Below are 72,089 nucleotides of genomic sequence, written 5' to 3'. Positions count from 1 at the left end.
GCAGTCCAGCTGTAAATATCCTTATATTGTCTCCAATGCACTCCCCATTCCCAAAAGAGTCTCCCTGCACTCACCAAAAAAGGATAGTGGCCTCCACAACTGCCCACCAATAAAGTATATCAGAGTACCTGCATGCAAATTCCTTCTATGTGCCAATGTCTCACTGTCCTCCCTAAAGGAAGGCTGTGCCCAATCTCTAGGCTCTTTGGTACATAGGCAGAGGCCTACAGCCTCCGCCCATGCACCCAATTACCTAGTCAGTCCTACTACACATCCACTGGAAGGCAATAGAGGCAGTTATACCTACTCAGGTAAGTTCCCAATTTTTTTATGGGGGATCAGTACTGACTGACTACCCCTCTTTACGCCACTTAGCCAATGGAACACTATTTTTACATTAACCTATGTGATCAAATGTATCCAAATGCCACATGGGTAATGTAGTGGTAAGCACACTTAACTTCTGTGAAAGACATGCTTTTATTCATTTCTCATTCTATTGCAAAAAACAAAATTTGTCAAGAGACATCAGAAACATAAAAATTTGATGTCATATTTCAGTCATGATTGACATTGATAAAAAGACTAAAAAACAGTGCAGCATCACAATATTTAGAAACCACAGGGAAGAACTATTACAAGCTAAGAATAAATCACAAATAAGACAAGACAACAATTCCAATTAACAAGTCCAAAGAACAAGAAAGAACCCAAAGTTAATTGCTGTGGGTATCTTGGATAGTCGACATGTTTCGGCCAGCTTAAACGTTTTTGACACTATCCCTAGTGTCATTAGCTCGATAATTAGAGGCCATCTTCAGGACTCTGATTTCTTCACAATAACACAACATTTCTTTATTAACTCTGGTAAATGTTCATAAGATATTAATCTAAAAACATATAACAAAGTATCAGAATTGTATAGGATGACACTTGGTGCAGTTACAAGTACCTTTCCACCTTCTCTGGCACATGGACATGAATATTCTCTTGCTTAATTTTCTGCACATACATAAAACATAAAACGCTACCTAAGGTAGAGACAAAACATGTTCCTTCTTGATTGGCATAATACTAATAGCGTAAGAAAAAGCTGGATTGGCTACAGTTGCAGCAATATTTATGTCCTATGTACGTTCACACAATGACAATGTGGAGCAGTGAAGGACTGATCTAAGTGCTTCCACACTGAGTCACCGACATCTAGCAACATCTATATTATTAAGAGAAGGCTGCTTCTATTATTTATGAGCAAAACGTTCAGTGGCAACCAGGGAATTCATTTGCCACGGTCTTCACAGTGAAGCAAACAGGAGAAAGTCACCTTGGCAGAGATAGAACTTATCTGTCAAATGCCAAATAGACACCTCACAATCATTGAACGTACATTTCCATGATTTGCAAAAAAATACTGGTCCGATTTCCACCAAAGACCCAAAGACACAAAAGCACGCTTTCTGACCCAAACCCCAGCTCCTGCTGCAAATTTGGTGAAAATCCGTCCAGTCTTTCGGGCTGTAGCCGTGCAAAAAGTTTTTCCCCATTCAGTCTATAGAGAAAATAATAGACTCCCCCCTCCCCCCACACGAAACCTCACCCGACTTGGTGAAAAAAATCAGAGCCGGCCATATACTTTTTTTTGCAAAGTTTGGTGAGGATTCGTCTAGTGGGAGCAAAGTTATAAGCTGCCGTAAAAGTGCTGTTCCTACGAGTTTAGCAACTTAACCATAACTACACGGCTGCTACAGCAGGCCGTGTAATTTCATTTGACTATCTATGCTTAGAAAGCTCTGCATTGTATGTCGGAAAAATGTAGCGCTCCGGGCTGGCAAAAAACATGGAGGACTGAGCACTGTATGAATATCGCCTAATGTAAGCTGGTGATAGCTCAGCGGTTACAGATTGTGTTCCCAGTAAGATTGCTCTGCATGTTAATGTGCCTGCAGGGGAAAGTTCTGTGTGCCTGCTGGTTACACATTCTAATCCCAATAATGTTGCCCAGATGATGGGTAATGCATTTTCTGCAGAGATCTGTTTGTGACCTTCATATCACTTGTTCCATTTTCTGATGGGCAGCTTAGTGCCCTGTTGCAGTGTACAATAACTGCTGATCACAGGCGACTGAATCCCAACAAGGTCAACTCATTCTTCTATGGTCAACACATCATGGAGTTGAACAAAAGAATGTCAGCATAGCAAACAGTCTGTGATCGTTTCAAAGTCATAGAGTGCACTTCGATGCATTATCAATGTGGAGAAAAAAAATACTAGCTCACAAGTACCCAACAGACTTATATGAGATCATGTTTGCAGGTGAATAATCCATATTAATGTCTCATGTTTCTCTGCTGCATACTAATGAACACCAATTGAGTTTTCCTAATGTGTCTATTGCCCTTCGCCTCTGCTTGTCACTTATGAAGACACATTGCTCCGCTGAGCACTCATTTGTTAAGACAGATATTGTGAAAAACATGCTATGACTTTCTATGGGCGATGAACTGTGCTTGATCTGTTAAGTATCCTGAGTGATTTGGTTGGAAAAATTAGTTTTGACGATTCCATTGCTGCATTTTTAACTCCCAAGTTGGAGGTCATGTTTAGCCATCTGATTTTATTCATATTCGTGCATCATTCATTTTTTGACAATACACAAAGGTGTGTGCAGTGCATATTAACAGGGTGTGGGATCTGAGAGGAAGATCTGCTTGTCACGAATTATATTTAACAGAACCAGTCACGCATGAGATACACAATGAGTCTTACTTTGTGTTGCCTTATCAGTTTCAAACCCAGTTTACCATCCTTTGATTGTAAAACAGGTTACCCTGCTAGTTTATTAGTCTTTTGAGTTGAACAGTGTTAAAGGGTTGCATGTAGGTCTCATTCATTGCTCTCCCTTTTTTAAATGTCTTATTTTATTGGGGTTTTGTTGTACCACGCTACATTGAAAGCAACCAGCTTACAAGCACTATAGAAGAAGTATGGGTTAGGCAAGGGCCATACACAGATAAAATGGGATACCAACCATGACCCACATAAATGTGCCCTTTAGGGTTATCACAATATTGATATACACACCGCCTTTAATCAGAGCTTGTAGCGAGAGTGTTAAATCCAACACCAGGCTCAGATAGAGAAATCAATTAGATTTGTTTGACATATTTTTCTCTTTTGGGAATCATGATGCATTGAATCCTCCATTCCAGTGGGTCTCCTTTTGAATATGCTGCCTTGGATCCTATCCATCTTGCCCTGATCCTGCATTCAAAAAAAGAGAGAAAAAGAGGTACGGTTGCCCCTCTGCGAGAACAAACATGGACTAATGACCTGTTCTATGGGAAGGTGCCCACTCGAGAGTCTGCAGCCACATTTTAGCTCACTGTACCTTTCACAAAGGAGGAATGTCCATTTGCATATCAATGTTTGTCCCGCCCACTTGAGCAGTCCAGCACTGAAATGCTAGGCAATCCTCCTTTGAACAAGAGTACAAACAGCAACCCCAGACACATGTTTTGGTCTAGTCCGGCCTCATCAGTGAGTTAGAGCTGTGCCTCTCTGATCATCGTGAGCAAGGGGTCCACGTTTGGATAACCTTAGGTAACTTAGGGTGACCGACCCTAAGTTCCTTAATCATAGAAAAAGAGGTACTGGTGCCCCTCTGCGAGAACAAACACAGACTAATTACCTATTCTTGGGGAAAGTGCCCACTTGAGAGTCCACAGCCACATTTTAGCTCACTGTACCTTTCACAAAGAAGGAACTGCCATTTGCATATCAGTCTTTGTCCAGCCCACTGGAGCAGTCCAGCACCAAAATGCTATGCAATCCTCCTTTGAACAACAGCAAGCAACCCCACACAAGTTTTTCAGCCTAGTTGGGCTTCATCAGTGAGGTGGAGCTGTGCCTCTCTGAGCACATCGAGCAAGGGGTCCACGCATGGATAAATTTAGGAAACTTAGGGTGACCAACCCTAAGTCCCTTAAACATAGGAAAAGAGGTATGGATGTCCCTCTGCAAGAACAAACACTGCTTAATGACCTGTTCTATGGGAAGGTTAATGAGTTTATGTCTGTGCCAGAGGTTCTGACATGTGAGGTGCCACAAGGATCCTGTATTTCACCTCTGTTTTTTAATATCTATATGAAACAGCTGCATGATCCCTTAGTCGAGCGAAGTGTAACTTCTCAGAACTATACAGAAGATACTCAGATTATTTTTCTGCTGAAGTGCCATTTTTTTAATTTTCTTTTTTTTGAACATTTTTCGCATAGAACAGAAAAGATAAGTGAACAGGCTGATGTAATCACACAACACTTCCCCCCTTCTTTCTCTCCTCCCCACCTTCCCCCTCCACCGCTCAAGAACTACCAACCCCAACCATATGTTGGGGACAAGTTCAATCAGACTACTGAGACCAAGATGTAGAATCATGACTGACGTAATGGGTTCAACAATAACGCAAATGCAAGTCAAGGCATCCAAGTCTTAGGAGGCCATATGGGTCTTACAGGGGCAGAGTCTCAAAGTCTAAGGGCCTCACACTCTTCATGCAGAAGGACCGTGCTCCTGCAAAAAGGAGTCCATCCTGTTATGGGTGATCGCTGTTAATTTCTCATATGTGAAGATAGTCCACAGCTTAGCGAGCCACTCTTTTTAAGACGGCGCAGAGGAGCATTTCCAGTTCTGGGCAAGAGCTAGCCTCCCTGCCCTCAACTTAGCTTCAATTACCTTTGGGAAGCTGGAGGACTCTGAATCAGGGGAAGGGACACCAAGGAGCAATTCAAGAGGGAGTAAGTCCGGAGAGATGCCCAAAACGTCTTTGGTCCAATTCAAAAGCTCTGACCAATAAATCTGGATGGACGGACACTCCCACCACAGGTGATAACAAGTCCAATGCTGGCCACACATTTTAGGGCAGAGAGGGGATACTCCTGTATACATTTTTTACAATCTAACCGGTGGAGATGCCAAGCGTGGTGAATCTTAAAATTGTGTTCTACAGCCGCCGTATACAGGGTCCCGGAAAAGAGAGTCTTATATACAGCACCCCAGGTTGCCTCATCCAGAAACATTCCCAGTTTTTGCTCCAAGTAGATTTTGAAGCCCTGCCTGTCCTCCAGTTTCTCCGTAATCAGTACTTTATATATCTTCGACAGCGATCCCCTCCTTGAGGTGGATTCCATAATTACCTTCTCAAAGGGTTTGAGGGGGTGAGCCAGATTATCACACCACACAGGGTTGGTCATAATGCCTTTAACACAGAGGTAATCGAAGATTGACATTGATCTCTCCCCAATGACTTCAGCTAACTTATCATAGTCGATGAAGGTGTTTTAGCTTAACAGTTGGGCGACCCTCTACAGGCCCATATCCGACCAAGACTGAGTGTTACGCAGACCCTTGTTGCCCAGGTCGAACGGTGTACCCCACAAGGAGGAGAGGGGGGAGGCCATTGAGGACAGAGGTGCATTTGCAGCATTGTTTTGCCAAGAACCCCGCAGGGCTGACAATGTAGGGTGTGTTTTGAGGTGGCCAGAGAGAGCCTTTGACTGGCCCATACATGGTCTGTTACCTTTTTAGGATGTCTATGGCTATCTTCTATATATGTCCAATACGTGTCCATCTCGTCTCTCATGTGCGCCAACATTACCCTGAGCTGTGCTGCTTTGTGGTATTGCCTGAAATCTAGAAGCCCAACACCCCCAAAGGACCTCGGAAGGGTCAGGGTCGCATGTTTCACCCTCAGCCTCTTCCCACTCCAAATGAATCGCTGGACCAGGCCATGTAAGGTTGAAAAGAAGGAGTCCAGGATAGTGATGGGCAGGGAGGAGAAGAGATAGAGGAGCCAGGGGAGAACATTTATTTTAATAGAAACCATACAGCTGAACCAAGAGAGAGTCAGGGGGGCACAGCGCACGGGGTCTGTCCTAATTTTGTCAAGAATCAAGGAGAAATTCATCTCAAAGAGGTCTCCAAGGTCCCTATGAAGGAACATTCCAAAGTATGTGAGGCCTTCCATTCAATTCTCATAACTTCTAAGGTGTCCCTTCCCTCGATCTCCCTGTCCCTCCCTCCCATGGGCATTATACATGATTTGGAGCAGTTTATCTTCAAACCAGAGAATTTGCCAAAGGTACACAAAAGATCAATGAGGGATGGAAGGGAATCTGGCAGGTTAGTCAAATAAGCAAGGATATTGTCAGCAAGAGCAAAGGTTTAAAGACATGAATCCAACATCGTAACCCCATAATTCCCTGGTTCAGTCTTATGGCAATGGCTAGGGGCTCCATTGCCAGGACGTACAAAAGGGGGGAAATGGGGCCACCCTGCCTAGTCCCTCTTGAGAGGAGAAGGGGGAAGAGACCCATTTAAAGCTGTTCTAGCGCAGGGGCCATTATAAAGTGTAGCAATCCACCCACAGAATCTATCGCCTAGCCCCATTATTTGCAGGACCTTGCCCATGTAAGGCCACTCGACCCAGTCAAACGCCTTTTCTAAATCGAACAAGATGAGATAGGCCTCGAAGTCCTGTACAAGGATTCATGCATCAAGTTCAGGGTTTTCCTTATATTGTCTGACCCCTGCCTACCTGGAATGAATCCCACCTGGTCGCCGTGGACCATGGAGGGGAGGTGTTGGGCCAATCTATTAGCAAGTAATTTTGCTAGGATTTTTACATCGTATTAAGAAGGGCCATGGGCTGGTAGGATTGGCACTGAGTTGGGTCTTTCCCCTCTTTAGGAATAACCACAATAAGCGCCGATAGCATGAATTGGGGCAGAGATCCCATAACTAGAGCCGCTTTGAAGAATTCAGCCCAAAAGGAGCCAGGGTGGAGTGAAAAGATTTGTAGAAGAGAACAGTAAAACCATTGTCACCCGGCACGGTTCCCCCTTTCATGGTACCAATGATTTCCATCACTTCCTGAGGAGTGATGGGAATCTCGAGGAGGTCAGCTTTCTCGGGGGGAAAGCCAGGGATCGGGAGGGAGTCCAGAAATCGATCGGCATCAGCCTCGTTCCCTGTGAATTCTGATTTGTAGAGTTGTTCATAGTACTGGCGGAACTGTTCCACTATCCGAGAATCATCTACATATTTGTCTCCCTCTGGCAAGCGCACTGAATCTACCCTCCTACTGTTTTTAAGTTCTCTCAGCCTCCAGATGAGAATCCTATTTGCTTTTTCACCCTTTCCCATGTATCTTTGCTTAAGGAAGGCCATCTTCCTTTCGTCTGTTGCACTAAGAGAGCTGAGAAATTTGCCTTTAGCTGTTGGAGTTCTGCCCATTTACCCGGGAACATTTGGGACCATAGCTTACCCCCTGGTTGAAGAGCCTCTATTTTATCTCTGAGGAGTCTCTCCTCTCTCGCCCATTCTCTCGTCCTTCTCGCACCCATATCAATGAGAACACCCTTGATTGTGCTTTGAAGACATTCCAGATTCCTGATACTCCCCCCTCCCAATTCTCTTTAAATTCAAAGTACTCCTGTATGGCAGTGAGAAGGGATTGGGCTAGTTCCTTGTCTCGCAGCATCAAGTCGTTGCAAGACAACCTTAAGCCATCCAGGGATTTCGGGGGACCCCTATCCAGACCCAAATTAAGTCATGGTCCGACCAAGGAATTAGCTCCACATTAAAATCAGTTATTCTTTTGCGTATGGAAGCATCAACCAGAATATAATCAATTCTAGAGAACGAAGCGTGAGTTTTAGAAAAGAATGTATATAGTGGGTTGTGTCCTTATTGTGGCGTGTAAGATTCAGAAAGCCCTAGGTCCTTTTTAACCCTATGGAACCCAGTGGCCGTCCTGCTTTGTGTTTGTGTGTCTGCATAGGGGCCCTCGGACCTCCTGTCACTTTCAGGGTTAAGGACCATATTGAAATCCCCTCCCACTATTAGTGCCCCCTCCGTGAATGCCATGATCTTAGGTTTCACCCCTTCCCAAAACTGATCTTGTGCTTCATTCGGCAAGTAGATTGAGATTGCCATCACCTTACTGCCCCTGATTACTCCGGTGAGCATTAAATAGCACCCTTCAGAGTCTTTCCGCTGAGCCTTTGATATAAAATGCTCCTTGAGAGACACCATAAGTGCTATCCCTCTCTTCTTAGCTGGACAAGATGCGTGAAATACCTCCTGTATGGATCTGGCCCTGAGAGATGGTTCCCTCCGCCTAGCCCAATGGGTTTCTTGAAGAAACAGAAAGTGTAATTTTATCCTGTTAAAGTCCCTCACCACCATAGATCTCTTGTGGGGGGAGTTCAGACCACGAACATTAAGTGAACCCAGCATCAGAGATTAGTTTGTGTCATACATCGGGGGGCCAAACTTTTCTCATGTTTCCTCTAGAGAATCGTATGGTATCCCTGTCCCCCTTTCGGCTCAGTAAAATCACATTCCACACAAGGGAACAAGTCCCTTTAGAAGCAAAGAACCCCCCAAAAACAACAAGAACAATAACCCCAAGATCCCCCCTCGACTCCCTTGAGCGCCTGGACTGTCTGTGACATAGAGACTGTCGCAAGGCCAGGCCACCAGTGCCTACCTCCTCAGGGTTGGCAAACAAAGCATAATATCCCCTCTCTGAGCCCTCCCCCGCTTATGCTCAAACAGAAACCAGATACATTATAATCCAATCACTGTCCTCAGAGGGCGAGCTCCCACATGTCTGCATGTCTCCACTCTTCCAGCGCAGGGATCAAACAAGGACAAAAGACAACGTTCCGCCTCGGGTCCTCCGAGTAAAAGTACGGGTCTGATTCTTCCGACACTGCCAACCTACACCAGCTGTGGTTGGAGTGCAGTCAGTCATTGGATGATTTTGGTGATGCTGTGTTACTCTTCTAAACTTCCTGTTACCACAGACCCAGTGCCTTTCGTTGAAACTGCTGGTTTTCTGGCGTCCTGCTAACTTTCTTCCCCATCTTATTGAACACCCTCCATGTCGGGATGTTGTCCTCCGTAAGTAAGGAGTATTTACAGCCTTCATATTCAAATGAGAAGGAAAAGGGATACCCCAACCTGTACCTCACAGCTTTGGACTGAAGTCATTTTGTCATGGGGCCACATAGTTTTCACCTTGCCAATGTGAAAGTCGAAAAATCCTTGTAGATCGAGATCTGTGCACCCTCACAGTCAATCGGGCCCCCTCTTCGGGCAAGCTACAAGATTTTGCTCTAATCCGAGGAATAAGGAATCTCACTAGTACAGACCTGGGGCCTCTAGTAGACGCCCCCATCATGTAAGCCCTGTCGATTGTCGGTTTGTTGGTGCTGCACTCATCAAAACGTTTCCTGATCACTGCATTGACTGCCTTTATGATGCCCGCCTGTGTCTCACCTTCCTCTCCGGGAAGCCCAGGAATCTCAGATTGCAGCGCTGCTCCCTGTTCTCCAAATCATCTAATTTAAGGACACACTTCTATTCTCTCCAATTCAGAGAGGCGCATGTCTATTTGGGTTTCCAGAAGGTCGATCGAGGATTGATTAGCTTCAAGGACTTGGACTCGGTTGTCCATGGTGTCCACTTTTTTGTCCAAGGAGTCTTACCTCTTGCCAATGTCAGCTCTGAAGAAGGGCAGCCATTCCCTTACTCATCGATTGCGCCTCCATTGTTTCTGTCTGCGTGGATGAGGTTATGTCAGGTTTCTCCAGTGTTGGCGTCGCAGCATGTCCGTACATTGGTACAGGCATTTGGGAAGTCAGAAAAACTTTGAAGAACTCCTCGGCTCCATGCGGATCTGCACCAGGGGGAATTATATGCAACAGGGCTATCGATGTACCCACCTACCTCCACCTCCAGCCCGGCCACCTGGGGGGATGTGGCAGCTGCACCCAGCAGGTGGCCGTGACCGAGGAATGGTTATGTTAAAGGGTGATGACCAGAAAGCGCTATGGCCTGGCACCATGGGAGAACCGCAGTCTTTGGTGATGGCCCAGCTATGGGGGCAGACCCTGATGATCACTGAGGTTCAGCATAGTTCTTGTGGCCTCCAGGTGGGCAGGTTGCAAAAGTGTGGTTGTATAGAGGGGCTGCTCACTTCTTTCTCCGCGAGGTGACCGCGGCTCCACTCCACCGCCTCCAGCACCGCAAACAAACAGAATCCTTCCGTCCTACAAGCTGGCACAACAACGAGGTACGTGGAGAGTGATTGCTGCCTTATGAATCACAGGGGCCGAGGAGGGAGCACTTGATGGGGATGTCAAAGTGTGCGGGTGGCAATGGCGTGGGTACCCATGAGGGCACTGCGTCTCTATCTCCAGGCACACACTTGATACAGGTTAGAGGTTGGTGGGGGGCTGCCCCATCCCGCGGCAAACTCATCAGGGCAATGCACAGAGGTGCCCCTTCCCCAGCTGGGGGGAAAAACAGTGATAGGGTTGCGAGCCCCCCCTGATCAGCCCGTGATTGCTGTGAGACCACAACCTGCCTCAGGGCACCTACGACAGAGAGAAGAAGCAATGGGTTCTGTGGATCTGTGCTCTCCCCTTAGATGGTGGTGGACATTGGTAGAGCCCCCTAGGGCAATGAAGGGCAGGGGGAGGCCTGGAGCACTAACCTGGCAATGAACGGGGCTTCTCAGGGTCTCGATGAAGCATCTCTCCGTTACCGCAAGTGGAGCTTCCCAGGTCCGGAAGAGGGAGAGGCTGGTCAGTGGTGGCGGTAGGTCTCTCTTCCCATCCCAGAGGGAGGCTGAAGCAAAGGCGTTGAGGGAGAGTAGCCATCGGGTGGAGGTCAGTGTGGGCAGGACTTCACCAGTCGAAAGATTGATTGACTGGCCGGGGTCCTCAGTGATGAAGGTGTGGGAAAGCAGAAAAACACCTGCTGCTGATGGTGCAAGTGCGTGGATCGTTAACAGCCCTTTCGGTTGGGTTCAGTGTCGAAAGATGCACATCGGAGACCACTCCGGAATGTTGAATAACTCCCCACAGCCCCCTCGATGCAGCAACTCAACTCTGCTGGGGTGAGGGGTGCGGGCTGTCCGACCTGGTCCGTGGCTCCCAGCATGTCCACCACACTCGTCACTCCTCCCCTAGACCTGCAGCGGGGAAGGGAGATGCAGGTCCTGGTGGCAAGGGATGGGGAGGGTGGCGGGGGTGCACCACACTCCTCAGCGGGAAGCTTCTCCTCATCCATGCTCCCACAAAAGCTCCCCGACGGGGGGCCTGTGGTGGTGAAAAGGCCCAGTGGTCCACGGCTAAACAGGATCAATCAAGGGTGCTCCAAGGTTCCGTATCCGAACAGCGTATCAGCCAGGCACTTTCTCTCACTGGATTACTCAGCCTGTGTGGGAAGTCAAGGGATTTGGGAAGCTGGTCACATATCAGAAGCCTCAGGTCTTGCCTGCACCACAGTGTTTGTTGGATAACTGTGGAGCCGCCGGGCAGGTGACAAGGCGTGCACGCTCCTCCTCCTCTCTGCTGGCTCGTATCTCAAGTTGCATGACACGTAGAAAGACCGTAATTCTTCCCGTTAGGTGCCCCAAGGGTTTAGGATGCCCTGGGGGTGGGGGACAGATATTTAATACTGGAGGGTTGGGGGGCGGGGGGGGCTCAATTCCCTTTTTCAAACCCTTTGGAGGAGACCGACAAAGATGCATTAGCACATCTCAGCACCCCCTAGTGGCTCTCCCTGAAGGGCCAATTTGATGTGAATGTGGTTTTTATTCAATCTAGCTTTCAGGAAAGCACCAAATGGATGTCATCAGACTAAAACCAAAATAGTGTTCATCCCCCTTTCAATCACTGTGGAAAGAGCTGGCCAGGTTTGTATATCTTTCCTGGTTAAACTTCTCCATACAAGCTCTGGATCTGTAATTTTTTTGGGCATGTTCCTGGATTCTTCGTTGTCCATGGCATCGCAAATAAGTTGCCTAATTAGTTTCACTCATTTCCACCTCATGATTTTAAAACTTTGACATTTGCTATCTGTTAGGCAGAAACCTGTGCAGTTCCCTTGGGGAACACTGCAAAAGATTTAAGACTACAGGTATAGCAGTAAACCCACTTGGTAGCAGTCTGCACCACCCAGATTTACCTGGTAGCTGTGGCTGAGCAGTCAGACTTCCCTCAAGAAGAGTTAGGCAGTATGCAAAGTATACACAATATGTACCCAGGCACAATAGCACAAGCAAACACTGACCAGAGCTTGGTTTCAAAAGTATATAGTTATTTATTGTTTAGAACACACAAATTGAAAACACTCTAGCAAAATATAATAAAACACTCCAAACACAGTTATATGGAAAGCAGTCCCAATCCTTATTCCTATCTAGACAACTCTAGGTTAACACCACATAATTAAAACAGAGGTGAGCGCTTAACGTTAGATGACACTCTAGTAGGTTAAAGAAGGGAGGGAAAAAGAGCAGAATTAGGATAAACACACCACTCTAAGGTCAAGAACGCTTTTGGTAAGCTCAAAGAAGCACAAAGTCACAGGTGAGCAAAAGTCACTAAGCAGGGCCCACTCTTAGAGCAGACAGAGCGAAAACGTGCCCAAGATCACACAGTTGGTAGGGATTCAGAGTCTTGCAAAAGAGTTCGGAAAAGAGTTAGAGAGGCTCAGAAAGTTTAGCCAAAGTGTCCCAGGCAATCCCAGGATCGAAAGCCGAGGGCTAAAACTACCTCGTACAGTCTTTGGCAAGGGAAGCCAGGCGGAACACGGTACCTTAACGGAAAGGATCCTCCAGCGGGGGCAGTTGTTCCAGGCAGTGGCAGCAAGGCTCGACGTCGGTCAGGGGAGAAGAAGATCTCGCTGAAGAGCAGAAGAAGAAGGTCGTTGCACTGCCCGGGAAGAAACCAGCCGCGGAGTCCTCCGGTTAAAGGGTTGTACCGACTTTCGCGGTTGGGGTAAAAGTGGTGGGGTTCCGGTTGCCGGGGTGCTTGGCACTGGCAAGGCGGCCACGGGATACCTCGAAGAACGGAAAGAAGGTGAAAACTGGTTGTCCCCACCAGTCAAGGGAAGGAGCCACTCCGTTAAGAGTTCTCCTCGGTCGTCGGGAAAAGTGGTGAGATGGTTCAGCAGGGCTCCACCGGCGGTGTCGTCGTAGCAGATCAGCTCAGCTCGTCCCTCGTTGGATTCTTAGGTCCTGTGGCGACTTCTGAAGTTCCAGTCCCCAAAGCCCTGCTTTTATGCAGCAAACCCCCATTCACCCAGCCTAGCTGTCACTCAAACATGCTAAGTGGTGAGCCGGCCGGCTCACCACTTGGGCCAATCAGGATGGAGTGCGACTTGAGTTACCAAGGTAACTCAGTCCAGGGTGCCTAAATCCCCCTCCACCCCTCCTAAGTACCCCAGACAGAGTGGCACCACTTTGGAGGGCTTCTGTGGAGAAGCCCGCCAAAAGTGGGAAAAAGGGCTCCACTTTGGGTCAGAGTTACAGAGGCTAACGCCACCGCCATTTTAGTATCAAGTTTTGGCAAAAAATCCCAACCGGAGTTATAATAATAAATATATAAACCGGCGGTATGTTTAAGGCTACCGTAAATAAATAATTAAATGTGTTAGCCTAAAACAATGGGAAATCCCATAGGAAAATATTCGCGGTCGAATATAAAAAGTAGTTTCCACTGCCACCAGCCAAAACTCGATCAGGGGGGACGGAGACGTGCCCCCGCGACTAACAGACCCTGGGGCAATCGAATTGCCCCAGCCAGTACGTCCACAATATGATGGTTTGTACTGGTTCTGTTCAGGATTTAAGACTAGTAAAGTCTTTGGTGACTTTACATGCCCTGGGAGACAGTAGTCAGTCCCAGGGTATGGAGTCTATGTTGGGGAGTCCCTAGGACACCCCTGGGTTACGGCACAGAGGGTGCTGTGTAACCCACATCCAAAAAATACATGAGGCCCTATGGAGTAAACGACCCCATAGCCCATCCAACACAAGGTTTAACCAAGGAAACACACTTCAACATGCCCAAGAGTGAGGGTAAAAGAGTCTCACTCTTGGCAGGAGAAAAAAAGAAACCCTAGAAATCCAGCAAAGCTGCTGGGGGACTCACTAGGTAGGGAAATTCAGCCTAAACAGAGAATTCTCCCTAACACTCGCCCCCCCCAGACTAAGGGACAGGAGGATTTAATCCACTCCTGGATGAACCTCATACCTCTAGTCGATGATATACATCCTAGAGAGTCCATCAGCGTTTTGATGGTGACACCCTGACCTGTGCTCAATGGTGAAATCAAACCCTTGCAGGCAGATTGACCATCTCAATAGTTTTGGATTTTCCCCTTTCATTTGCATTAACCATCTCAAGGGTTGGTGGTCAGTCTGAATAACAAAAGTAGAACCATACAAGTATGGCCTAAACTTCTTCAGTGCCCACACAATAGCAAAGCATTCTCTTTCGATAGTTGCCCACCTTGTCTCAGGATCCTTCAGTTTCCTACTGATGAAGCAAATGGGGTGCTCCCTACCCTTCTCATCCAGTTGGCTTAGAACTGCACCTATACCTACATTGGAAGCATCAGTTTGTACAATGAAAGTTTGGTGGTAGTCAGGAGCTCTTAACAGTGGAGCTTGGCAAAGAGCTCTCTTCAGTTTTTCAAAGGCCTGATTGCACTCCTCATTCCATTTTACCTTTTTAGGGAATTTGGGAGAGGAGATTACATTCAGTGGAGAAGCTATGGTCCCATAGTTCTCAATGAAATTCCTGTAATACCCAGTGAGGCCTAGGAAAGCTCTCACTTGGGTTTGAGTAGTTGGTGTTGTCCAATTTTGCACAGCTTCAATCTTGCTGAGCAAAGGCCTTATTTCTCCACCTCCTACCTCATGTCCAAGGTAGACCACCTTACTTTGACCAATCTGGCACTTACTGGCTTTGATTGTCAAATGGGCCTGTTCAAGGGCCTGCAACACATGTCCTAGGTGGTTCACATGCTCCTCCCAGGAGTGGCTGAAGACTGCAATGTCATCCAAGTATGCCATGCAGAAATCTTCCATCCCAGCTAGAACTTGGTTCACCATCCTTTGGAATGTGGCAGGTGCATTTTTTAGTCCAAAAGGCATGACCTTAAACTGGTACAAGCCAACTGGGGTTGAAAATGCAGTTTTCTCCTTGGCATGGTCTGTCAGGGCTATTTGCCAATAGCCTGACGTCAGGTCAAATGTGCTGAGGTACTTGGCTGCACCAAGTTTATCCACCAACTCATCTGTCCTGGGCAAAGGGTGGGCATCAGTCTTTGTGACTGCATTTAGAGCTCTATAGTCCACACAGAATCTCAAGTCTTTGGATCCTGCCTTTGGTACTAACACAACTGGGCTAGACCATGGACTAGTAGAGGGCTCTATTACCCCGAGATCAAGCATCTTCTTGACCTCTCCTTTGATGTGGGTTCTGATATGTTCTGACATTCTGTATCCTCTGCTTTTGACTGGCAGACAGTCACCAGTGAGTATCTCATGCTGGCCCCAAGGGGTCAAGCCTGGTGACAGTGAGAACAGGGAGGCAAACTGATTTAACATAGATTTGCACTCCTCTTGTTGCTCAGGTGTCAGGTCTGAAGAGAGATTGACTCCTTCAAATTTTTCATCTAAAGGCACACCTCTGAGGAGATCAGGGAGAGATTCACTCTCTTCTTCCTCTGCAGCTGAAGCTAGAAGCAAGGCTCCTACATCAGGTCTGGAGATGTATGCTTTTAGTCGGTTGGTGTGGAAGACTCTAGGAGCTTCCCTGGGTCTGCCCAGATCCACCAGATAGTTGACCTCTCCAAGTTTTCCCACAATCTTGAAGGGTCCCATCCATTTGTCTTGCAAGGCCCTCTGCCTTGTTGGGAGCATAACTAGAACTAGCTGGTCTTGAGTAAACTCAACCATGTTAGCCTTCTGGTCGTGCCAATGTTTGACCAGAGCTTGACCAGCTTTCAAGTTGTCACTTGCTTCTGCCATCATGTGTGACATTCTCCTCCGGAGACCTATCACATAGTCAGTCACTCGGACTGGCTTGAGGGGAGGAGCACCTTCCAATCCCTCCTTAATCAGGGCCAATGGACCTCTGACTGGATGGCCATAGAGAAGCTCAAAGGGAGAATAACCTACTCCCTCCTGAGGGACTTCTCTATAAGCAAAGAGAAGGCATGGCAGTAGAAGGTCCCACTTTTTCTTAAGGGGTTCTTCTAAAGCACCTATCATGCTCTTCATGGTTCTGTTAAACCTTTCAACCAATCCGTTTGTCTGGGGGTGGTATGCGGTTGAGAACTTGTAGGTAACTCCACAGGTTTTCCACATGGCTTTCATGTAGTGGGACATAAAGTTTGACCCCCTGTCAGAGATTACCTCCTTAGGAAACCCAACCCTGGTAAAAATACCAAGGAGGGCCTTAGCCACAGCCGGAGCTGTAACAGTCCTCATAGGAATTGCCTCAGGGTACCTAGTAGCATGGTCTACTACAACAAGGATAAACCTGTTGCCTGAGGAGGTTGGGGGATCAAGGGGACCAACAATGTCAATCCCTACCCTCTCAAATGGGACTCCCACAACTGGGAGAGGCACTAAAGGTGCCACATTCTTGGAACCAACCTTACCAGAAGTCTGGCAGGTGTGGCAGCTCTTACAATATCTGTCTACTTCAGCCCCCATCTTTGGCCAATAAAAGTAGAGAGAGAGCCTTTCCTTGGTCTTCTTGAAACTCAAGTGACCAGCCAAAGGTATCTCATGGGCTAGTTGTAAGAACTGTTGTCTGTTCTCTTGTGGGACTACAAGGCGTTTGTAGTCTCCAGGTTCAGACTCAGTTGGTTCACTGTAGAAGAGGCCATCTTCCCAGTGTAACCTATACTTCCCAGGCTCTTGCCCATCAGCCTGAGAAGCTGCCTGGTGGCGGAGACCTTCCAGAGTTGGACATTCTCTTTGCCCCTTACGAAAAGCTGCCCTGCTAGGCCCACCTTCTGCCAGTAAAGACTGCAGCTCAGGATGGTCCTCAGGGTCCAAATCTCCAATAAGGTTGGGGCCTCCTTCTAGCTCTTCCTCAGAGTCTAGCTCAACCACACAGGGTTGTACCTCCCTCTCAGCCTCAGCTGGAGGTGGAGTTACAGGTGTAACTTTGGACAACCTAGGGGAAGTCCTTGTTGGAAGCACTGGAGTGCTTGCTGCTGGCTTTTTCCTAGGAGTCTTGGGTTGCCCCTTTGCTCCTGATCTGGTAGTTACTGCAGTAAGTTGCTCCAGTGGGAGAGGAGTGATTTCTGTCATCACCTCCTGAGATAACCCTCGCAGGGTTTTCTCTCTTGCAGGTTTTGTGAGCTCCTGTAACCTTTTGCTAGGTGGTCTGGGGGTATGTGACACAACTCCAAGAGCCTTGAGATCATTACCCAACAGAACCCTACCTGGCACTTCACATTGTACACTGACAGGTATTTTTACAGCCATATCATTACATTGGATGAGAACTGGTAACTGGGGACACATCTGCACAGGCCCACCAGCTAACTTGGTGAGGCATTTGGGTGCCTTAGCAACATCCTCTGCCTTGAAAAATGATTCATCCACCACAGTTATGCTGGCTCCAGTGTCCCTAATGGCAGGAGTCTCCTGACCATTCACCTGGACACGGTCCTTATAATACTCTTTAGTATTATCTGGGATGGAGTTATAGACATCTAAATTCTGTTGCTCCCACAACCCCAGAGAGACTAAAGAAACACTAGCTGAGACTCCAGTGGGTTCATCAGCTAGTAATAGAAAGTTTCCACTTGCCATATGTACTTCCTCTTCTGGAGCGAAGGCTAAGGAGGCAAGCTGGACCCCTGAAGGTTTACCCTTACATCTGGGATCTCCTTTCACATGGTCAGTAGCCTTACAAACAAAGCATGAGCCAAAGGCTCGCTGGAATGGAGGCTTGGTCTGACCCCCTTCTGGTCTGGGACCAGAAGGTACACTAGCCTGATTCGGTTTCCCTGGTGGCTTACCCTTATAGTTTTGTTTGGGGCCCTCTTTGGAATTTGTAGTATTAGAATTCTCTTTGGAGTCCTTTTTAGGCTGTTTCTCCCCATCCCTCTTCTGAGTTACCCCAGAGTCCTTGTGAGTGGCCCTGTTGGCAACCCACAAGTCAGCAGCCCTAGCTAGCTTCCGGGAATCTAATTCCTTGGAATCAGCCAAGTGTTGTCTGAGCTCAGGAGAGCAGGCATCATAAATAGTCTCCAACATAAACAAATTCTTCATACCTTCATAAGTGTTCACCTTGTAACCCTTAATCCATCCCTCTAAGTTTTTCAACCCTTCACTCACCCAGGTAGCCCAAGGGGTACCATCATGCTTTTTGAGGCTCCTAAACCTCTTAAGATACTGGGAAGGGGTCTTCCCAAATCTAGCTATCAAAGCTAGCTTCACACATTCATAGTCCTTCTTATCCTAATCCCCCATCTCCATTACCACATCAGTTGCAACAGGGGGAAGCCTAGAGAACAACCAGGTGAGTAAGTCATTTCCTGTGATGTTCTGGAGCCCATGATTATATTCAAACAGAGACAACCAATCCAACACATCCAACTTAGGTTCATACATACCAACCAATTCTTTAGGCATCTGGGGTCTTTTAGGACTGGAACTTCTAGATGAGCCAGAGAGAGAAGCATTTTCAACAGATAATTTCTTCATTTCTAAGTCATACTTGAGCTCCATTTCCCTTAGCCTTAGTTCTTTGTCAGTTTGAGCATTAAGTTTCTTATACTCCAATTCTAGTTTCATTTTCTCCAGTTCAAAGTACTGAGGACTAAATGTGGGACCTGGTAAAGGTCCAGTAGGTACACCAGGTAGAGCAGGCAGAGGCCTAGGGGGGACAGTCACAACAGCCTCACCCTCCTCTTCTGACTCTTCCTCAGAATCATCAACATTTTGCTCCATGTTAATTTCAATACTGTCATCTACAGTTGCTGGAGTGGTAGGTTCCTCTGAACCATCACCCAGACTTTGGTTAGCTAACAATCTTTCAATCAGCTCCATTTTCTTGCCCTTAGTCAGGAGATCCTTATGTTTACAGAGCACTCTTAAACAATCAGCAGTTTTGGCTGCAAGGGACTCTTGACTATAGCTTTCTATAACTGACATGTTAGAGGATTACTTTTACAGTGCTAAGCTTTGTGGTTAGTTGCACTAAGGTATCTAGAGCACAATAAAATGTATACTCAATACAAATCCCACCGCTGTACACCAGTGTTAGGCAGAAACCTGTGCAGTTCCCTTGGGGAACACTGCAAAAGATTTAAGACTACAGGTATAGCAGTAAACCCACTTGGTAGCAGTCTGCACCACCCAGATTTACCTGGTAGCTGTGGCTGAGCAGTCAGACTTCCCTCAAGAAGAGTTAGGCAGTATGCAAAGTATACACAATATGTACCCAGGCACAATAGCACAAGCAAACACTGACCAGAGCTTGGTTTCAAAAGTATATAGTTATTTATTGTTTAGAACACACAAATTGAAAACACTCTAGCAAAATATAATAAAACACTCCAAACACAGTTATATGGAAAGCAGTCCCAATCCTTATTCCTATCTAGACAACTCTAGGTTAACACCACATAATTAAAACAGAGGTGAGCGCTTAACGTTAGATGACACTCTAGTAGGTTAAAGAAGGGAGGGAAAAAGAGCAGAATTAGGATAAACACACCACTCTAAGGTCAAGAACGCTTTTGGTAAGCTCAAAGAAGCACAAAGTCACAGGTGAGCAAAAGTCACTAAGCAGGGCCCACTCTTAGAGCAGACAGCGCGAAAACGTGCCCAAGATCACACAGTTGGTAGGGATTCAGAGTCTTGCAAAAGAGTTCGGAAAAGAGTTAGAGAGGCTCAGAAAGTTTAGCCAAAGTGTCCCAGGCAATCCCAGGATCGAAAGCCGAGGGCTAAAACTACCTCGTACAGTCTTTGGCAAGGGAAGCCAGGCGGAACACGGTACCTTAACGGAAAGGATCCTCCAGCGGGGGCAGTTGTTCCAGGCAGTGGCAGCAAGGCTCGACGTCGGTCAGGGGAGAAGAAGATCTCGCTGAAGAGCAGAAGAAGAAGGTCGTTGCACTGCCCGGGAAGAAACCAGCCGCGGAGTCCTCCGGTTAAAGGGTTGTACCGACTTTCGCGGTTGGGGTAAAAGTGGTGGGGTTCCGGTTGCCGGGGTGCTTGGCACTGGCAAGGCGGCCACGGGATACCTCGAAGAACGGAAAGAAGGTGAAAACTGGTTGTCCCCACCAGTCAAGGGAAGGAGCCACTCCGTTAAGAGTTCTCCTCGGTCGTCGGGAAAAGTGGTGAGATGGTTCAGCAGGGCTCCACCGGCGGTGTCGTCGTAGCAGATCAGCTCGGCTCATCCCTCGTTGGATTCTTAGGTCCTGTGGCGACTTCTGAAGTTCCAGTCCCCAAAGCCCTGCTTTTATGCAGCAAACCCCCATTCACCCAGCCTAGCTGTCACTCAAACATGCTAAGTGGTGAGCCGGCCGGCTCACCACTTGGGCCAATCAGGATGGAGTGCGACTTGAGTTACCAAGGTACTCAGTCCAGGGTGCCTAAATCCCCCTCCACCCCTCCTAAGTACCCCAGACAGAGTGGCACCACTTTGGAGGGCTTCTGTGGAGAAGCCCGCCAAAAGTGGGACAAAGGGCTCCACTTTGGGTCAGAGTTACAGAGGCTAACGCCACCGCCATTTTAGTATCAAGTTTTGGTAAAAAATCCCAACCGGAGTTATAATAATAAATATATAAACCGGCGGTATGTTTAAGGCTACCGTAAATAAATAATTAAATGTGTTAGCCTAAAACAATGGGAAATCCCATAGGAAAATATTCGCGGTCGAATATAAAAAGTAGTTTCCACTGCCACCAGCCAAAACTCGATCAGGGGGGACGGAGACGTGCCCCCGCGACTAACAGACCCTGGGGCAATCGAATTGCCCCAGCCAGTACGTCCACAATATGATGGTTTGTACTGGTTCTGTTCAGGATTTAAGACTAGTAAAGTCTTTGGTGACTTTACATGCCCTGGGAGACAGTAGTCAGTCCCAGGGTATGGAGTCTATGTTGGGGAGTCCCTAGGACACCCCTGGGTTACGGCACAGAGGGTGCTGTGTAACCCACATCCAAAAAATACATGAGGCCCTATGGAGTAAACGACCCCATAGCCCATCCAACACAAGGTTTAACCAAGGAAACACACTTCAACATGCCCAAGAGTGAGGGTAAAAGAGTCTCACTCTTGGCAGGAGAAAAAAAGAAACCCTAGAAATCCAGCAAAGCTGCTGGGGGACTCACTAGGTAGGGAAATTCAGCCTAAACAGAGAATTCTCCCTAACACTATCAGAATCTGATTGTGCTGCTTTAAGGAGGGCCATAGTCTGGGCCAAATTAGGTTATTGTAATTGCCTCAATGCAGGTTTAACTAAACATCTTAACAGCCACAAAAAAAAACACATGACCGTGTTCTGAGAAAGCTCCAATGGCTTGCAATTCATGCTGGAATTAAATGCAAACTTCTAACAGTGAGTCATAGGGCTGTGTTGCGCATTGGCGCTCTATGTAAGAGTCAGTGGTTAGCCTGGGATTGCTCTACCAGACCTCTTAGATTTTCACTTTCCATTTCCCTCTTAGTTCCAAGAACCTTTAGATCCAGGGCCTTTTCTAGATCTAGCATGACTATCTATATTACGCTCTAGAACCTTCTGGAACCTTCTGTCCAATAATATAAATATTTCTGCCATTTTGCATCAGCGAGAGAAAGGGACTGAAAACCATTTTGTGTGATTCCTGTTCACAGCCCATTAGATAGATGGCTTCACCCTCTCATATTCCTGATTGGACGAGCGCTGCCTTATGGTAGTAGCACCCATAACCGCTGATAAAAATAAATAGAAAGAAAACAAGGATGCCTCCTGGCTCCATCATTGCTTTGTCTGTATATAAATGATATGTCCAAATCCCATGTGTGAAAAATCAGCAAGTCCTCATGCTTCTTTATGCAGATGATTCTGTTTATCTAGCACATATAATGAAGGCGCTTCAAGCCCACAGTGAGGCCACAAATATAGATTGCAGAGAGAACAGATTAGCAATTAACTCTTTAAAAGGAAATGTTATGGTGCTTGGGGACACCACATTGAAACATGAAATTAAAAAATATTTTGCATACAAGTCCTGTGGAGCAAGAGTAGCTTTCTCTGTAGCTTTCTCTTGTTTGGGTGTCAGGCTAGATAATAATATCTCGTGGACACCACACATTGATATGGTCTTGTTGAAAGCAGAGTCCACTGCTAAAGTGATCACTTGCCTGACTCACATGTATGAAAATAATATTTCACCTAAGTTCAAGGTGGCTTTCTCAGCAAATTTTGGTGGCATTGTGGCCTATTGCACAGAACTATCAAGCTTGGACCCAGCTACTAAAAAGATCACTAGTAGTGAAAGAGGTTACTGGAAATGTTGCTGCTCTTGCATCCAGGCTTTCCAAATCCAGCATTCGAAGTCGACGTTGTATCACTGAGTATTTAATAAGGTGCGAAACAGGCTTGTAAAAGATTCACCTAAAAAACAAATAATTACACTACCTAGCATGGAAGGAACCTTTTTCTACGATTGATCCTTCAAAATGAAGAGCCGGCCTGGAATTGGTGATGCAAAGAATAGGTATCAGAAGGATGCATTCATTTTAGTGCCTCAAGGGAAACACCCCTTTCAGTGGGTTTGGGGACCTTAAAATCACAACAGAGGTAAAATAATGTTAAAGCCATAGAAGGAGTTTTCGTAAAGATTGCATATCTCCCATGGAGTGATGTCTTTCAAGAGGCTTACTTGAGCACTCTCATTGGGATACTGCAAAGGTATCTGTATTCTTTTGCGAGGTGCAACAAATTGCCTTTGGCCAACAATGTAAATAATTGGAAAACTATCAGTTGACACAAGGTGCCCTTGTTGTCAGGGCCTTATGGAGAATTTTGAACATGTTCTCTTATTGTGTCCAAGATGTCAGTTGAACGTTTTGTGTTTAGGCAGGCTTGTCACAGATTTAAAGATACGGCACACTCCAGACCAGGACTCTTTCCACTGGCCAGGGATGTGGCACCCAAAAAAATAAATGCTTTCAAGTTTATTAATTTCAGATTCAGCTTTTGAGAAGGCAGACAACCCATCTCACACCCCCCTTGACGTACACCCCGTGTCGCAATGGACCATGAACCAGGCCGGTGTGCAATAATTACATTTTCATTTATTTTTAAATTCAAATGAAAATCAAACAAATTTTACATAGGGCAGCAATCACCAGTGAGGTGATAATTAAACAACAAAATGATATGATATACTTAATTAAACTTTCTAACCTCAGACATATCAATGCAAAATGAATAAGAATGAGATCACTTTTTGGTAATACTTTTAAATGGCACTACGGTCAAGCATTCCCCCTGCAGCACTCCCTCAAATCCCTCAAATCCTTGTTAACCAGGTTTTGTGTGTGTGGAGAGGAGTAGCAAGGAGTCATACATGATAGGCAAAAATCAGACTTGAAATGTGACCTACCACTTCTGAATGTGAGACCAAAATCGGATTGAAAACCATTGAAATTGAGCAAAAAGGCATTCAGAATTTCTGAATAGTTATTTTACATGTGTGGTTGAATGAATGAGACAAGAATTTGTGTGGCTGTACTAAAACGGCAAGAAAACTTACAAGCTACAATACAAGGCGCTAAACAATATGTATATAGGTTAGAAAATTGACTTTGGGAAGGAAAAACAGTGCAGCAAAAATCACATGTTGCAAAATTGCAATTTCTTAGTTTTCACAGGTTTAGAACAAGCAAACAGCTTAGAAAATTAGCTAAACAGTACAAATCGGTAATCGGTTTTACTGAAGAGGTACCAAGGTATATAACAGGTATGATACTAAAATGAAAGGGTGACTTTGGATGGGTGACAGTATGGGATTCTTTATAGAAAAGGAAAATCAGATATTAAAAGGGAAATACTTTCACAGGCAAAACTTGGTTTTGTTAGCAAAATGATTTGTTCTACTGCAACTATATTTGAGTGGCTATATATTTAAAGAAAGACACGGTACGCAAGGAGGTTAATTTGCAAAGTTAACCTGTTCAAGCCGCATTCACCTCTATGGGAAATTACTAAAGACTTACAAAACGGACTGAAATGATTGGGAAATAATGATGCTAACACATGGAGACTAACACAGATTCTTTTAAGGACAGGATAAACAGAGGATTTTGACAATTCAGGAATCTACTAGGGTATTTATAGGATGTTTATAGGGTTGGACAGAATGCAGGATACCTACAAGATAACAGAGCTATATATGCAGAGTTTTGGTTACTGGGGAGGGTAATACTTACAAATGCCCTTGAATTGGGTGGTTTGGGCAGCTAACCAGGTCTCTGGACAGTGAGACAAGGATCTGGTCACTGCGTAGCGGCTGGGCTCTCCTTTAAGGGAACATCAGGACAACCGGGGTCTGGTCACATTGCGCAGCGGGTTGCATCATCTGGGGGCAACGACAGGCCTGGCCACTGGATTCTCCCAAAAGGGTCCGCAGTCTTTCCTCCTTTCTCCCTGAATTATTGGGATTTTTGTAGGGTTTAGTTCTGGATAATGGTTCTGCCTGGATAGGAGGATCTTCCTGGATATGGATCAGCTACTTCCGATCCGGCTCTGGAGTCTTCCAAGGTGAATGTGGAATGTCTGGATCTCTGGATTTTGAATCTTGGATTTTTGAATGTCTTCGAGTTTTGAATGTCCTGACTCTCGCTATGCTTCCTCCGTTTATAAGCAGGATGACATCATAGGATTTTTATGTGCGCGGAAATAACCTGGATGTATCTTTAAAATGGGATAGGTCAGGCTGTGGATGTTGCTGCCTCCCTGTAAGTGGATTGGATCCAGGGAAGTGACATCAGTTTTATGGTGTGTGTTTTATGATGTGCTTTGTTATACCACAGTTCATTTTGCACAAATCAGTTATGAAACAAAACCCTTATATTTCTAATTGTTATCCTCATGAAAATTAAATGGGCAGACACCATATTTTCATATTTTAGAAGGAATATGCCACTCCAAACCCCAAGTTTGTGCAATGCTGTTTTGACCCTCTAGCACTCTTTTGCGATTTCTATAAAAAATATTTCACCTAAAATTCTGCATATCTACATATCAGCCTATCAATGGTGGGCATATTGGGCATATTTCCATAACATTTTACATTTGTGTCATGTACGCTTTCCTCAGAAATGCCTCTTTAATGCCATTTGCATCCCCCACATGCTAGGAAGACCCAAATAGTCTCATCTTGCTGATACAAAAATTGCATTAAAAACCATCATAATTTCACATTACTGCTTATTCAGATTTCTGACGTAAATGTCCTAATATAGAAAGTCTTTTAAATCAAATGGGCAGGCTTTGTTCCCAAAAGTGGGAAGTCTTTCCAACCCCCCAGCCAAATGTCTTTCTCCTTTGGCCAGCTTGCCCAGAGGTTGCCATGGCTTCTCCTTTGAAGTCCTTCAATTTGAATGCAGGGCATTTCTCACTTCTGAGGAAAACACATGGGTTGGAATCCCCCTTTGTTCATCTCTGCCATGCATTCTGAGGCACCCCATAATTATCACACTTGGCAGTCCATTGAACAGGGCCCCTGCTTTGGCAGTATCAAATCACAGGCAAATGTGACATTTGGCCTTTGAGCCAAACTGGTCTAACAGGAATGCCTGCCTCAGTTAGGCAGTTGAAGTTCTTTTTGTTAAGAAAAATAAAATACACAGAGTTATATATACCTATATTTTTGCAGCTTTTCTTCCCCAAATGTACAGTTGTGTTTCTGGGAATTTTGCAGTATTCTTTACCATTTAGCTTGCATAATGTCATTTCATTTCTCTGTAAGGTAACACAGGTTCATTTTATTTGTATGTCCATTTAAGAAAATGCGGTTTTCCTTGCATTTTGCCTTCAGAAAGCTTTCATAGCTCTGGTCAATTTCTACAAACAGGGATATGCTCAAGAAATGGGTTCTTTGAAACTGACGCCAAGCAAAGGAAAGAGAGAGCTTCTTTTGAAGAGCTGTGCGTGTGTTCATTTGTTGCAAATGCAAACGCAGGCCGTACGAATGAAATTAATTTCTCTGCTATTCTCAGATTTTACTTGACACAACAATGCCATTCAGGGGGGAATGGCCCTCATTTGATGATGTTCAGCCTGAATATAGATGGGCATGACTGTGTTTTACTGGAACCAAACTGTGTAATGTTTAAAGATGGAACTAGCACCAGTGCAAGGTCATTTTAAACACAGAACATTTTCTTTTTCAATTTTAAGTTTTGAACTGACAGCATAGTAGCGCAGAGCCAATCTGCCTTGGAATCCTTCTCTTTGGGTTCACATGAGAAAACCAAATGCAGCCATTCTTGGGGTGTGTATGTTTCATCTCGCCCCATATTTGCTCAGCAGACACAGCACAGCAATTACTTCTGTAACTAACTGTTAAAAACACAGTTTTGGGGATGCAGAGGAATATGTGCTCAGCAGACACAGTGTAGCCATTATTTTTGTAACTGCTAATATGCAGTTTTGTGATGCAGGGTTTTCTGTTAGGCTGGTAAATGTTGCCCCCAGGCTGTAGGTGAAGGTGGGTTTGCTGTTACATTCAGACCTCGCAAATGTTTTTAGAGAACTGGGATGTGCATGTTAGCAGAATGGAACATTAGAAAGAAATATGTAAATTCAGAAAGGTGTATGGACAGTTATGATATTAGGGCTATGAAAACAATCTGAGTGGGATGGGCTATGTTATTTTTAATATCTGTTGGGCTTCATCTATTGTCTTTAGTATTGAATGATTTAAATGTAATCAATTGTAGTCGATGTTGAGCACGTCTTATTTTATTTTTCTCTTATTTTCTGATTTTGGATTTTAGTTTTTATTTGTTTTTATTGATTTTTATCTAATGTTTATTATATTGTTTGAATCTATCATTGGAAATTAATGTATAGAATACAATTTCAAATTCAACAACTTTTGTTTACATAATGGTAAACATTAGTTATGCAACGTGTAAAGGATTATATATAGGAACCCTTTTTATAAATGCAAAACATAGGTTTTCAAGCAATTCAATTAAATACAGTTATTGCACCTGATAAGAGATTTGGCTGAAGAGAAATGACTTTTTTTTAGACATTTTTTATTTTGAACAGTAGTTTCCTAAGAATGGCAAAACACACACTCTGGGGTATTTATTAGATAAGCTAATTGAGGAAAGGTGAAAAGTCGTGTTTTCATGTACGGCCAACATCTATGCAGGGTACTAATATGCATAATGCTCTAAATTACCTGCCCTCCGACTGATTGCACACCTGGGATTCTCTCCCCTGCTCCCTTGCAAGTTTTGTCCAGCCCTGACCTCAATCAATGGCATGGGTTGGAAATGGAAAATTCTGATGCAGAGAGCTTGCAAAATGTAGGCTGTTTATTTGATATTGGGATTTGTACAAATAAGTATAACATGTACATTTGTAACAACATATTTTCATTTATTTTACCAGCACAAACAGAACCCTTGACAAGCATTCCTCCGGGGAACAGTGCAATGAATACAAACAATGGTGCAAAGGTGTTTATTGAAGTCCATTACCATTTTTATGAGTAAAATTGAATTTAACAGGTACAGATTGGATAGAAGGCATCAAACATCTGAATAGAGGACCAAAAAAGCGCTTGTCTAGGGTTTCAATCCATGACTGCACATTCAATGGTGTTACCACATGAACCAGTAGGTGAGCATGAGAAATACATTGGGAAAACATGCGATCAAAATAACATGTGGTTTATTGTGAAATTAAAACGTTTGTCTTTGTTGGTTTATACCTGGACATGGTATATTATGTCAGAGAAATAGTGATTGTGCAGGTTATTCCAAGTGAAACAAAATCAATGTGACACCATATGTGTATAATTCTCATAAGATGTCTCTATATTGAGAACTGGGCATGCACACATCACCATATACTCAGAGAGTGGGATTCCCCTTTCAGCCTCTCCACCTCTAAAATTATACAAGGTTCCCAAACAGAGGAAGGAGATGAAACATTGTATCCGGAAAAGATGGTATCATACATTTTATCCACACATTCAAATTCTGAATTGCTCCAAATTAGCACATATAGTTAAACAATGTAATAATTGGATGTGTTTTATCAAAAATGAAATGAGCTACAAATCCATTATGCACTATAATATATATATATATGCACTCAGAGATTCTTTCATGTGATGTTTTTGGCATCTGAGCAGCAGAGAGAGACTAAGAGTGATCGGGACTGGGACCCGATTGCTTAGAGTGCTGGAGTACCCTGTATGTGTGTTGACACTAATACAGGTCAGGACACCATCATCCTGGATAATCTTACAACACCCCCTAAATTTGATTTTCACAGCTGCTCGGAAACAGAGGTTCTCGAGATTGTTATGAAACTTAAGTCCATTTCCTGTTTAGGAGATTCATGTCCTGCTGACATTCTGAAAGGCTCTCTGGACACTCTGATCCCTTGGATCACTAAGTGGTCAATGCCTCGTTTGAGGAAGGCACTGGACACTCTGATCCCTGGGATCACTAAGTGGTCAATGCCTCGTTTGAGGAAGGCACTGTTCGCACCTCCTTGAAGGATGTTTGGATAACTTGGCTCTTAAAAAGATCACTCTTGATCCAGCAGTAGCAAATAACTATTGACCAATCACCAATGTGCCTTACCTGATGAAGATAATAGATAGAGTAGCATATTTGCAGTTACAAAAACTTGTGGAAGAAAATGACATTCTCAACCCCTGTCAATCAGGCATTAGAACAAATCACGGAACGGAGACGGCCCTTCTGGACCTTAAATCCAACATGACAGGGGTAATCGGGAAGGGTCATCCCGTGTTGTTTAGGCTGCTGGACAACTCTCTGGTGTTTGATCTTGTAGATCATAATCTGCTCTGTGAGGGCTAAAATCCATCAGGAACTGCTCCGAAAAGGCCTCTTTATGGATCACATCATTCTTGGGCCCTAGACCCTCCAGAGTGGCTACAGAGAACGCTCAAGCCTCATCCATCTGCCTGACCTGTGGTGTCCCACATGGCTCATGTTTGACCCCCCTGATCTTCAATATTTATTACAAGCCTTCATTCGATCTCCTGGATGGACTGGGTGTCCAATACGCAAATTATGCTGATAACATCCAGGTCCTATTCAAGCTGACTGTTATATATTTGGATGATGTTCTGGTGCTCAACAAAGTCTTCAACGAAATTAAAATGTGGATGGCACTAAATTTGTTGGCTCATAATAATGAGAAAACAGAGCTACTTATCATGGCCTCTGGCCCACATTTAAAGAAACTTGACACTCAGTATGCCAGCATCTGATATCTGGTAACCTGACCCCCGTGGGCAAATCAGTGAAAATGTTGGGTGTCATTTTTGATGTTGAACTCTCCATGAAACAACACATCTCACAGGTTCTCTCTTCATGTGGACATGTTGTTAAATCATTCAATCAGATCAGGCCTTATCTCTCCTTAAAGAACAGATCACTGTTATCCACTGCATTGGTAATGTCACAGCTGGACTATTGCAATAGCTTCCTTACAGGTACATCAGAGGCAAATCTCCATCACCTTCAGATCACTCAGAATGGAGCCGTCAGGGCTGTTTTTGGACTCTCCAAGCATGATAACATTTCAGCCTACAGGCGAAAGCTGCACTGGCTGCCTATAAAGCAAAGAATTAGGCATACAATCCTATCTCTAGCCTACAAATGTCAGAATGCAGCTGCTTCCAAATACCTTAAGAAAAGGCTTAGGTTAAAACAGCCGGGTCGAATGCTGCAGTCCGCTGAAAAGCGTTTTCTGAACCAACCTCATTTTCGGTTGAAGACATTTGGCGGTACACATTTTGATGTCCATGCCCCACAGGAATGGAATGGTTTGTCACCTACTGTCAGATCTTTACAGACTCTAACAGTCTTTAAGAGGACTATCAACACTGCCCTTTTTAATTCCGCGGACTGAGCTGAATGGCTCCTTCCTTTTGCCTCCCTGTTGTTGACCTCTCGGCATTCTTCTTCTGTTGTCTGCTTGTCTGTGCACTCTGAGGCCAACGGGCATTTAGCACCTAATAAGAATTTAAATTATAATAATAATAACATCCGTACTTATTCCACCACCCGTGCACCACCTCTTCCGTACATGTCAGCTAAGAAAAACATTGTTACGGCCTGCAATAGCTCTATGCTCAAAAAAAGGCAAGCGGGATAAGGAAAATAGAGGGCAGATGGTGCAATTTAACACTTTTGATCAAATGCCTGTCCCCTTTCCCCCAGTGGACGATGAAGTAATATCATTTACCGGCGGAAATTCACTTGTACCATGAACATTCTGTGTCGAATCCAAAGACGGACACGCTGAATCATGTGTTTTATTTTCCTTCTTTACTGCTCATAACAGACATGCGACCTATACCTCTGGATCCAAGGGGCTAGAGATCCTAAGAACAAAAAAGAGGGTCCATCTATAATAGAGTGGGGCCAGGTGAATGTAAACGCTAGGCAATAAAGATAAATGTCTCACCCCGTGTACACTTACCCCCCTTCTGGAGGGACAATTCCAATGCAATCTATTCTTCAGTGCAGTGTGTTGTATGATTCCATACACTAGCTAAATTTCATTTTAGTGTCTCTGAAAAAAGGGAGAGAAGGGAAACCATCACAATCCCTCCATGTTGTGTGAACTGACAGAGTATACTCCAGAACATGAAATCCGGGACAACCTTCCCTAGCCACAGTCTGTTGTGGTACAATATGGGCCAGAACGGTCACCTCTTTATGATGGATGCCCCCTGGGGGTTCCGCTCATTCGCACTTTCAGTCCGAATTGGAACCGCACTTCCCACGCGAAACCCTGAAAAAAACTATTTTACGGGTTGTGTCTGTATTACTGGTATCTGTCTTGAAACAGGATGGAGGTCAAATAAACCCCACCACATATGCAACAGCGTGTCCGACTTTGGATTCCACACAGAATGTTCATGGCTAAGCCCCTGCCACGTAATAGTGTCTCAAAACAATTCACTTACTGTGTTATCTCCTCAAGTCCGTCGTACTCAGTCTCCAACCCATTGAGAAACCGAAATGAAAAGGAAGGACTCCTCTTTGTATTCCTGCATAATGCTCTGATAGTCATAGAAAGAGGACTGAATGTCAAATGCTACTAGCACACACCCAATTCTTAACAATGCTGGTAATGCATCAGATGGTGTATATTCTTACAAATCCACCAGAATATCACGATTGGTATAGTATGCATAGGCATGATTGCTAATCGAATATTAGACACCTTTTGAAGCATTGATTCCATTATATCCATCTGCATCCCCCAAGTTGGTACCCGGGGGTGAGAATGGCGTTCTGCATGTAATGTTTAGAAATGCTTTTTTGACAGTAATAGTCATTGTTAGAATAAATGGGCATGACACACAACTCTGATAGGTTCTATTGTCTGTATGTTTTTTAGATTATGATATGGATTACTCCAGTCCATGAAAGAGGCAGGACAACTCGACTGAGCCTCACATCCTGAGGGAGGAAAGGACAAGATTGTTTGTCCAAAGAGACCGAAACACATGTCGACGACAACACAAACTGTTTGGAAATCATAAAACAAATTGTATATGACTCTCAATAAGGACAGGGTCAGAGTGAATAGAAGTTGAATAGTTATTTGCAAATATTGATGTAGCATTAGATTGTGACTACACAGTGTATAGTAGGCCACTATGGTTTTATTTATGGAAGTATGAATGAAGGATTGAGAATTTTGATGCTTGAGTTGTGAAAGATTAGGTTATTGTTTTGTAATTATTCTAATGCTTTCATTTTACATATAGACATATGTTTTTTGGATTAACTTAATAAAATGTATATTTAACTGAAATAGTGAAGTGTGTCACCCCGATCCACTGGTCCAGCATTTTTTCTTGCTATGTATTGTAACTGAAGGACCAGGGTTTAGATTGCAGGTATCCCCTTTATTTAGATAATGGGGGTCATTCCGAGTTGGGCGATAAGGGGTTAACGGCACCGGTAAGGATGCCGGTGCTTGTAACCCCCTAGAACCCTATTCCGAGGTCCCTTAGCGGGTCCCGCCAGGAACGGCTGGTCTGACCAGCCGTTCTTAGCGGGACCCGTTAAGGGACCTTGGAGCTAATAACAGGCCCGCAATTTGCAGGCCCGTTATTAGCGCCTTCCCCATTCCCATTGAGCCGTATAGGGGCTTGAATGGGAATGGGGAATGGTATTTGGCATGGGGACTTACGGGGTCTGCATAGGTCGGAATGTCCCGGTAAGTCCCCATTCCGCCTACCCGGACCTGAGTTTGGAGGCAGCTATAGCTGCCTCCAAACTCAGACTGATCCCCAATATCTATAAGCAGGCCAAACCTGTTGGCTTTGGCAATGCTTGCTTTTAACAGAACTTCAGTGAAGGACATGCACACTGCATATAAATCAAGTTGCTGAAGGCACACTTGGTCAAAACATTGTTATTACACAAGTAGTGCATGTAAAGATACAATAAAGCCATCAATTCGCAGAAGACTCCATATAAATAACACAGGCATTTCAACCAAATGTTAATGCTACTTATTGATAAGGCTAGTTCAAAGAGATCCCAAGAGAATGTGCTTATAGCTGATAGAGGCCAAAAGTAGGTGGAAAGGCCATAGTGATTAACATGGCCATGGGTAGTTAATCGGTGGATAAATAACCAAAATACACCTACACATTTTGTGTCCCTCAACACATCCCATTACCCTCCTAGCTTTAATCCAATTCAATAATTTCACCATATAGGTGATGCTTAGGATCACCTACTAGGAAAATAATAAAAATGTCAATGTCTTTTCTATTGGCACACCAAGAAGCAAACCCTGTGGCCTAAATAAGCTCAATTTAAACTAACTTGACAGTTTGGTGCAGAGGATATTCTAGAAATAATGTCACTCCATTTTCCCATCTTCTTGATCTGCTACTGCCTGCAAGCACAAGATCCAGAACCACTGTCAATATCCCTCAATGCCTAAACCTGAGGTGTACACATTTACAATATTCACTGTGGTGCTTTATCAGCTGTTTCCATCAACTACATTATAAATGAAATCCTGATTTTTCCATTGTCGGGTTCCCAGTGTAATGGCAGGAGCTGGGGTGGCTCTTTGTCACGCATACCTTTAATATATTCATGCTGTCGCAATGCAAAATATGGTGGCCCATTAAAGACCAGCAGGATGGTGCCTCAGAGTGAGCGCACCACGCCTGGAAAAAAGACTGGCCAAGAGTGGCTCCCTCCATAATCAACGTGGTGCCAGCTCCCACTCAACCACTGTTATGATGAGGTGCTGGTTGCTAGAGTGTTTACGTGTGTTATATTTCCAGTATATTATATTAATTATTGTCCCCCCTTATGCCTGTCGCTTTTATCTGTTCGGGTGTGTCTGTTGGATACGATAGAGGGTATTGGCACTTGCATGTAGTGGGAAGAGTGGTAATATGGTACCCTGTGCTGGGAAAGACCTAAGTCCTCACATGTCACTCTGGAGGGTCGTGATTTGTTGTTCTGATTTTGGCACTGATTGGGCCTCATTACGAGGCTTGTGCTGACGGAATGAAGGGGGCCGGTACGGGACTGGCCCCCTTCATTCTGTTAGGGCTGATTACAGGCTTCCCATCGCGGGACCCGAATCGGACGCCTGGCAAAACCAGGTGTGCTTTCCAGGTCCCGCGAGGGGAAGAAGGAGGTAACAGCGGGACACATATAATGTGCCCGTTGTTACCTCCATCCCCATTCCCATTGAGCCCTAGGGGGGCTCAAATGGGAATGGGTAATGGTTCCTGCAAGGAGGAATTACCGGGTGCCCCAATGTTGGAATGACCCGGTTATTCCTCATTGCAGGAACCTGGTAAATGAGCCCGGTTTGGTGGCAGCCATGGAGTTAATAGCTCCATGGCTACCGCAAAACTCGTAATGAGGGCCATTGTCTTACTTGTTTACCAGACCACTGTGAAGTAATTGCCCGTCCCATAGCCAGGCACAAGGATTTAGGCCTCACTGTAGCGTTTGGTAATCAGGGGTATTATGACTGGACTGTTCAGTATGGTTATGCTTCTCATGTGGGAATGTTTTTCCACAGAATTGCCTTGTGTGATTTTGGCTTGTGGGTGGCTGATCCCTCAGATGTTGTGACAACAGCTGTAATTCACAGTGTGTGTATTATGCCAGTCTCTTGATAGAGAGGGTGGGTCTCAAGTTCACTGTATTTGACATGAGAGAGTTATGGAGCTGACTTGGTTCTACTGAGGGCATAAATCGTCACATTATTCCTTCTTTACCTTTCAGGACAGACTCCTTGACAGCAGAGCGATGTGTGATCTTGTGCTTCGTGCTGGTGCTACCTTTACAGGCCACCTCTGGAAACTTTTCCTGTAAAGGATGCTGAGAGTTCTCTGGTATTCCAGTGTCCTGCAAATGTCGAGACATGAATCCTGGCAGAAGGATCCTTGAAGCTGTAGGACACAGAGTGAGTATGACCTGATATTTAGAAAAGGTGTCATAAATGCACAGATTCCATGTGTGAGGGCAGAGTAGGTCAACAGGAGGACATCATTCACAATGAGGGCTTGAGGGCGGTGTGGGCCTCCAGGTTCATCCTGGTTAGCCCTCCACCATCTCATTATTAGTTTTGGCTATTAGGTGGAACTGACTGTGCCACCTATAAGCTGAAAATATTGTCATGGGGAGGTGAGATATAGGACATGGGATCCCAGGAGGAAAATATTTTTGGACTTGCAATATGTGGAGGTACGCACAATAAAAGGATCACCTTTATGAATATGGTGACATGTTCTTAACATTAACATATGAAACCAAAGTGCATATCAGGGAGCTGGATTTTTGTGACATAATCTCCATTCCCAATTTAGTTTATTACATAATTTATTTCCGTGTGTGTCTGAAAGTGGTGAAAGTACAGTGGTGTTAAAAGGAATTGTTTCAGGCATGTATCATTTTGCATTCTGGAAATATATATGAACCTACAAATTGAAAACTTAAAATATTTTTACCAAATACATCTGTGTAGGTTTTTTGACCAAGTGCTTAAGAAGCAGAGTGGGTTAGAATTACTGCTTCACTGTTTACCCAAAGTTTGTGACCATGGACAAATAAATTATTCTCCCTGTGCAATAACTGTGCACATGTGTCTAGTATGCATGCATTACCAAAATCATTTTCCTACTGCCTGTATTGCCTGTATATAATTTACAGAAAGGATTAGATCCATATGCTCAGCATTACAAGTGTTGTTGCTATAGTATCATTGACTTGTTTAATGAACCCGTATTTATGAAACACAGATGCTTTAATGTGATTCTGAAACCTAACACTCTGAGTAGATGTGAGGGTAATGAAAGTGCAATGGGATCGATCCACAGCAGAAGATGTGAGCAATGTGTTAGGTGGAGGTAATGGGTGTGTGCAATCACTAACAAAATGAGGTCTGTTGGTTGTGAACGGTTAGGATCTGAAGTGGAGTGGGAGTGTGGGGTGCCAATCTGACAGTTTGCCTCAGGTGCAAATATTCCCTGCACCGGCCCTGGTTAAGGCTATGGGAGGCGGGGCATGAACTAACTTTGGGAGGGAGGCATTGAGACCGCAGGCCACATGGGTTATGCTATCTGAACCGCCATGTTAATACAAGGTCCGTGCCCACCATCCGCTCCGTGTGATGTCCTGGAATACCAGAGGCCACCAGTCATTTTTTAACAACATCACCATACCTGACCACATAAGTATTTATTTTCCAGGGTACCTGGTTTACATCCTGCTTTGACCTAGATGGATATATACTTATCTTTACCCTTTCTCCAAGACTGAAGGATGGATGTCCTGTTGGTGGCCGCTGTATTGGTGCTAAGTCCACTTACCATATGAAACAGATCTATCTCCAATGTTTGTACCAATGATTACTATGTGCGGTATTAGCTAGGTCCCCATTTGGTCACTGTTGTATGTGGGTGATACCATTGTATGATCCCCTTGAGCCCTTATTACTTTTGGGCTCAAGAAGGCCTTCACTGATCCCATACAAACTTGGCAATTGTAATTCCCCAAGGTGGCCATCATGGTGGCGGGTGATTTTAATGTAGACGGCCAAAGGGCTTGCGCAGAATAGGAAAAACTATCAGCTTGGTAGAGACTGGCAGGATCTTATGGAGGAGTTTGGATTATATCGTATAGCTCCTACTAACAATGAAGACCATTAGACCTGGACAAATGGCAAACAGCGCAGGTGTTTATATTTAGCAATGCTCTGGTTTCAAAACACATATCCTTGTTCAAAATATCCCTGGTCCCCATGAGCAATCATGCAATGTTAGAACTTGAACTGCAGGCCGGACACACTAAAATTGTGGAAAAATTGCTGGGTAATCCACCTGTTAACGTGAAGGGAAATAGATTGTGTTGACAAAGGGCAACATTTCTATTTTTAATGAGAAGCTGATATGGTTTGGCGAAACAGGGGCGTCTGTGATGGAGCTATGTAATTGGAATCTTAGTACCATGATGGAGAGGTACGGCCCCTATAATGGCAGATATCGCGTTGATAATAAACAAGAGGTTTGGAATGGTATTCAGTTTGACTTAGCGATTGTCTGTAGGAAAAGAGAACTGCACGTGACCATTTGTACAATCAGGAGGAATTACAAGATGTGTGATTTAAGGAAAACAATGTATCAGTGAAGCTAGGGCCACGTATAAACAATGGCTCTCGCTACACTGGTATAGTGTTGACTCTGCTGGCTAGAGGTTTCTGAATCAGCTAATAAAACTGGTGATTCTTGAGGCTTCTGGCATAAGTGCGAATGACTGGCTTCACTGTGAACATACTGTGCCCCTACAATCTAAGTCTAGCGTTGAAACCTAGTTGTGGAGGCAGGTCAAGGTTATGGATTTGGATGCGATAATAAAAGAGCTGAAAGGATCGGATTCAGTTGGTCCAGATGGACTGTCTAACATCAATTTTTAAGAGCAACACGGACTATTGGCCCGGTTATTACAGTCTTTTTTCTTGCATGTATGCAAGACTGGCCGTTTCTCTAGGACTTGGCAACAGTCAATACTTATTCCTGTCCACAAGAAGGGATCTTGGCAATCTCCCCAGAACTACAGACCGTTGGCAATGTTGGACAGCAGCTCCGAGATATTTGCGAGGGATCTCTTGGAGTTGATATGCACTTGGGTCGAAAGTCTGGGCCTTCTGAATCTATGTCAGACTGGCTTCAGGAAAAACCACAATACGGCCCACCCAATGTGGGTTTTGTTCACACTTATTTCTGACACATTCTTGGCCCCAGACACTGCATTGTATATATGTTACGTCTGCCTTTGATAGTGTCCATCGGGACAAACTGTAGGATAAATTGAAGAGATGGCGGCTGGATGTATCTGTTCTGTACTTTCTCAAACAACTGCATAATGACTCTCAGGTTAAGGTACGTCCCTCACAATAGGGAAATCTAAGTGAATTTGTTCCCACGAATAGAGGTCTAAAGCAGGGCTGTGTCCTCGCTGCACTACTATATAACTTATATGTGTACGATTTCGCACAGTGCCAGAAGTCTGTGAATATTCATCCTCCGTGCTACAGCAACAAAGATGTACATTGCCTTACTTATTCCAATGATATGGTGATCCCCGATCGCACGGCCACGGGCTAACAATGGTCTATCGATCTATTACATCTATACGCAATGGAAAATGGACTTCGGGTAAACATTGTGAAGACAAAAATCATGACCATTAGGAGACAGGTCTATGGGGCACCTCTTTCATTTGTAAAATGGCAGGTACACCGTTGGAACAGGTCAAGGAGTACAAGTACCTGGGAATGAGCATCAGTGCCAAGAAGAGCTTCACTCATGTGGGTGAGGTGGGGGCCGTCAAGGCATGGACTAAATGCCTCACACTCAGGGGGATCATAGACAGACTTGAGGGAAGATCTATTTCAGCTAAGATCAGGACATACAAGTACTCCCAGAAAATGCTGTGGCCTGCTCTCCTGCCCACCTTCATCCTGGCATATATTTATTTTTTTCATTTTCCAATGTCACACCTCCAGCATGTAAATAGGAGGACCTGAGACACTGCATCCACAGTGGCCATTTTTCCACACAACCTCTATTTTAAGCCAGAAGGCACCCATGCTGGGTGCCACCATTGTCAAGGTCAGGGAAGGACCGGAATTGTGATCTCTAGATATTTCCTTGAATTGTTGTTTTTGTGTATATACTCTCGTGACACTTAGGCCCTCATTACGAGTTGGGCGCAAAGGGATACCGGGCACCAGTAAGGACATTGGTGCCGGTAATCCCTTTGCGCCCTATTCCGAGTTCCCTTAGCGGGCCCTTCCTTAACGCCTGGTTTTACCAGGTGTTATGGACGGGACCTGTTAAGGGACTTTAGAGCTCATAACGGTACCACAATTTGCGTTACCGTTATTAACGCCTTCCCCCTTCCCATTGAGCCCTATGGGGGTCAAATGGGAATGGGGAATGGTTTTTTAAATGGGGACTTACCGGTCCGGCAAAGGTCGGAATAGACTGGTAAGTCCGCATTGAACCAGGACGGACTCGGTACCGGTATGGGAGGTAGTCATGGCGCTAATAGCGCCATGATTACCTCCATACTCGGAATGAGGCCCTTAGTCTGCAAACTGCACTTGATAGAACGTTTTAAATATCCTTTTTAAACCTACCTCCCCCTCCACTTTTTGTAGGGGAGACCACGCCTTGATTCCAGAAGAAGGCTGTCAATCTCTCAAAGCCGAAAAGTCTGTGGACTCCAGCACCATTTGGTGTCCTCACGCTCCACCCTTTTTGAACTTTGGACTATGATTTATCTTCCTGACGTCGACCTACCACAAGGTCACCCTTTAGCCTGGCTCTGGTTGACTTTTCCAAGGTCTTTTCACCTAGATAAGCTACAGTAGTTACTCTTTCCTAGGCTGTTGAAATTGAATAAGGTTTTAGCCTACTTTGTCTTCCTACATGAAGTAATGCTTGAATAAGGTTTTAGCTTAATTTGTCTTCTTGCATGAAATAATGCTTTTTGTTGACTTACCTCTCTGTTTATGCTGTCCACATTTGTGTTCTACCATTTAATTTGTATACTTGTATAGAGGGGACAAGCTATGCCACCCACTTGACAAATGTATTATGGTTTAATTTTGACTACAGACAGATTGCTGTTTTCAGAAATGTAATAATAATAATTAAAAAAAAATCTTCAGCAATATGAAAAGCTGAACTACATTACTAAAATGCAGTGTATGTTTGTACTTCGCACTTAAGTACATCATATGGCAAAAGTAGAGCTGCCTGTTAATGTTTTTTATCATAACTGATTGAATTTGCATTTAAATACATTGCAACTACTAACTACCACAGGCAGGATGTCCCCCCTAGTTTGTATCTCTTGCCTGGAGGCCAGAAACTTGCACTCTTTACTGGGCTTGCCCAGTGGGGTTCCCGTCCAGGCCATCGGTCTGGAATTGGGACTCCAGTCATTGAGCTCTCTTTGGAGGGCTGCTGTATGTGGGTTTTGGGCCAGGATTAATTATGGGGATCCTAATAAGCCAACTCTTTTCAACCTCGTTTTGGGACACTCTTGTACGTGCACGAGGAGTGTCTGGATCCATGTCCTGAGACCCTTCCATGACATTGGCTTGAATGAGGTACCCATGACCGATATACAATTTCATTTGGCCAGGGTTGGTGTGAGAAACCAGAAGGTGTCTCACCCACTAGTCCCCGGGGATCTGTCATCAAGGTGGCCAGGACACAGCCATCACTTTTGGATCCAGTTCCTGGGGGTGGTCCAGTGCGAGAGGATCACTTGGGTGAGGGGTCTTCTGGGAGTGGGAGGGGGACTCCGGATGGGGAGAAGCGGTGTCTCATTCCCTGCAACACCTTAGCCCAATCATACCAGGTAGGATATTTAGAAACTCTACCCCTGCCTCCTTTTACAGCACAAACACTTTCACACAGACAGCCCGCTATGCAAGAAAACAGACTAACCCCCAAGAAGTATACCTGATTCCTGACGTGTCCCAATTCAATGGTCAGGCGAGGTGAGGCAATTACTGACCATCACACACACCTGACTTCCATTAAGCTTCCCCACATGGATAAAAGGCGGAGCACGAGAGAACACTCTGAGCGTGGCAAAGCACATAAGGAAACAGGAGTGTCAATACGGCAGCTGAACGAGAGAAGAAAGATGGCAAAACAAGCGACTGCAAGGAGGGAAGTTCCGTTGGCCTTTTCTACGAGGAACTGTTACTTTCCTGAAACCGTGAGAAAAGAAAGCATAAGACTAGGAAAGCAGGCTGAAGAATCCTGCCTTGTGTGTCGGAGATACCTGGGGCCCTCCCGTGTCAGAAATCAAGGTGGGGAGAAGTACCAGCTGCTGTGCAACCATCCTTGGCTGCAAGAACCATGCAGCGTCAGTGAAATCAACACAGCCGGTGAGTTAGGGAGAACGATACAAGATCGGTCTGTGTTGAAGCCAAGGTTGCAAGCAGCAACATTGTATGGCGAGCGCTGGAACAAGCATTGTGAAACGCATGTTGACTCTCTGAGCTTTATGTTCCATCGAAACAAGTTATCAGCACTAAGAAGGACATGGGAAAAAAATATGGACATTCCATTCTAACTTGTAGACGTCTTAAAGTTAAGGTTTGCACAAGCAGTGTCTATTTTGATGTGCAATAGACTACATTTTCAGGGTTTAGGTTGATTTATATACATGTATCAGATTTAAGGCATAGGGTTCCACAATGTGCTTTAACTTAATGTGCAATATTGTTGATGTACATGTATGCATGAATGCATTGCAATATTTCTGTATTGGATATGGCTTTGTTGAGACAATACTAATTGTAAGAAGTTTGTGTGTATTATTTCTATTTAAACATTAATAAAGTCATTTGAAATATTATTTTAGCAAAGATACGTTTTTTGTTACAAATAAGGCATACGGCTGCTTATGCTAAGACAATCAAGATTTGAGTATTAATGAGTAATATGTTTTAAAAAACGTTGTATCCATCCCATTTAAAAAAAACATCCTCACCCTCCACTGATAGGTAGCTACTCTACAGTTTGTTTCATTCTTAGGGAGACAGGGCTTCAGTTGCATAACCTTAACAAACTGTACCACTATTTGATCACCTTTCTTGACTAAAACATTTTACTTTGTTGGGGAGATTTTGTCTAAAATTTTGAATCAGCGACTCTAAGAGGTGAGAAACAAAGAGTGTTTTTCACCCTACTATTTGCAAAAATTATCATATGCAACCTATCGCTTATTCGATAGGCTCTGAGCATTGCTTTATCAATATAAAATGTATTGGGGCTATCAGCCACCTTTTCCATATTCCTTTGTACTTGATGTAAGGTTTTCCTCAGATTATCTACACATGTATTGTGGACTCATTGATTAGTGACTGTTCATTCCTCCTTTACAATAGGTGCAGGGTCAATCCGATCTTTATGCCATCAATCAACTTCTACAGGCCAATATTTGTGGCCTTTGAAGTCATGACACTCATGGCCCTTAGCACTAATGTGAGACCGAAGCCCCAACTAGGCTAAGCTCCTGCCTCAATAATGGTTTTATTAGACCTCTCCAATCCACCCCTCTGGCCTTTTTGTAGGCAATGCAGAGTTCTCTCTTCAAACAGAGGAACTGCCATATTCTGGTCATAAACCCACTGGTTAAGTGTCTTCCATAGTCTAACTATATGTTTTGTGTAGGCCAAACTTGAAGAGCATGTGCTTCATTATCAGAGTGGCAGCTGATTCTGTGCAACAATCCGGTGCTAGAATACATTCCAGATACCTTGACATCTTGACATCAATGTAGCAGGGCATGGATATAACACTCTTGGTGGGAGACAGGTGAAGGCGGGCACAACAATATTCTTTCCCTTATTTTTTAAAAATAATTGACCAGCTTCTTGTCTGACTCCTGGAACCTCCACTTATCTGAATATCTAGATCACTCTGGGTGCAACTCTGTTGGAGAAGGACGTGGTCAGGAAAGGTGATGGGCCCCAGGAGGGTGCCTATCATGGTTTCCTGGCTGGGCTGTGCATACATCGGGCAGTCTGGCGATGATTACCCAAGTGGAGGGCCCCAGGTGAGACTTTTTACCTAGGCCATGTCTGCCTGCAGCCACCCAGGGATCCTATTCCATCCTGCCTTGGCAGGGGGTTGGACCAGCAGTATTCAGGCAGCACAATTCTATCATGACGGGGTACACCATGCATGATAGGAGCAGTCCAGGCGGCGGCAGTGACATATGACACCCACCATCTTCACAGGGATTGTCGATCTATGAGCTGGGCCTACAGCTGTGAAATCAGTGCTGCAGCACTCCTGGCAATGGGCATAAGAGATGTACCCAGCCCAGGCTGCGGCAGCCATCTATTGAGTAGTTCTCCTCCAGGCACAGGAGTGCCACTTTCGGAAAAGGCATGATGAACCAGGTTTATTGTTATTACTTTTGTTATTTCTTTCAGATGTGTTGAGCGGATCACCGGCTCAACCTTCCATTGTGAAATCAACCTGTAGATCAGACCATGGTAAGGTGAGACCTCTCTTTAATAATCATGCTTTGTGAGTTGGAGAACCGGGTTGGAATTGGGCAAACACTGATCACAAGCTGATTATGCAGCCAGAATGAAACACATCCACACAATTTAGAACTATATCTACATCAAACTTGCATTGAGCATATTACCATGTCAATCATTAGACACAGGATTGATATTACATACAAGGCATGGGTTTGTTTGAAATTGAAAATTCACTGAATTTTGAAATCAGGAATAAATACATCTGTTTCCCTTGAGAAATACAGAACGGTTGAAACACGTGGCGGAAGTTCTTTTGATTGTTTATGGGCAATTTCTTGTTTTATTGTAATACATTGTACGCAATTATTGAATTTATCTAATTTTTTCTGATAACTTTTTGGATTTGTATCATTATTTGAGGCACACTGGTACATACTCTGTTTGATTTGTTTATACTTTTTGATGGTATTTCGGGTTTACCATCCTATGTTCAGATGCAGCCTTGCATTTCTTCTTACATATTATCAAGGGGATAATAGAAGATTGTTAGGAAACTGCAGAACTCTACTTATCATTAGTCACTAGACATTCAGGGGTTTATAATTCAAAACCTTGAAACATGTGGCCAATACCAAATTCCCACGGAATCCCAAATGTTTTTTTGTCCCTCTATGACCTGCTCCTAATGCATCGTGAGCATGAGGCATCATGGGTCAATGGAAATAGATGTGCATCACCCATTGAGTGTGTTCTGAAACATGTTTGCGGATTGAGGAATTGTATTCCAAGTGCAAAATCCTCACATTTTTTGATTCTCTTACTGTGTTTATCAGGTTCTTTTCTGGGTCCAAAATGTGACAGCGTAATATCCACTTTATTGGGACACATTTCTGTACACTGGTCAGCTCCTGATTGAGAGTGCCAAAGCGGCACAGACCCACAAGCAGACAACTGTATTTGTGGGATTGCAATTGTGTTACTTAGGCCACTTGAATTTCACCACGTGGATGCACTTTTGGGAATAGCTCTGCCATCACTGCACCTATCTTATGTAGTTGTTCAGTTTAATCGTTCCCTTCCTTTCCATCATTGTTATGACATAGGACTTCCCTGGTGTCAGGGTATGTCCTATGTCAATGTTGAGAATAAAAGGGGACATGGCCATACAAGGCAATCAGTCCCAGTAACCATTTACTCACGGCTCTGTTTGAAACAGTATGGATGCCTCTCGACAACTGTCAACTACTATGTGTGGCGGATCATCTGATGATGTTTTAGGCCCCGCACACTCTGCGCCTGCTGGTGCTAATATGTGCTCCTCACAAAGCAAACCATCTGCGTGGCGGATCCTCCTGTGCCGCCTTAGGCTCGCTGCCATCAGTGGGTTGGCCTGCAGTTGCACGGTTGACTCTCTGAGCTTGGCAGATTGAGCCTGCAGCGGGGGCCTCCTGACTAGCCATGGACCACCACTGCTCTACAGCATGTAAGGCCACCCAAGAGGCTTCCCACTGTCGCTGGGTGGAGCCCTTCACCACTAGCGCTTCCAGTGCAGCATGGAACCACCGGGTGCTGCTCTCCTTTCACAGGTTGAAGAGACACAACGTTCTGTTGCACAAACCATGCTGGATACCTCACGCCCTGCGGAAAGATCCATGTGCTCGATGGGTGGAGTCCTCCCCACCAATAGTTCCACCCTGAAGTGCCTCAGCAAAGTTTCTGAACTGTGCCCCCTTTCCGAAGATCATTCTATGTTATACTTCAACCTATTGCTTATATGTATAGGATAAAACATTTTATACAGATTTGTTTTATTTTGTAGGATTATTTTTGCATATGATTATGTGTCTATGGGCCTGCAATAAGAGCAGTATTCATCTGTAGCCCTGCGGTTGGCGCTCATGCCACACCCCAACATTCTTCATGCAGCACTATACCCACAAGCAGGTGGTGTCAGCTTGCATCCCAGGCAGGGTGTTCATGCGGATATACCGCTGTGTATTATCATCAGCTGAGTTGGCAAGATTTGCTGCCATGGACATGGCTGATGATAATGATAAAGTGTCATACCCGTCCAGGATTCCTCCCTATGGGTCTCGCCCACTGAAACCCTTGCAAGATCCCTCTCAACCTGGAAACCCATGAAGCTCTTGTGTCCTTGCAGGGAAACCTGTAGCAGAGTTTGATTTGGCTGATGCCCTCGCAACACAGGAACCCCAGTGGGGCCTGTGGGTGCAACGTCTAGAAATCTTCTTTGACGTGGCGAGGGAGAATGATGATGAGGTGAAAAAATCAAGGCTATTATTCTAAGCAGGTGGTGAAGTTCACTAGTTCTTCAAAACATTACAGACTAAAGATGACTTGTAAGAGGCAGCCAGTTAAGCCTTCCAGACCTACTTCTGTCCTATGGTCAATAGAGACTATAATAGGTTCTGTCAATGCCAGGCACATCAGGATCATGCAGGATCCTTCAAAGCTTACAATGGCCATCTTCGCTGACTTGCAGTGTCATGTCTACTGAATGACTACACTGAGTAGGTATGGGCTCAGATCATACAACACTGTGCTCCTCACTATTGCGACTCCAAATCCTAAAAGAACCAGACATGTTGTAATGCATTTTTGAGATAGGAATGGCTCAAGATTTGGCGGCGACAAGTGCCTCCTACATGGTGGAGGCATCTATGCCAGCTCCCACTGAAGAAGCTCATGACATCCAAGGGCCCATAGAATCCACATAGATGAGCCAGGTGACACCCAAGACCTCAGAGAAGTAACACAAGCCATGCAACGTATTTGGCAGAATACTCCTGCATATCCAAGCAAGCCCAGAAATTTCTGAATTTGTGGCTGGTTTGTTAAGCCCGAACATTTCACCAGGCTATGCTGTGCTCTGTAATTGTAAATGTTTATTTGTAAGGGGGTTTATAGGCAGGTGAAGTGCTTCAAAGCGCTTCAAGTCGGGAAGGTAACAAGGGAATACAGTCATCATTCCTAGGCATTGAAGGTTCTGAATGGTCTTAACAAAGATAACTAGCGTACTAGGCCAGAGGCTTTTCAACTAGTGCAAGCGCATGACAGGAAGGAATGAAGAAAGGGGGGAGGAAAAGAGCCTACAATCAATGAACAAACATACTTTGTCTAACGTCTTGTCAGATAGTGCAAGTGCATGACAAAGAGTGGGGAGAGAAATGGGGGAGCAGGAGAGGGAAAAAGGACATACGGAACAATAAGCTACTGTACTAGGCCTGGCAACATTTCAGATAGATTGGAGGTTGGTTGTCACTAATACACCTATGCTCAAGTATTTCAGGTATAACCAAGCAAGGGAGGGGAGACACATGGAGGACAGGACAGACAAACTTGCTAGGCCTAGTATGTTCAAGGTTGTGCAAGTATGCAGACAGGAAGTGCGAAGGATGGGGGGAGGGGGATATGTGCGCCCACTCCAGCAAGGGCCTGGGTTAAGTGTAGAGTGGGTGCCCCTCTCAAGGAGCATATTCTGAATGCAGTAGTGCCAAGCAGAGTGGAGAGGCCCAGAGGCCAGTGCAGGACTGGAGGAGGAGCCTAGGCCTGTGAGGCTCTGGAGGTGCATCAGGTGACCAGTCGGTGAACTGAACGAGTTGTGAAGAGAAAGAAGGAGGAAAGCAGGGGAGAAGAGAAAGGAGGTTAGCAGGGGAGGGAGAAAGAGTAGAAGAGGAAGGTCTTGAGGAGTTTCCAGAAGTTAAGGAGGTCTGGATCAAGATGGAGAGAGGCAAGGAGGCTGTTCCAGAGGGAGGCTCCTACAGAGGATAAGGATCTACCCCAAAGTCTCTGTTTGGAAAAACAGCTCACCCGCAGAGAGTTGGAGAAGGCTGAGCAAAGGGCTCTAGAAGGAGAGTATTTAGGAAGAAAGCATTGCAGATAGTACGGGCCGTGGCCCCAGTAAGCCTTGTGGATTATGCAGATGAACTTGAACTTGATCCTTGCAGTCACGGGGAGCCAGTGGAGAGATTTCATCGCTGGAGAGATGAGGTCCCTGGGCTTGAGACCAAGTATAAGTCTTGTGGTTCTGTTCTGGATAAGTTGAAGATGTCAGATAGTAGCAGTAGGAAGATTGAGAAAGAGACCTTTTCAGTAGTCTAGTCTGGATAGAAGCAGGGCTTTTGAGACAGTGAACCTCTGGGGGAAGGTGAGACAAGGTAGAGTACCTTTGAGGAGGTGCAGTTGATAGTGCGACTTTTTAAAGATGTCAGAGATGTGAGTAGAGAAGGAGAGAGTAGAGTCGAAGATGACACCAAAATTTCTTGCCTCACTGGTGGGGAGGGCGCAGGACCAAGAGAGGCCAGCCAGAGTGAAAGAGGGAAAGTGGGAGCAGGGGTCGCAATGAGGACGATCTCTGTCTTACTGGCATTAAGGCAGAGATCATTAGCAGCACAGCAGGACTGAATTCTGGACAGGCAGTCAGGAATGAGCAAGGAGGAGGAGGAGGCAAAGGGAAGCCTGAAAGAGAGCTGTGTGTCATCTGCATAACACTGGAAGTTGGAGGTGAAGGCAGAGATCTTGTGAGCCAAAGAGGCCATGTAGACATTGAAATACCAGGGGGATAGATTAGAACCCTGGGGAACACCACAAGTAGAGAGAGTGATAGCAGCGAGAAAGGGCCCAAGTTCCACCTGGGAAGGACGGTCAGAGAGAAAGGACGCTATCCACACCAGGGCCTGATCTCTGATTCCAGGGTATCACGGAGACTGGCGATCAGGATGTTCTGGTTTACCATATCGAAAGCAGAGGAGAGGTCAAGAAGAATGAGGATAGAGGGAGAATTAGAGTCATTATTTGAGAGCAGGTCTTCATGGGTGTTGAGAAGAGCAGTTTCCGTGCCTCTGGATGCTCTAAAGCCAGACTGATGGTAATGGAGCCAACCAACAGATTCAGTGTGGAGGGTAAGCTGAGAGATATCCAACTTCTCCAGGAGTTTGCCCAGGAACAGCGTGATAGAGATTGGGCAATAGTTTGCCGGAATAGAAGAGTCGGCAGAGGGTTTTTTTAGTAGAGGGTTAACAAGAGAATGCTTGAGAGAAGTGGGTAAATCTTCAGTGGTGAAGGAGAGATTAAAGAGGTCTGACAAGGCTGGAGCTAGGGAGTCAATGTTGTCCTTGATGGTTTTGGAGGGCATAGGTCGACCTCTTTGGAAGAGGCTTTCATAGACAGGACTTGTCTAGAAATCTCCTCAGGTGTGACAGGGGAGAGGGAGGAGAGAAGAGGGAGCATTGCGGGGATGGCCAATGGGGGCTCAAGAGATGATGGTGCAAGAGTGGGTGCAGAGGAGAGAGAGGACAGGATGTCCAGTGTTTAGGCAGTGAAGTGTGCAGTCAGGGCCTCGCAAAAGGCCTGGGTGGGTGCAGTAGAGGGTGAGGCTGCAGTAGGGTTGACCAGTTCCTTGCAGGCTTTGACAAGTTTGGCCATGTTGCTGGATGCAACAGAGATGTGGGCTTGAATATGGACTCTTTTCTTGGACCGGATGCAGAGTCTATATTGCCTTTGCAGAAGGAGGCAGGCTAGCTTGTCAGAAGGTGCACCTGAAGATCCCAATTTCTGTTCTGCTGCCCTTCACTTGCGTTTAAGATCAGCCAAGTCAGAATCGTACCAAGAGTTGCACTTTTTGGCAGGCTTCAGTCGGACCCTCATGACAGGGGCAAGGATGTCAAGAGTATTGAAGATGGAGGGGTGAAAGTTAGAGAGGGCTGTGTCAAGGTGGGAGTCAGCTGCAAGAGTAGGAGGAGGAGAGTGGGCGGTGGCAGCCACTGACACTCTTTTCATGGGTCGGGTGTCCATGAAGGTGGGATTCAGTGCAAGGTGTGTCAGTGCTAAAGGAGAAGACAGCTTCAAGTGAGAGGAGAGAAGAGAGTGATCATTCCATGAGAGTGAGGTAGTGAGAGGGATAGAGAGAAAGATGTCTGTGGAGATGAGGGCATCCAAGGTGTGGCCAGCAGTGTGTGTCAGACAACAGGGTAGAATGGAGAGAGAGAGAGAGAGAGAGAGAGAGAGAGAGAGAGAGAGAGAATCACATATGTTGCAGAAAGGTACTGAAGAGTCAGGAGAGTCAAGATGGATGTCAAGATCCCCCAGCAATTGCACTGCATTGTTGCAACATTCTGTTCCATCTGTGCACAAAGGGTGAGCAGGAACACTGCCCATTGGAGCAAGCGGACATCATAGAGATGGTGGTCAGCCGCCCCGCCATGTGTGTCTCCAATTGTAGCCAACAACAAAGCAAAATGTTCTGAAGAGGTATGGATCTGTGTGGAATAGAGGCTTCCCAAAAGAGTCATTCAGCAGGAATGACATCCCACCCCCATGATCAATGACATCCTGACAGATCTGGAAGGGGCCAATATCTTCTCAATCATTGATCTGAATGCATGATACCATCAGGTACCACTGCATGTGGACCTGAATCTCCTAATGACCAATGCAATAAATGACTGTGGTTTGGGGTGTCCTCTGCTGCGGAGGTGTTCCAGCACATAATCAGGGGCATGCTAGTGGTGCTCCATGGGGTACTGAATGTGAGTGACGATTTGCTCATCTTTGCAACCTTGGAGAAGGAACACATGAGGAGGCTAGTAGAAGTTCTTCGGTGGACACAGCAACATTGGTTGATTCTCAAGGGAGGAACTGTTGTTTTATCCAGTCATGAGTAGAGGTTTTGTGTTTAATGAGCGGGGTCTGTTACTGGATCACAGCAAAGACAAGGACATGAAAGAAGTGGCACCCTCTATGTCCCAGTCCAAGTTGTACAGCTACCTGGGGATCATGAACTTCTCTGGGTGGTTTGTTCCACATCTAGCTACCTTGACAGAACTACCCCGGATTCTCCAAAGAAGGACCAGTACTGGAGGTGGGGCCAAGCAGAACAGGAGGCGTTCAGCAACATCAGAGCGGCCCTCATCACAGACATGTTCATGGCATAGTTTGACCCATCCAAGGCAATAGAGCTGGTGGGGGATGACAGCCCCATTGGATTAGGGTCAGTGCTCATGACTCCCAAGGTGATCTATGTCCTGTCATTTATGCAAGCAAGGCCCTCAGCCCAAAGGAACACAGATATTCACTGATCGAGAGGGAGGTACTGGTAGTCCTGTGTGGCTACCAGTACTTCCACCTATACATCTTTGGTCATTCACTGATGGTGTTCATAGACCATAAGCCACTGGTCTCCATAATGCAAGGGTTGGTGTCATGGTCCCCATAAAGCTGGAAAGCTTGCTGCTGAAGCTCCAGGAGTATTGGGTGATGCTCCTCTTCAGGGCGGGGGCAGACGATCCCACAGATTACCTGTTGCACCACCAGCTACGGCTTTCCAATTGCTACAGAGAAGGAGTGGTTTCCGCAATTGGAAGCCAAGGATACCCTTGGCTGATGTGTATGATGTGATGCCAGGCAGCTCAACCAGCAGCCAATTAATCCCCCACTGAGTCCCCAGAAAGAGTTTCAGACCTGTGGAGGGATCTCAACCAGATTGTGTGACGGTGCAGCAGTCTCATTTTTTTTTAGTTGTGCTGGATGAGTTTCTCCCGGAATCCAATGGCACGTTTTGTGGTGTCCACAATCGCAGGAACAGTCATTCATATCCAGGAGGAGTTGTGTGCTGCCAATGGGATCCTAGAGTCTATCAGTTCGGACAACGGGCCGTCTTTTCACTGATGCAGGACCATGGTTTAAGAGGGCTGGTGATACCGGATCCAGTCAGGCTTTCGGATGGTCCAGGAAGAGGTCAACGTAAAGGAGACATGCTGAAGACGACTCCTAGAGGTACCCACTGAGGTGGGTCACACAGTGCTCTCAAACACATGACACCCATGACAGAAACGGTATCTATCATATGAGACCAGCCGTGGACCATTACCTGGAAACAGGGCTCTATGGTGAAGACAGAAGAAGGTAGGTAATTGCTCACCCGAAACGGAAGCTGGTTCCTCCCATTATGGTCAAATGTCCACACTGACTCGGTTGAGTCAATGCCTAATGTTGCGAGAACCCCCAGAAATGGACTCAGACGAGGATCAATGCAGTGGGGCACATAGAGGGGAGTTGGATCCCAGACAGGATGAAACAATCAGGGCTCAAATCTCAAAACGTCAGGAGAGAAAGCTGCCTCTAGGACTATGTAATGTAGTGATGCCCAGTTAACCATGTAAAGAGTTACCTGACTATTGGTTTGTTGCTGTGGTTGTTTCCTTTTGTTTATTCAATAAAAGATTGATAGGGATGGTATGACATAGGGCATCCATGGTGTATGGGTACGTCCTACATCAACGTTAACAATAAAAGGGGACATGAGCAGGGAAGGCGGGGTCAATCCCAGTAACCATTTACTCTCAACTCTGTGTGAATCATTGAAAGGCTCCAGATCAACTCATGCCGAAATATTTCGCAACAAAGCACCATGTACTTACGATACATGCACTTTACCATTATATCTTATACTTCAACCTATTGCTTATATATATAAATATATATATATATATATATATATAAATATATATATATATATATATATATATAGGATTACATTTTTATGGCGATGTTTTAATTTTGTAGGATTATTTTTGTGTATGATTAAGTGTCTGTGATAAACTGTCTAGTGGTGATCATTTGTACTTTTAAGATAGGTAGATAGGTAGATAGGATGAAAATAAATAACATATGTGTTGCTATACACATATTAATGAGACGAATGTATGACATCTGGTTGCAAATTGAACAACCCCTTTTATATTTTATTATATCCCATTTGATTAAGTACACACATTTGGCCTTTGGTATAATGTTATGCTTAGATGTGTTTAATATTTAAAAATTATAATAAGTATGTTTAAAATCCCTAAGTGCTTCAATATTCCTCCGGTGGGGGCACATGTAGCATGGCTTTGCAAATGTTATCGATGACATCTCTTGATGTTGTTAGCTTCATAGGATCCGCTATTTAGTGTACATTTTTACAATTTCCCTAAATGAACGAATAACTCTGGAAAGGTCTACTGGGTAGCGGCTCTTTTCATGTCTCTTTTCAAGTATATATTTTGGGGGCAGCCAATGTGTCTGCCCCTCCTTCTGAGGTTGACTCATCTTTGGTGTCCAGAACCACATTTCAAGTGTCGGCATCAAATTGGGGTTTGTTTCTTCCTCTTCTCTCTCACACATCACTAAGTAAGTTTCTCTCTCTGAGGTGTGAAGTACTCCACTTTTCACTGAAGATCTACTCTGCTCTCTGTCTTGTCCATGGAATGTTTGGGTGACTGTTGCTTTGCCTTGCTCCAAGATAAAGCCTGTATGTCTGAGGGTGATGAAAACTGTCATGCCCCTCTTCTGCAAGCACTGTACCGATAGACCAAAAGAAAAATGCATCTTTCCTTTTCCCCTCTATAGCTCCTGTTTGAGTTGCGTCTTTGCAAATAAGGGCCAGTGGAGATTTAACTATGCATTGTTTTACTTTGCCTCTGTGCATGAGTATGGTTGTGACCTTATGATATGAGTAATTGAGCTGGGTACTAAGAGAAGATAGTTTACAGCTTAATATGCATTTGAAACGTAAAACAAGTGTATGGGAGGGTCTTTTTGTCCCCTCTACATTCTGTATGACGTTAATCTTATGCTCATGCAATCGTTGGAGATGTCCCTTGTCCGAGCTCCTGGTGAATGGAACATGGAAGCCATTGCAGGACACATTTCTAATTAATTTTGTACGTCCCCAGACTCCATTTTGTATCATTCCCACCCCCATCTTTTACTAGGTCACACTGTGATTTCTAACAGTGCTCTACCTCTCTCTCCCTGCTCCCAGTGCTGCATACAGCTCACCCCACCTCCTCCTCCCTTGTCTGCGACCCGACTGTCCTGTTCTCACGGAAGCTTGGGCGCGAATGGTTGCAGCTTTAACACTGTATTTCTTCTCTTCCTCTGAGATTATTGCCCTGTGTGTGACCGGGCCGAAGCCTGGCTTGCAAAAACCACTTGGCTCCCCATACACGCCTCAGCTCTCCCTCACTCCCACCTTTAGGACTTATTGCCTGTGTAACCCTTGCACCTCGGATTCCTTTCATGTAACAGACGGTGGGACCCGCCCCCCATAGGCCTCCCCAAATTTCCCCCCATATAACTAATCCAGACAGACCATATATTCTCCCTGTACTAACACCCATCAATCCCCTTGTTTGAACCATGATGAAGCGCCATGCACATGAATTTTAGAATGACACTCAGATAAGGCACCTGGACCACCGCACCCCTGTCCCCACCAAGGTCCAGGTCAAGAATATATGCTGTTTACCACAATTTATAGACGACCCTGCATTTTTGTACATATTTTATGCCTTATATTAATCAATCGCATGTCAATGATTACTGTGTAGTTTAGATTAGTTAGATGACCGATGTGGGGACTCAACCTGACCTGCACCCCTCCTAGAGGAGCCCAGCTGACATGCCACGTGAAGCAACAAATTCAGCAATAGCCAATCAAGCAGCACTGTCACCTTACATTGTATACTGAACTAGGCAAATGAGCCAATGAAGTGGCGCTATGTAACACTTATAGAAAACGTCATAGATGACGCTTATTGTGCTTATAATATAGTGTTTCTGTATTGTTGGCAAAATGCTATCGAAGCAGCAGGGTCCTCGGCATGCCTCGTTTTACTATTATATAAACTTACTTTGTTTTACTCTCACTCTCTCTTCTGGTCTCATTTCCTTCTGGGGTGTGTCCATTTATTCTGAGTTTTGGATTGTATCTTTGGGGAATTACCACTTTCATTTGGTGACCCCGACTAAGTGATGATACAGGAAATCCCCCGAACACTGCAGTTAGATCAGATGCACCCCCAACAAGGCTGCCCACCTATGGCTGACCAGTATTTTTAAAATGCTTACGTCACTGAGAAGGTTCCACGGGTCCCGGCTTTGCAAATAGCCAACCTACTGCTCGCCAGAGCCGGGTTTGGCTCTTGATTGGGGGCGGCACCCCGATTGTGGATAGACCGCGCACAGAGGTTCTCGGATCAACACGGACAAGTGAGTATTGATTGCGGGGAAATTTAAAGTAGGGGGACAGAGTCAGATTAAGTAATTGAGGAACAATTCATGGATTAGACCATGTATGAGTGAGCAATTTTTCTTCCTTCCTTCACATGGTCATTAGGACTTTATATAAGGTGACAGAATAAGAGGAGATACGGGAACCTAGCTCCAAAAGTGGTGGAAGGCAACTCCGGATAGTACTGTCTTTACCAGTACCGGATTATAGAGGATGAAAAGGATATAACTAGGAGTCTTGTATATGGAGAAGACTCGGAAAATATTTGTTATTCACTTTCTTTACTCTTGGTAAAAGTTAATTAGAGGTCGGCCCAAAAAGGGCCAGGGAGGGGTGACTGTGGAGAGTGAGTGAAGGGGAAAGGACTCTGGTTCTACAGCAAGGGGTAATGGGCAATAAGGGAGGTACAGGTACATGTTTTATGTTATTCGTCGTAAGCAAGCTTCGTCCATGTGTCACGCCAACATGTCAAATGTTTAATGATGTTTGGTTATTTGTAATGCCTATAAAATGTTTGAAATATGACTAAAAAATGAGATCACAATGGTTCAATGTATGCAATAGATGGTTTTGTGACAATAGAATTATAAGGAAATAATAATTGATAGTAACAAGTGGGACATCTATCTATATATATATACGCATTTCATCAGTGAATATAGACAATGGGAACAATGGGAGCAGATTCGGCCCTCTTGCACATATACCAACACCTCCCATTATGCAGTGAGAAGATCAAAAAGTATCACGAGCAATGCTTACTGGAAATAAAGGGAGATGGGTTGTCCCAAATATGGCCAGAGGATGCGTCTTTTGATAAGACAGTATTGGACCTTGTGGCAACATACCTATCGATCAAATACAAGGGAAAACATCTCCAAAATAGAAGAGAGGCCTTAGACCTCTGGCACATGTTTGAGGAGGTACCACCTACTAAAAATAAAGATAAGGAGGCGCAACCTCAGGGGGCGGCAACACAGGAAGAGAGCAGGACGGAAAAAAAGTAAGGGGGAAGAACCGAAACGGCTGTACCCATTGTTGACCAAACCTGCTGAAGGATATAGTGACCCCATATATTTTCCCCAGCCTAGTGCACCAACCATACCTGCAACAGCCCCTCCTCTGCCTTACGACCCTAAAAGTCTGTACGGCCTGACAAGCCCAACCCAAGTACATTTACGACGCCTCACTCAGGATCTAGAAAATCAAATGAGCACTACCCAAGAAGAGTTAACACGACTTAGAGCACTGTGCGAGAGATTGCAACTTATGTCAGTGGGTGGGCAAACTCCACCACCTCAGCCATCAAAAATTTCTTCTGCCGTAGCTGAGGATGAGTGGAAGTCGGGAGACTTCATCTTCCGAGTTGATAGTACCCCTGTCAAGGTAATACAGATAGAAAAGGAAGACGAGCAGGTAAGTACAGGACAAGGTAGTGTAGCTTCAGATAGGGAAGAGGAATGTTGGAGTGATCTTAATGAATATGAGGAAGGGGCATGGGCAGCGGGTGTACCACTGCCATGGCAGACACCCCCGAGAGAAGAAGAGGAAGATGAAGGCTGGCAGGGGAGGTTGAGAAGCAGGATGGGACAAATGGCATTGGCAAAAAGGAAGGGAACAAAGGTAGGTTAGGAAATATGGAAATTAAACCTACAGATGCCTCTCATTCACAAGGGGGCGGGAAGGCCTCGTTATGTGCCTTGGGCGGTAATCAATAAAGCCAACTTACTGAAGATGCTACCCCCGCTTTCTGGGGGCGCAAGTAAGTGGATATATGCCTTTGAGAAAAACACTGCAGGGGTCTCACTAGCAATAGGGGATGTTAAAAGCCTGTTAGTATCTGCTGTGGACGACCAAGCAAACAGTGTGTGGGTGAAGGCAGGATTCCCAGGAGTTGCAATAGATTATAACCGCTATGAGGGGGCTTCATTTAATAATGTGAGGGCACAGGTATGGGATGCATTGCGGAGAACGTTCCCCGATACTCCGGATTTGCATTCAGTAATGCAATGTGCAATGGGGGAGGATGAAGATAGTGCCGCTTAAATCCTTCGGATGCAGGATATGTGGAGGGCAAAGACGGGCACCGATTGGGACCAGTCTAACACCCTCTTTTATTTCATTATCAAATGAGGCCTCCCGAAGGAGGTACAGAAGGCCTTGGACAAAATCGCCGGGATGGAAGCCAATGGTTGGCCCGAGATCCATCATAGTGCACCACTGTAGGAGGATCAAGGAAAGGGAGAAGGAAATTGCACAAAAAGGATTAGCAGATGAAGCAAAGTTCGTACAAAATAAACTGGTGAAGGTTGCAGCAGTAGCAGCCACCCTCTCCGCAGGCAGACTAGGGGATGGAGAGGAGGGGCGGGTAGCATTACAGGCAAGAATGGCAGAACGTGGGCAGCAAATGGACAGGAATAATGGGCAGGAGAGGAGCAGTACTGAGGGCCCCAATTGCAAGGAAGACCTGGAAGAGGTGGGTACCGAGGTCAGAGGTCCTTCTCACTGTACCTACGTCCCCTTGTGACCCCTCCCGTTTCCGCTCCTTTCAGCTCCTAGCTCCCCTGCACTGGAACTCCCTACCTCTCTCAATCCGTTTTATTCCTATATTCTCCTCATTCAGCTCCTCCCTTAAATCTCTCCTTCTCCACCCCCCGCCTTGAATCCTCTTCCCCTTCTTACTCCCCCCCTTCCTTTATCTTCCCCTCGTTCATCTCCCTCCACTCCCCGCCCACCCCACTCTCATCCTTCCCCTTCTCTCCTTCTTCTCCTCCCCACCTCACCATCTCTCTCCCAGTCCCACTGCGGTACTCTCCTTATTCCCTTCAGATTAATTGCTCTTCTTACTGTTTTGTTGACTGATTCATTACAGTAATTTGCTTCTACTGTTACATTGTTTTATGTTTTTTATGTATCAGGTTGTTCAATTGTGCAGCGCTTTTGTGTAAAGCGCTATATAAACCAATAAATACAAATACAAATACAGAGAGGGGGCTATGAGGGACAGTGACCCCGAGGAGGGGGAAAAGGGTTATGCTGGTCATGTGGGAGATGGGGCCACTTTGCGAGGGAATGTTGCACCTGTGCCATGGCACACTATCAAAATACACAAGGGTACAACAGCGAACAACAGTATGGTCACCCCCACCCAGGCAGCCCCTATCGATTGCCTATGGGTGGATACCGACAAGAAGAACCAGTCCATACCTGCCAGGTACAGGAGTAAAGAGCACTGCCCCAAGGGACACAGAAGCGACTGGCATGTCAGAACCACATGGTAAATACACACAGCAATCCTTTTGTCACTATTGCTAATGGCGCACCCGCACCTTTTCGAGGGATCTGCATGTAGAGCGTGGATGCCCATGAAGTGGACCCCTGCATGAGATGAAGCAGTGCTAGAGGAAGAAGAATGGAAACATTTGAGAGCCCTAGCATCTTCGTTACTTTAGTTGTAATGAGAGGGGGCAATGTATGGGAGAAAGGGTCTTTTTGACCCCCCCTACATTCTTATGCTCATGCAATCGTTGGAGACGTCCCTTGCCCGAGCTACTGGTGAATGGAGCATGGAAGCCATTGCAGGACACATATCTAATTTGTATGTCCCCAGACTCCATTTTGTATCATTCCAGACCCCATTGTTTACTGCGCTGCACTGTGATTTCTAACAGAGCTCTCTCCCTCTCTCCCTGCTCCCAGCGCTGCATACAACTCACCCCCACATCTTCCACCCCTGTCTGCGCCACGCCTGTCCTGTTCTCACGGAAGCTGGGGCATGAATTGTTGCAACTTTAACACTGTATTTCTTCTCTTCCTCTGAGATCATTGCCCTGGTTGTGGCCGGCCAAAGCCTGGCTTGCAAAAACCATTTGTCTACCAAAACACGCCTCAGCTCTCCCTCACCCCCACCTTTAGGACTTATTGCCTGTGTAATGTAAGTGATTTCAATCCGGCACTTCACCTAAGTCAATGCCTAGCGTGTAATGCACGACTGAAATCCTTATTTATTTATTTGTGTCTAAAAGTTCTTTTATCCTGAACGATGTACCACTTATATCATGCCCCTCTATTGGGACCCCACCGGTCACACTGAACCACGAATCAGGCTGGTTTGCAAAGTTAAAATATTTATTTATATATTTGCAATATAATCATACTATTTTTAATGGGGATACAATAATCACTAATGGGGTGATGTCACTCTAAGCAGTCTCTTTAATCACAAGGAGTAATAATGAGCAAAAACAATGCAGCACAGCAATAATACTTTTGTGGGTGTGGGTTCAAATCAAAGAGCAAAATGGTTAATATTTGACCCTGCACACCCCTCATGTGCAATGTAGAGAGATAGGAGGAGAGAGAACAGGTTTCAGGAATGCAGAATTCAAATACAAGGTCAATCCCAATTTCCCCCCAGCAAACACAAGAGAGAAACAGAGTTGATTGGCAAACTGTCAAACTGGTTTTTAAAGTTGTCTGAGAATGGATTGGGTAAAACACTAAATATGGCTTAAATCACTGAAATTGTTGAAATTCTAATGGGAGCCACTTTATATGGTTGCAGACAAACACTAACAATGATTTGACACTAATAAGCAATGTTAAAACTTAAATTTGAGGTCGGGTGAAATGAAAAGCTATTTTACACGTGTAATATTTTGCCAAAACAAAAATTTGCGGCAAACTTTTCTGTGCGCGGTAATTGTGATTACGGAAAAACGAAAGGGATTTGAGATGCTGTTTGTGGTTCTATGGAAAGCTTTGGAGGTTAGCTACACGCAGACATTTCAATTGTGTTTCTAGCATAAAATCTGAAGTTATGGACGTTTTCGTGGAGGCTGTTTTTCTGAGATAGGTGCAAGAATGAGTAAACAGGGATGCACTTTTTAAAAAACAAACAGGATTTCTTTACACTAGGGTCAGGCTATGAAGAAGCAAATACTACACGACAGCACAGCCACCAGACCAGGACGCCTCTGGATCAAGTTCTTGCCTGCCGAGGAACTTGCCTTCTTCAGATAAAATATATCAGCGCAAAGATATGTTTAACAATACTATTACAGAAGGAAGATAGTAGGGATGAGATAGAGGGTTCAGGCAAATCAAAATAATTCTAACAATGCAGTTCTGGATATAAGAGAGGATGGATTTGAGATAGGGATTGACTATGGATACTACATAGGCTAGTGACACAGTTCTATATTCTGGATACTTACTATATGTATTTGAACAGAACCGTCAGGAATTCTGGTCAGTTAAGATTTCTGGACAGGAATTCTGCTGGGCACACCGGACTGGACAGGCTGCTGGCACACCGGACTGGGACAGCAAGGTGCTCTGGTCTGCATGGCACAGCACAACTGTACTGGGTCTGCAATGGCTCTCTGGTCTGGTCACAGCACAGCAGGGCACAGGATTGGGTTTACTCTGCCCTTCTCAGTTCTGAAGATAATTATTTAGCAGGAAAGCAGTTACAGCACAGCCTGGCTGTTCTCTTTGATGTACCCCTTTGGTTTGTGGGATTCTGGTTCTAGAAGTTTAAGACCTAGCTGAGAATGGTTCAGCTGTAGAGTGGGCCTTTCTACTTTGCCAAGTTTGTGGAGTCTGGGGCAAGGGATATGGATGGATCTCCTTCAGAGTGCTTCACCGGCACTTGGTTAGTGGGTGAACCTCTGTGTGTTTCTAAGTCCTCAGCTGTCTCTATTTATGCATTTGGTAAAGGGGTGTGTATGCTGGATTATCCTAAGCGCGCCCCCTAGGCTGGATATAGGTTCGAATCTCCCCTCTCCCTTGATTGGAGGAGAACACAGGGTGTCCCCATGATGGTGTGGTTTTATGAGTCAGAGAATACCCCCCTTGGCTTTTGAACATGAAATCTACTTTTAGTAAAATATATATTTACAATTTTGCAAACTTTATAACAATAGCGTATCTAGATCACATATTTTGTGGAGTAAATGCTCTTCCAAGCCCCGTCATTGTAGGATCTTGTGTCGGCTTTTGACAGAATTCTGCCCTTTTGGGCCGGAACACAATATCTAGTTTATCCAAAAATGTGTACAACTGTGCACATTATATCTTGGCATAAGCATGTGAAGTTTCATGCTTTTGACATAAATACATTTGCTGCAAAACCAGCATTTTCACTGTGCCTTCCCAGAACATCACACAGTTCTGGCATCTCTTAAAATGTGCACCCAAAAATCACATTAACAATGCTGTTAATTCTATCATTTTACAAATTTGCACAGTCATTTATCAGTCTTTTTATAAATATGCTTTCTGTGCTTTTGAAACCACAAATGGTTGTCTGTCCCCGACTCCTTTTCCTCCTGGCAGCTCTGAAGCAATCTGCCCCCTTCCTTCTGGGAGAGGCCATTTTTGACACTTCACAATCTGCATATCCTTTCAGCCAGAGAAAGTCCATTGTCCCCTTCTGCTGCAGCCCAAGATCTCCTCCCCTGATCTAATTCTCACAAAAGTGTGATTTCCTGGCATTGGTGGGAAGCAGAAGGGAGATGCCTTTTGTTGGGGGAAGCTGTGCAACTGGTTTGGTGGCTTTGAGTTCAGCTTAAATTCAATGTCATTTTATTACATTTTTCTTGGTTTAAAAACAAAACTTGCAATTTGAAAAAAAACACTGATTCCAGACTCCAAACCATGAAGTTTAAATAGTTACAACCTAGGTTACTCTTGATAACAGGTCATTAGATCTTAGTGTACAAGTTTAAATCCTTATGATGCAAACTACTGACAGCTGCCATACAGGCGGCCGCTTGTACTGTGCCCATATTTTGACAGATTTCACAGGCAGGCGCATTTATTCTGTGGATATTTTGATGACCAATTCAGCTCTCCAGGATATTGTAATTTCACAATGATTTCTTGAATTCAGTAAAATGTGACAACCAGCAAGAAGATTGGATGTTTGTGGGTGTTTTGGACCAGCATTCTGTATTTTCAGCAACCAAGAAAAAGGATTTAAATGCAAGATTTCGGATTTCTTTCAATAAAGCACTGCTTTTCATCTGTGCTCCATTTTTACTGGTTGGGCAGCCCAATGACATGTTTCAGAAGTGAGGTCTCCGTTCCACCACTGACAACATGCATGTTAGATTTGGCAGCCATCTTTTTGTGCTTTGTAGAGTGCAATTTCTATGGGTTTTGCGGCACATGGGGGTTTTGCGGCCATTTTGATGATTCTGGTACCACCAGGACACAGGGATGTTGCAGGGCAGAGCATAAGTGGGTTAATCCATCCCACAGTAACCCTTGCTCCCCTGGGTTCCTTTCATGAAACAGACATTGGAACCCGCCCCCCACAGGCCACCCCAAATTGCCCGCCCATAACTAATCCAGAGTGACCATATATTCTCCCTGTACTAACACTCATCAATCCCCTTGTTCGAACCATGAAGTACCATGCACATGAATTTTAGAATGACACTCTCAGATAAGGAACCTGTCCCCACAAAGGTCCAGGTCAAGCATATACGCCGTTTACCACAATGTATAGACAACCCTGCATTATTGTACATATTGTATGCCTTATATTAATCAATTGCATGTCAATGGTTACTGTGTAGTTTAGATTAGTTAGATGACCGACTGTGTGGGCTCAACCTGACCTGCACCCCTCCCAGAGGAGCCCAGCTGACCCACATGCCACGAGAAACAACAAATTCAGCAACAGCCAATCGATTAGCACTGTCACCTTACATTGTATACAAAACATAGTCAAACATGCCAATGAAGTGGCGCCATGTAACACTTATAGAAAACGTCAGAGATGATGCTTATTGTGCTTATAATGTAATGTTTCTGTATTGTTGGCAGAGCGCTGTCGGCACAGCAGAGCCCTCTGCATGCCTCATTTTACTATTATATAAAGTTACTTTATTTTACCCGCAATCACCTGATCTCATTCCCTACTGGGGTGTGTCCATTTATTCTGAGTTTTGGATTGTATCTTTGGGGAATGACCACTTTCATTTGGTGACCCCAACTAAGTGATGATACAGGAAATCCCCCGAGCACTGCCGCGAGATCAGGGGCACCCCCAACAAGGCTGCCCATCTCTGGCTGACCAGTATTTTTAAAACGCATAAGCCACTGAGAAGGTTCCACGGGTCCCGACTTTGCAAATACCCAACCTACTGCTCGCTGGAGCCGGGTTTGGCTCTTGATTGGGGGCAGCACCCCGGTTGTGGATAGACCGCACACAGAGGTTCTCGGATCAACACGGACACGTGAGTATTGATTGTTACTTGTTGCTTCTTCTGGTGAGTTAGACCTTGTCTCTGCCTCACTGATTTTTACTGAGAAATGTTAAAAAGGGATTTTGGTGTGAATTACTTGATAAGCGCTTTTGTGTATATAACATTTGATAGAGATGTATTTGAACCCCTATACATTAAATTGTACCCCAATACATTTAATGACCCAAAAATAATTGTATACATTTGATATGAATTTTATATAAATTTAATATGAATTCCAGTGAGGTTCATATGATATGATATGGCATTTATAACGCGCCTATACACTAGTGTTTCAAGGCGCGCCGAGGCATGGCAGGGGAAAACAGTGGAAGACAGACAACAATCCTACTAGGCCAGGTGTCATTCAGATCGTGCAAGTGCGAGGGTAGGGAGAAAAGGAAGAGTGCCAGGGGAAGGGAAAGGGGAAAGTGCAGTACATGGGAAATAAGAATAAATGTGATAAATAAAACGGCCTGATGGTGGCAAGTGCAAGGTAAGAGTAGACATAAGTGCTGGTAAGGGGACTGAAGGGATACAGAACAAGTCCCCAAGTGCAGGGGGTTGCCAGGGAAGCAGGGCAGGTGAGCAAATGCCAGGACCTGGCCCCAAGATCAGAAAGGGTGACCAGGTAACCAGTGCAGAATCGGCAGGGAATTTCAGCAGGGGAGGGAGGCAGAGAAAGCAGAAGCAAAGAGGAAGGTTTTGAGGTGTTTCCGGAACCAGAGATTGTTCTCCTCAAGTTTCAGGGAGGCAGGAAGGCTGTTCCAGAGGGAGGCCCCAGCCGAGGAGAGAGATCGACCACCAACTCGTTGCTTGGAGAAGCGGCTAATGAGAAGGGAGTTGGAGGCAGATGAGCGAAGATCCCGAGAAGGAAGGTTTTTAGGAAGAGAGAGTTGAAGGTAATGCAGTCCCAGGCCCCAGAAGGCCTTGTGGATAATGCAGAGGGTTTTGAACTTAATCCTAGCAGCCACTGGGAGCCAGTGCAGAGATTTCAGTCCTGGGGAGATACGATCCCTGGGCTTGAAGCCAAGGACAAGTCTCACAGTCCTGTCTTGGATAAGTTGCAGAGGGCGGAGAGTAGAGGCAGGCAGATTTAGATAAAGGCTGTTGCTATAGTCCAGCTTAGAGAGAACCAGGGCTCTGGAGACGGTGAGCTTCTGGGGGAAGGAGAGGAAGAATACCTCTGAGGAGGTGCAGCTGGTAGTGTGACTTCTTAGAGACGTCGGAGATGTGAGGAGAGAAGGAGAGTGTGGAGTCGAAGATGACCCCGAGGTTTTTAGCCTTGCAGGTGGGAGCAGGAAGAAGGCCAAGGGAGGCCGACCAGAGAGCTGAAGGGAAGGAGGGAGAGGGGGTGCCGATGAGTAGAATCTCGGTCTTACTGGCATTAAGGCAGAGGTCGTTGGTGGCACACCACTCCTGGATAGCAGACAGACAGTCAGAGATGAGGGAAGGAGAGGAGGAGGCCGAGGGTAGCCTGAAGATGAGCTGGGTATCATCCGCATAGCACTAAAAATTGGAGCAGAGAGCAGTGATGCGGTGGACAAGGAGTGCCAGGTATTGGTTGAACAGCCAAGGAGAGAGGTTAGAACCCTAGGGGATGCCACAGATAGAGAAAAAGATATCGGAGAGGAAGGACCCAAGTTGGACCTGGGATGGTCGGTCGAAGAGGACAGAAGTCAGCCATGCCAGAGCCTGTCCAATGATACCCAGGTTATCACGGAGATGGTTGAGCAGGATGGCGTGGTTGACAGTTGTCTTGAAATGGGGAAAATCTTCCTCGGGACCAGCCCTTGAGAGCAAAAATTACCCAATTCAGCCCAAAATACAGGTTCTATTGTGCCGAGCAGTGAACTCATGCTAGTGACAAATGACACCTTCAAAAAGTTTTAGCATTTATTCTAAAGAGTGAATTTCAGCAACATCTTGGGATTCAGGTTAGAGAAGATTACAAAACACAAAACTTAGAGAAATACAAAATATAGAGAAACATAGAACTTAGAGAAACATAGAGAAACACAGTCTTACACCCCTTCAATCAGCACTGGGAGACCCTGGCCCTCACAAGCTAGCTGTTGCAAGCCCCGCTCAGAGGACAGCGCTGCAGGGTGCCGACAGAGCAGCAGGTTCCGGACACTCGATTTTGCTCGAACCAAGTCCACAGATCGATCTCCCACCTGAGTCATGTGGGCATGCATTTTTATAATCTCGTGCTGTCAGTCCATGACGCACAGTTCCAGAACTTTCCCTGTGAAAAATATAGGCTTGCTCATGGAAAAACCCAGTTCTGTGATGCTCCCTGCTCGCTCCTACCCCTCCCTTGGAGCCCTCTCTGCGAAAGCACTGGAATGTCCTTATCAGCGTGTGGGCAAGGCCGTACCAGGCCTTCTCAGGGAAACAGGATTTGTTTACGAAGCCATGCAGGGCTACAGTTAGAAAGGCAGAATATTCTAAGAGAAGCCAAGATGAATTAACCCCATGTGAGCAAGCTCTAAAAGGCATGCACTCATAGCTCAGTGTTCATAGCGTTTAATATTGGCTATCTAAGCACTATATAGGTGCCATAATGTTCCAAACACTCCAATAATGTCTATTAGCTACAGAACTGGGGCCTCCGCCCTGCCTGTCTATCTACAATGCATAATGTGACCTACCACCCCTACTAGGCCTGCATATTCCTTGTAGCTCACTACTGCGTAATGGAAGTGCTACAACAGACTACTGTCAGCATTTTTGGCACATACTTTGAATAAACTACTGGCTTTCAGCGGCTAATGCTGTCATCTAAAGCCCTGATTGGCAAATTTGCAATTTTCTGTATCACTACACTCCACCCCTATTCAAAGTGTGTGCGACAATGCTGGCTAATACCCATCAACATAGTATGTAATGCAGTGATAAAGACCTTGGGGCTTTGCAAAAGGTTTAAGAAAACTATCTTTTAGCGGTTAATCAGGGTGGCATGCAAGGTTAGTAAAAACACTACCTAAACAAAAATGTACACAAAGTGAACAGTGACATATACCCATGCCAAAGCCTGGCTTACACAAAAATACATACACAAAGTGAACATGGACATTTACTCTAGCCAAAACCTGGCCTACACAAAAATACCTAAATAATTATCGTATAACTGATTGTCAGTTAAAAAGCAGCATGCAGTTAGAATATCAAGGCAATCCGGTGTAGTCTAATCTACAATGCACTATTTCATTTATGTATGGTTACCAATTTTAAACCTGGCAGCCTTTCACTCTAAGGGCCTACCCTCCCCCTGATCCCAGGGCATTCAAACGTGACTATGGGCTGTGTGATTAGACACTTCCCCCATGTATGTGGAACCCAACCAAAAACCATCTAATTTCATGAGCAAGGTGAACCCATGGGCACCAGGTTATTTAAATAAAAACAATTCTACTAATTTGCATTAAAGCATGGCATGTGTTATTCATGCAATCAAAAGCAAGCGATTTGATCCATATGTTTGCTGGTAACTCTAGCTCTGTGTGCCAGTGGGTTGAGGATGGCCGCCCCCACTCGGAGCGAAAAGCCAACACCTGCTGATTTAACAATGTTTGCCATAAAATGCATCGTGTGTATTTAGCAGTCTTGTTGACCTGCCCTATGGCAGAAAAAATGTCTTCATAACTAAAGTTTTGCCATCTGCTTTGGTGGCCAATACTTGTAGCAGTGTTGGGCGTATCAATGGACCCCACTAGGCCAGAGGTTTTGTAGCAGAGCTGGCATCAGAACCCATAGTGGCTAGCTTATTGCGCACAGTTTCTATGTCAAAATCGTTTAAAGCTCCTGTTACCCCCCGTTGCTCCCGCAATTAATGAATCTAGCTCCCTAGCGACGCGCACTCTGATGATGGGCCATAGGAATGGACTCCATTTGCTGCAGCTTGGTAGTACTAAGGAAACATTGTCTTGTGATAAATCTATGTCTAAGTGTATAACTGTAATAATAGAGATGTGCATTACCAGCCTACAATTTAAATGTTGCCTTACTACTGGAAAATCTAACATGTTCACAGTTTCTACCTTGTGTGACTTGGAGAATACCCTTCTTCAAGTGGGATGCCTACCATATACAATATAAGTTTTAGATACAAACACCATACTACCATCCGGCAGTGGCTGTTTTATCGTACCATTGTGTGAAATGCATTTAGTCAAATTATAGTCCACAAAATCTTGGCGAGAACAGTCGCTGAAGTTCTTGGTCAGAAAAAACATAAAACAAACAAATTGTTGGATCCATTCACTGACAATTTCACCGCCTCCGAAGGCACCGTAAAGAAGTAAAGTTTGTTGTTGAATGTGAATTTCAATTGTGCAGGGAATAGTATGGCATAAGGAATGTTCCTTTCCCTGAGCAGTTTCTTAACTCCAAGGAATTGGCGACGTTCCTGCTTCCAGTCGAGAAGTCAGGGAAAATTCGGATCACCTGCGAGTCCATTCTGAGCTCACCCTTCTCACGTGCGAGGCGGAGGATCTGGTCGCGATCTTTAAAACTCAGGATCTTCGCAATGATGGGTCTTGGAAAGTCCCCAGGCCTGGGACGTGGGGCCAGTGCCCTGTGGGCCCTCTCGATCGTGAAGAATGGGGACAAAACCGGGTTGCCCAATAGATCCTTCAAGAGGTTCTTGACAGCCAGTTCGAGTCGGCCCTTCAGCGAGTTTTCCGGGACCCCAATAATGCGAATATTATTCCTCCTCGATCTGGATTCAAGGTCATCACACTTAGCCTTCACTGACTTCATGTCCGTGACAAGGCTGGCCACTGTACTCTGCAGTGCGACTACAGTGTCTTCGCTAGCACCAATTCTATTTTCAGCCTCAGTGAGTCGCGTCCCCTGTTGATCCAACTTGGCCCTAAGAGATGCCACATTCGCATTGATGTCGTCGAGCTTTTCATGAAATGCAGAAAAGTTTCTGGCCATAGCTTCCATCATGACCGTCAGGTCCGCCTGAGGCCCCTCCGCAGGGAGCGGTGTGTCGATCTGATAGCATGAAGAATGGGCTGATTCAGATCTCGAGGTGGCTTTTGCAAATGTATCCATAGCCCCAGTCTTGCTGGTATTCCTGGATCTGTTGGACATTATGTGATTTATGACCTGGGGCTATGTAGAGTGAAGGCCAAATGGAGGAACCCACTCTCTTCTAAATGGTGTCGCAGTAACTCACAGAGTCATCCGGAGCTATCAGGGGAGGCCGTGGCAGGGGAGATGCCTCAATAGGTCACAGGAGAGCGGCGTCGCGAGGCCCCAGGGGTGTATAACACGGGTGAGGGCGCGAGGGCCACAAGCGGAGCGGAGGGATCACAGGGACGCCCGCGCACGGCAGCCACCCCGGCTCCTCACCTCAAGCCAGCGATCTATCCAGATGACAGGGTCCCCAGCGATTCCACCCGTCACCTGTGGGTGTCACACGTGTCTGGCGGCACAGCAGAGCACCGCAGAGTCCCCCGGCCGCAGGCCCAGCGGGGGAGATGTCCTCGGAGGTCCCGCGGGAGGGAGGGAGCCAGGCAGCGGCACCACGAGAGCACAGAGCGGCAGCCGGCCACAGGAGATCCCAGGCGGTGAAGTTCGACGCGGGATCCACCCACGCGTAGCAGGGCGGTGAAGGCGGCCCTCGCGCTCCAGATCAGCCCCAGCCCCCAGGCGACAGTAGGCAAGCGTCCAAGCGAGGGAGGCAGGTAGTAGGATCACATGAGCCGCAGGGCCGCAGGCAGCGGCAAGCCCGGCCCAGTCGGCCCACTACGGGGGGCAGCGCCGACGGACCAACCCAGGCTCAGAAGGACCGGTTGCGGCCGAAATTTCACAGGTAGGTAGCTCCAAGTGTCTGGGAGGCAGGAGCCGGGTTTGAAGATGGGGCAAGATTTTAAACCGCAGATGGAAGCAGATATAAAGCGGCAGCACACAGAGCTGGAAAGCTAGGCAGCCATTTTGTCGGCTGCTCAACAGCGCCCCCCCTTTAAAAACCATTTTTCAATGTTTTTGCATTCAAGTGCTGTATCACACAGCTGTTTGTGGTGCATGATGTCACAGTCCACAACCCATTGTCCACAGTCCTTTAAACAAAAAAGGCAAAACATATCAACCAGGTTATTTCCAGCAACTGAATCATTTGAGTGTGCAGCATCAAATGTTTGATAACTAGCCAAGTCTGCACCGTGTCAGTTCAGCAAAAGTTACTACTCTGTTGGACACTTCTCACAGGTTGCAGAACAAATGTCCTCATACGTCATGCATGTTAGCAGCATTGAGTGCGGTGCAGGACAGGTTCAAAGTTCACATATCATCTCGCAGTGACTCGCTTTCTCTGAGAATGCGTCTGCTTGACTGATCAGTGTCACCCGCAAATTGCACACATCTACCCCAATCATGGCACGCAACTGTCTTGGTTTTTTGCCTAGGCAAAATACAAACAGAAATGTTAGGATTTCATCAAAAGTACAATGTCATTGTTATCCACGTTAGGATGTCATCAAAACTACAATATCAGCGTTATCCACCCCTTCTCTTAACACCACCCCTACCATCAGAAGTCTCATCAGGTAACTACACACTTTATCATTGCTACCACAATTATTGGTCACCCTTCTGCATGTTACTGGGGGCTTATTTGCACTCAACCATACGGGGTGTAATTGCCTAGTCACAAACTCATTTGTGCAATGCGATCATAGTTGGTCTATGGTACTTCAGACTGATCTGTGATTTTACAAAAGCCATATAATAAGTACCCAGGTCGCACTTCTCAATGGATCAATGCTTTTCTTTGTCACCAGAGCGATCACAAATGCCAGGCGCCAACTTGCTTCCAGTGTTTCATGATCTTGATTTAGGTTGCCCTGCTGGCATCACTCCATATTTCAAAGGTAAAGTCCTTCAGTCCAATACCGCCTGCAGTTGCACAAGCAGCTTTGTTTATTTTTCTCCATACAGCTAGTGTCTTTCAAGCCTCTGGTTTTCCACTTGTCATTTTCCCTAAGGGTGTCTGCTGATTTCTTGGGCCACCCCTTTGAGAGCGATAGTCTGAATCAGTTCCTTTTGTTGCTTCAACAAATCATTCATTCTTGCACTAAGCCGTGAGGCTTCTGGATCATGACTAATGTGCAGTGTTCATGTTATACTCCAAAGCCCCGCTCTGCATGTTGTTTCTTGCAAAACGGCTACCTTTATCAGTTTTGCTTCCATCTGGAACGCCATAATGTCTTTTCAGTTACTCCAGCCCTGGCAATGTAGCTTGCATTTTTGCCAGCTGTGTATTTTCACTTCTCAAAGCGCCTAGAGGTTTCTTCTCCAGTGCACAGCGCTTTACTTCAGTTCACATCACATGGAGTACTGGGATGCAGCTTGCACGGCAATGTCTCTTCACTTCACATCACATGGGGCACGGGGATGCAGCTTGCACGGCAATGTCTCTTGAAATGGGCAGCTGTCTTTTCTTAGCCCATTCCCAGATGCACAGGTTCCCCACATGTTCAGGTGCGATGCGCCCAGTCTGCCATTCTGCATGCAGCATTTATTTTCCTTCCAGTGTTGATACTGGGCAAATTCTTTACTTCTGATCAGCTCTGTTATTGCATGCCAGTGTCAGAAAGCATGCGTACATCAGCATGTGTAAGGTAGATTGTGCTCTTTTTCAACTTCTCACTCACAGCAATTATTGCCTAGTTTTGTTTCAGCATTCTGTCTTTGCACCCCCCTCCTCAGTCTTTGCTCACACTTATGGTGTCTCTTACAGGGGATGGAATGCAGGAATGTCATTGTTTATCTTTCCTGTGCACATGGCAGTGATACGCAGCAAGCTTATCTCTTTGCCTATAACTCTTAAACTGGGGCGGCTTCAATGGAAGGCTCTCGTTTCAGACAGTTCACCCAGATTAACTGTTTTCTGCACTGCTTCAGCAACTCAGAAAACTCCCATATCTGCCAGCTTCTGTAAACACCATTTTACTGAACAGGAGCGCAGCATTCTGCTTTCCTGCCTTCCTCCGACAGTTTTTTTTCTTTCGTGCACCTCGCCCAAGACAGTGCAAGTTATCTTCAAGGCACAAGCTCTGCATAGCAAGACTCTTATTTTCAAAAGAAGGGCTTTTCTTGTCATTAGATTCAACTCCATGTAATTTTTTAAAATGTCTTTTAGCCTGTTTAAACTGATCAATGTCCCATTTAAAGGCATACATTTTTCTTTTTCCTCGTAACCTTGTAGTTTGGCTTCACAAACTCACTCCAATGCAATGTGCGATCTTTAAAAAGAACCCGCAACCCACTAAATCTTTATGCTGTCTTATCACACACAGATTTTTCATTCTGTTGTACCATTGCCAAATTAAAACCAATTATGTCAGTGCATTTAAAACATGTCATGTGCAGTGCAGCTCCCTGCACGTTTTCCCTGCAAGAGCAACCCACACTCTATATGGCTTGTGGGCTGTTAATGTGTCAACAACATTTTTCACCATGTACCGCAGTCAACAGGTCACTATTTCCAAAACATACATCACTTATAACGCAACAGTACTTTGTCTTTTAGCAGCAAATCATGGCATAGCGTGGGAAGCAGTCACATAGTCTAGGGGCAATTTATGGGCAGTTTAGAAAATATAAATTGTCTTTTCCCCCAAACCATTGCAAACTGATTCTGCAATTCCAAATCAATACACAAAAATCGAAAATCCAAATACCATTCACTCACTTTCTTTCTAAGTGAGTCTCTCACCCATTGTAAGCATGGCACAGCTAAAATGCAATGTAGCCATTTTAGTGTGTTTCCTTAAACAGAATACACCACCAGCACATGGAATTTACAGTTGCCAAAAAACAAACCCTTTAGGCTCTCAACACAGATGTTACTCTTTCTCCTAAACTCCGCTCATTCCCACGTTATCTTCAGGAATGTCAACACTTCAAAATCATACATTTAAAAAGTGAACCTTCGCCTCCTTACATTACAGCCCCCCACTCGCTAGCACACTGGGGCTGAATCACAATGTTTAGATCTCTATTCACAATTTGCATGTCAAATCCTCACAACTATTTTCCTGCCCTCATGACAGAATAGAGTGAGAACTCCTTCTCACTTTGCATTCCAAATTGCAACTTTAAACGGGGGAAACCGCATTATAAAATTCTTTCCTAATTGAACATAAATCTTTCTTCACCATTCATTGGAGCGCTTTAAACATAGCCATTTCCCGCTTGTTTATCGCCTTGTGCTCCCTGGATCCGTTCACAAGCAGTAAGTCAGCCACGACTGATTTACTGAAGGGGAAAGTCTTAACCACACAAGCTATCGGCCGCGGCAAGCCGACACCAACAGGCTGTCTTTTTTGGTTCTCAGAGCTGCAGTGAGACCACCAAGGAAATGCGACAGCCTGCTCCTCACTCTGCACTGTGTTCTCTCACACAATGTGTCATTTCACAGCAAGGCACTGCTCTGCACAAATCCCTAAGATGCCACCAAATGTCTTGAAATGGGGAAAATCTTCCTCGGGACCAGCCCTTGAGAGCAGAAATTACCCAATTCAGCCCAAAATACAGGTTCAAAATACAGGCCGAGCAGTGAACTCATGCTAGTGACAAATGACACCTTCAAAAAGTTTTAGCATTAATTCTAAACAGTGAATTTCAGCAACATCTTGGGATTCAAGTAAGAGAAGATTACAAAACACAAAACTTAGAGAAATACAAAATATAGAGAAACATAGAACTTAGAGAAACATAGAGAAACACAGTCTTACGCCCCTTCAGTCAGCACTGGGAGACCCTGGCCCTCACAAGCTAGCTTTTGCAAGCCCCGCTGAGAGGACAGCGCTGCAGGGTGCCGACAGAGCAGCAGGTTCCGGACACTCGATTTTGCTCAAACCAAGTCCACAGATCGATCTCCCACCTGATTCATGTGGGCATGCATTTTTATAATCTTGTGCTGTCAGTCCATGACGCACAGTTCCAGAACTTTCCGTCTGCAAAATATAGGCTTGCTCATGGAAAAACCCAATTCTGTGATGCTCCCTGCTCGCTCCTACCCCTCCCTTGGAGCCCTCT

This window comes from Ambystoma mexicanum, chromosome 7q (assembly GCF_040938575.1).
Source record: "Ambystoma mexicanum isolate Mex_15411 chromosome 7q, UKY_AmexF1_1, whole genome shotgun sequence".
Lineage (NCBI taxonomy): Eukaryota > Metazoa > Chordata > Amphibia > Caudata > Ambystomatidae > Ambystoma > Ambystoma mexicanum.
Note: the sequence above shows the minus strand (reverse complement) of the source record.